Source organism: Acartia tonsa, chromosome 3 (assembly GCF_053477335.1).
Source record: "Acartia tonsa isolate MP-2025a chromosome 3, ASM5347733v1, whole genome shotgun sequence".
Lineage (NCBI taxonomy): Eukaryota > Metazoa > Arthropoda > Copepoda > Calanoida > Acartiidae > Acartia > Acartia tonsa.
The window spans coordinates 6,939,760-7,011,848 of record NC_137262.1 but is presented as its reverse complement, the minus strand read 5'-3'; the positions used below and the strand labels follow the sequence as shown (position 1 = coordinate 7,011,848).

The 72,089-nt window shown below is 30.8% G+C and overlaps 2 protein-coding genes across 2 annotated transcripts in view; both read left to right on the top strand.

The window, feature by feature from the left end:
* Positions 1 to 1,183, top strand: part of LOC145315073 (72 kDa type IV collagenase-like) — a 2,153-nt gene extending 970 nt beyond the window's left edge. The window contains exons 3-5 of the mRNA XM_080155113.1: positions 107 to 165; positions 645 to 695; positions 839 to 1,183. Coding sequence (XP_080011239.1) covers positions 107 to 165; positions 645 to 695; positions 839 to 924 — 196 coding nt within the window. The 3' untranslated portion in view covers positions 925 to 1,183. The remainder of the gene's footprint in view (positions 1 to 106; positions 166 to 644; positions 696 to 838) is intronic.
* A 24,677-nt stretch (positions 1,184 to 25,860) lies between these two features.
* LOC145315072 (uncharacterized) lies at positions 25,861 to 57,974 on the top strand. The gene is made up of 6 exons (XM_080155112.1): positions 25,861 to 25,997; positions 31,909 to 32,027; positions 42,511 to 42,565; positions 51,163 to 51,239; positions 54,599 to 54,665; positions 57,717 to 57,974. Exons 1-6 carry the CDS (start codon positions 25,891 to 25,893, stop codon positions 57,886 to 57,888), a joined length of 597 nt encoding a protein of 198 aa, XP_080011238.1. The 5' UTR covers positions 25,861 to 25,890; the 3' UTR covers positions 57,889 to 57,974.
* The last annotated feature ends 14,115 nt before the right edge of the window (positions 57,975 to 72,089 follow it).

The window sequence follows — 72,089 nt, the reverse complement described above, 5'->3', positions numbered from 1 at the left end:
TCTGACAATCTACCGGTGTTAATGTTCGTTTGACCTTCCATTTTAGAGCTTCGCTTTTATAGATGTTGCCATCCTTGTTTTTTTTGTTTTTACTAATGCTTTTTAGTTATAAGGGTAAAACTTATGACTCTTGCTCTGAATGGGTTTGGGGAGAAGGTTTTGAAGGTGATTGATTTTCTCTCTAATTAATTTTTTTATAAATTTTAAAATAACTCCTCAAAATCTTGTAGGAATATTAGTTTTTTTTTGTTATAGGCACTTAAATTAAATAAATAAATAAAATGTATTTTTTTAATTTATTTTTTTCAAGTTATATTGTGATATCCTAGTATATAAAGTAGTGAGTTATTTTTTGTCTGTGGCGAAGGATCTCACAAACCACTGAACCGATATGGTTCTCCTTTACAGTGAAGCGTCTTATAGATCAAAGGAAGGTTTTAGGCCATTTTAATTTTACATTTAACCCATCAGATGGTTTTAGGCTATTTTTCTGAACCACATATAACCCTTTTAATAAAGAGCCCCCCATAGGCTAGGGGCACAACCGCTAGTCTAACATAAGTTAATAAGATTTAGATATTCAATGATCTTTCACTTTATATTAAGAAACAAACAAAATAGTAATTAAATTGAAAAAAATCTAGGACAGTTTTGGTGTGCAACAGAGACGGACAAAGATGGCAATTATATTCCAGGTATAAAATCCCATATAATAATAAGCTTCTAAATGTTAACATTCACTTTTTGCATCCTTGAAAACCAAAATCAAACAATAACTGTCAAAATTAAATAGAACTTCAATGACAATACATTGATTTAAACATAGATAACATTACAGGTGAAGGAAAATATGGTTTTTGTGATTGTAACAGCAGCCAATGTGGATGTGAGACTCTAGACGACGAAGAAAATTATTTTTGGTAAAAAGTAGAGACCAAAAACAGAATATTATGTATATATTCAGATTTTGAAATATTGATTTTACAGTGCTTTTCATTAGTAGCGCAGCTACTATATAAATACGATATGTCTGTGTATATACCTGCCTGTATACAAAAATAACATTAGAAGCTAAGTAAACAAAGTAGCTGGCTGTTTTATTTCTAGTATTTCTTGCATAGATATCACGGATATGAATACAATTAGTTTTCACAACAAAAAGCAAAGAAAAAATATTTTTGCTGTGCTACGCAAATATTATTTTTTTTGGATCTACTGCAGTTGACGGTAAAATATTGCTGGTAACGAATATTTCCAAAAATCTATGAATTTTAAAGGCTGCTAGCTGCCAAACGGCTGAACCTACAGATCATGCCCGCACACTATTTTAAGCGGCATAAGAAGGCCTACAAATAATCTGGAATAGCCAAGATCCAATAATGCACAGGGAAAGCTTCACTTCGCGCATTTCTCTGCACTGCGAGATAATTATGCATTATTGATTTATGGCTATTCCAGATTATTTGTAGGCCTTCTTATACCGCTTATAACAGTGTGCGGGCATGATCTGTACGTTCAGCCGTTTGGCAGCTAGCAGCCTTTGAAATTCATAAATTTTTGGCAATATTCGTTACCAGCAATATTTTACCGTCAACTGCAGTAGATTCAATTTTTTATTATTATTTAGCAAACGAATGTTTAAAAACCGTATTTATAAACTTGTTTCGTAAATTTTTTTGTTTTTATTGATTGCCTGAACTTTTTTGTGTGATTTTATCTAGATTTTAAAATGTTAAATAGCTGATTTCTATAAAGCATACTATATTAAACATTAATTGTTATTATTATCCTCAGAAACAAAGAAAAAAAGAAAAACAAACATCTTAAATCAGCAAATCAATTCTTTTTGACCTTGTTTAATTTGCTGCAAATAGTTATTTCGACCTTGAAAAGGCTTTTGATAGTGTACAATATTTGATATCGGTAAGTAATCAACGGGAATACACAATGAAGTAACAGTGTTTCTGCAATGTTTATAATCTTATTCTAAGATTTTTGACTGGTAAATCTCATAGGATTAAAACTATATCATCCACAATTATCATTGACGGTTGGTTGAAATTAATTTGTTACAATTATAAATACTAATGAATATAATGTAAATACTAATCACAAATAGAAAGTGGCAAGAAGTGTAAAAGGTTTATATATTCAGGGACATGGTTGTAGATGAAAGTTTATGAACTATAGACATAAAAAATGAAACCTACTGCTGCTATGTTAGGCGCATGACATCAATAGTAGGAGTAGGGGGAAGTCCTTGTCCCATCAATATGTGCAACTCATTACCATGCAAGGTTAGAACTGTCAGAACTATATACCGCATTTCTAAGATGTGAAGTAAGTTGCGTTGATAGGGCTAAAACCCGAAGTGACACTTTACCCACTAGAGGTAATTGTAGGTGAGGTTGTGGAATTTTGTTTAATACTAGCGGCTACGCCCCTAGAACTCTAGGGGCACTTAAGGTAGGAGGGGAAAAAGTGTACCTCATCCCATTTTATACTTTAAAAAGAGTAAAAAAAAGAGTTTAAAAAGAGTAAAAAAAAATATTTTTTTTTAATGGAGGGGGGGAGGGGGTGAAGACACCCTCCCCAAAAATAGTTTAAAACCTTCCCAGGACCTGTAAGAAGCTTAATTGTAAAGGAGAACAATATCGGTTTAGTGGTTAGCGAGATCCTTCGGGACAAACAAAAAAACGCTTACTTTATATAATAGGATAAGCAGCGCCACTTGTCTCAAAGGCATTAGGATAGTGTTTGCCTATGCCTCGAGTTAAACTTCCTTGATTTTTTAAATACAGACAAAACAACTAAATGTTTTATTAAAAAGAGTTCAGATATTTTGGGGGAAATGGGTTATCACAACACATGACAAACTAAGCCCTCAATCATAATCTTCTAAAAAGTAATAAAATACAAGGAAGAAAAATTGCTTAAAATATAATATTTATAGTACTTAACGAAACTTCCATTATTTACTGTTTTATCCCTGGTTTTCTATAGTTGAGAAAAAAATAGGATTTGGACTTGAGAACAATAAAATTAACTTAGGATAATAATAAAGATAAAAATAAAAAGCTGAATCTCGAATAAACCATTATTTCTTAAAAGGTTTCCTTTTTTCAGCTTAGCATAATCAAAGAATATTTATTCACTATAATCTAGAATTGCTTTGCTTCTTTCTATATCACCTTACAAGAGGCTAAGCCCCTAGCATTTAGGGCTCTGAATTCTGAAGGGGTGGGGAAAGCAAAAATAGCCAAAAACATTCCCAAGATTAAAGTTAAAAAGTCTAAAATCATCCCAGGACCTATGTGAAGATTTCAGAAAATGTAGAACTTAAGCTACAGACAAATAGACCTTTATTACTAGTACAATTTATAATAGGAAATAGTCTTTTTTTCATCTTTAGAATTGTTGTACCTAATCCTAGGTTTAGGTGAGTACCATTATAGGGTAACATATAGAATACTAATATATAAGCAAGGTTCTGACACAAAATAATAAATAAAACCAGGTAAGGTATAGGAAATAACAATAAAAATAGTCGATAAATAACTAAAAATAAATACAACAAAGCTTTTCAATAAGAAAGTTTACTTGTATGGCCTACAAAAATTGGTATTATTTTTAAGAGGTTTAGTAAGATGAAATATTAAAACTCATTGTAGATATATTTGTTATTTCTTACTTATATTCAAGAAGGCCAAATGATTTTTTTTCATAATTGGCCAAATCCTAAATAATTTCTTAGGCTAGCCTAGAAGTTAAGGTTTTATAAGTCTTCCCTTTTGTCATACTTAATCTCGGTCTTTTCAACAACAGGTAAAATTCTTTGTTTAATTTTCAAAACTCCTCTCTTCATTGTCAAAGTTATTCTTGTTATCTGATATAATGAAGATTTACTTTATTAAGTTTCATACTGAAATTTATGTTGTAAATTAGCTAATATAGGAGCAGAGTAATTTATAGTTTATTTATAAACATCGATAAATTTTCATTTAAACAAGGATGACAACATTCATATACCAAAGCAAAACTGCCTAATTGTCGTAGGAATTATTATATCAAATCATAAATCAACATAATCATTTTTCGTGTCAAAAGTTAGGGCTAAAAATTTACTTCTTTTTAATGTTTCTGATACATTTACTGAAGATTCTAGACTTAAGTGTATACATTACAGGAATCTTTATACAAGATTTGAAACTGAAGATACGACTTTAACAAGTCTTAGGTATCAATTGTAAGGTAGCTTCGCAACGAAAAAAGATAAATTGTTAAACTTAATTGCAAAACAAAAAAGAAGTAAAATAATTTTAGAGTTATATGGAAACTTTTTCTTGACCCACTTACATTAGATAGACAGATCATTATTAGGATCAAAAACAGTTCACGGTAAAATGATGCTTAATCGAACATTTTAACTACAAGAAGTAAAAACTTTCTAAGCTATCAGCTTATTTGGAATAGCAATTACTCAACAATGCCGTTATCTTGCAAAAAAATCAATCTGTGTATGTTTTCTTTAGTCAGGCATTCATGTGCATAATCGTGTCTTAGCTAATCCATATAATCTATAACCATTCTATCCGGTCATAAGAATGTGTGAACGTACGTTCTGTCGTCGGGCTTAAGGTTCTTATTTGATTTACAAATGTTCCATTCCAGTTGAATTTTATCGTGAACTGTACCAGATCCGATCGATGTTTTTACATATATTTGGACAGAAACAATAATAATATATAAAGTTTTTCATGAAATACAAATGAATGTCTAACTAACAGTTTAATAAGATTAAGATATCTTAAACTTCCAGGACAGAGGATCCTATCAAGCATGGGATTATTTTGTCAATTTTAATTTAGGCGAACGGACGGACAGAAAGACATCATTCTACTTTGTATTATAGATAACAGCACTAATTGAAAGTGGTCATGGTCGTTTTTTTCTATTTTGTGAATGTTTGTCTATCTCCTGAATTGGAAGAAAGTTGCATAGAAGCATAAATCTTGTGGTAATTCATGGATAAGGTATGGTCGACTTATTTTTAGCGAGGTTTCTTTATTATGAACTAGAGGCCTCTAGTGGCACTTTAAATGTTTTTTTTTATATTTAAAATATGGCTATTTTGCGTTTGACATTTATGTTTCGTTGAACTCTCTTTCTAAAATCGAGAAATTAAAAAAAAAATTATTTCTCTAGGGGCGGTGGTGGTACTCTCCCCCAAAATAGTTATAAACCTTTCCGGGACATATGAAAATCTACCTTGTTAAGGAGAACCCGATCAGTTCAGCGGTTAGCGAGATCCTTCGGTACAAACACACAAACATCCTGTTACTTTAGTATAAGGATGAATCGCACAGCCACCAAAAATATGTCCATTATAACTTACAGTCTAAAATTCAATTGCGACAGTTCATTTTATATACTTTGCAGTAGCACAACCTACCTCTAATGTATTTTAGCCGTAGTTGCTAAAATAGCTAAAATTCAGTTTTATTAAATCTAAAAAGCGCCCTAGAAGCTTTTAGGTCAAAGGATATTGAAAAAGGATAAAGTTAGTACAAAGAACACATCTAATATTCACATTTGCGAATGTCAATGAATATAATAACTCTATTTCGCTAAAGAGTAGGACACAAAACTGTTTCTACCTTATCCCTATATAGTATATAGGCATACCAAGAAAATGGACCAATTTTGCATCAATTTCATAATGACTTCAGATAACAATTTCTAGGCAGTGCAGTTGAATAAACCTCCTTTTGGGAATTTTAATTGCCTACAAAATAAGAATGATTTTCGACGTTTAGGGTTGGTCTATACGTCCGTACGTCCTTCCGAAATCTTTAGCTAAGGTATGTTAGAAAAGTTCTTTCTGTTGGTGACTTGGCAGGCTTATTCTCGTAAATTTTAGAAGTTTAGCATCTGTATAATCAATACAAGACAATCCTTATGTCCATTTTAATCATGGTGATTTTAATTATTTTATTTCCAAGATTTGTTATTTCTCGCACTATTGGGCACAATGTTATAAGCTTTGCATATGATTAAGTCTTAAAATGTAAGTATGTCCATCAGAATTCTTGTTTAGACTTCTAAATAATGTTAAATCTTAAAAGCTCTGACAGTCTGTATTTGTTAGTTAGTCTGGCCATCTGTTACTTTGAGCTTTGTCCATATTGACTTTTTCATTTTTGTTTATTTTACAAATTGAGAAAATTTATTTTAAGAGGAGGTAACTTTTGTTTTCCTAGGAAACTACCTTTATCTATCCATCCATCTTTCTTCCCTGACTGCACTTAATTATGTTAATTGATGAATATAAAGAAAACTTGGCCTAAAAATTCTCTATACATACATTTTAAACTTTTTTCTGTGCAATGAACTTTAACAATTATTTCAGTGCAGTTTCAGGTAGACTAAAGTAGATTGATGAAAAAAAGAGCCAGAAGGATTAAATTAAGTATGACAAACTGCGTCATAACTAAAGACATTGAAAATTGTACCTATTGCTGCTATATTGCTACATTATTAGTTATGGTAGGGAATGTCTTGGCTCAAAACAGGCAAACCTCACTACCATGTTGTACTGTTAGGTCTTCAAAAAGAAAGTCTTGCAATCAAATGGTTGGGTGTCTATAAAAGGTTTAATGTTAATGACTAGTCTTGGATGACATAATATCATTGACTATTATTTTATTTTGACTATATGTTAGAACAGTTAGAACTTCTACATAAATGTTTTACAATCAAAGGGGTATGTTTCTTGCAATAGTTATTATGTTAGGGCCTAAAAGTGGCTGACCAAATTTTAGATTACATCAATGACTATATTAGTTTTTATGGTGACTCTATGGGTGGAATTATTAGGTCTACTAGATAAAGGTAAGGTAGTCAAAGGGTTGGCTGAATGCAGTAGTTCAAACGTTAGTGCCTACACGTGGCTGCATATCTACATCAATAAATAAAATTACGTCATTAACATTTATTTTTTCATATTGTTTACTTCCTAATTTGAATTGACTTCTTAAAACGAATATTCACCATAGCATTTTAACTTCTATTGTCCTATCCATGATTTTAATAAACCCGCATTTGCAATAATTGTGAATGCTTGATAGAATACAGGTACCTGGTACATAATGTTAATTATTTGATAACAACTTTATACAAGTTAAGAATATGTGGTTAGATCCGAGCATGGATATTTATTTTTAAAGAAGGAGTCTAAACTTTTATTTTTATAGCTATTCGGTGTTTTTAGTAGGTAGTAGATGTAAAATTTTCCATAGAATTTAGATGTGCAATCGTTTTTATTGTAGACCTCTTATTTTTAAAGAGAAAAACCTTCTTTGAAAAAGGCTTAATTAATTTCGTTTCTTTGACCTATGAGTGACTATTTATGTTTGATTAGCAGCTGCGCCCCTGGCATCTAGGAACTCTAAATTTCAAGTGGAAGGGAAGAATAGAAAAATATACCATAACTAAACAGCCTAAACCCATCCTGGACCTATGTCACGCTTACCTAAAATAAACATTTTAATCGGTTCATTATTTGTCGTTATATTGAGCTTCAGACAAAAAAAACATACTTCTTTATACCATTGAATTATATTTAACTATTCTTTACAGATTTTTTCATAAATTTGCTGTACTTAAGTAAACTGATTTACAAATCTAATATTCATTGTTTTGCGTTTTTTTCTTTTTATATAAAACCTTTTTATATTTGTACGCCATTGTCTTTTCCATTAAATTTATCCATATCTGAAAGTTAAATTAATCAGATTTTCTGGTTGAAATGAGAATTAAAGATAATAAATGCACTAAAGCAGAAATCCTTTACGATTATTACTACAGCGCAGATGCTCTATAATTCAATATGTCCGTATGTATCATAGTATGTATTTTGTTTTTAATATATTATCAATTTTATATTTCTAATTGCCTATTTAAGTAAGATTACTATTTCTCTCAATATTACCGTCTAGCTTATTCATAACTAGCGGCTGCGCCCCTAGCATCTAGGGGCAATATATATTAGACTATATAAGTTTGAAGGAATTTTAATTAATATAATAGATTTGAAATCTGCATAAAATTTTAAGGTTTTTTTTTTATAAAATTCGTTTTTTATATAATTCTTTATTTAAAGGCGCAAATACGATTTAAGTTAATTAATTTTGACATCTGTGATGGGTGGATTGAAAACTATCTGCGCTCTGATTGGAGAAGCTTAATTGTCGTACATCATTCAACCATTTAGAGCGCGGGTAGGTTTCAATCTAGCTTTCCTATTGGTCAAAATAAATTAACTTAAATTGTATTTGCGCCGTTAAATAAAGAATTAAATAAAAAACGAATTTAATAAAAAACCCTTAAAATTTTATGCAGATTTAAAATCTATTATATTAATTAAAATTCCTTCAAACTTATATAGTCTAATATATATATATATATATATATATATTTGTAGGAATGTGAAAGGATAGAAAAATAGCCTAAAACCATACCCAGACAGACTTATCAAAAAAATAAATGGGCTAAAACTATCCAAGTACCTATGGGAAGCTTAACTGTAAAGTGGAACCATTTTGGTTCAGCGGTTAGCGAGATCCTTCGCTACAGACAAAAAAAGCTTAAACTTAGTGTTTGAGTCCCGAATGGCTTTTTTTTCATGAAAAAAAGTCTAAAACTATCCTGGGAACAATAAATGGAGAACTAAATCAGTTCAGTCAAAAGCTGGATCAAAACAAACGGACAAACAAAAACCTTACTACTATATATCCTAGCAGCTACGCCCCTAGATGCCTCTAGGGGCACTTGAGGAGGGGAGAGTCGAATTTGATAACCCAATTTCATATTTTATGCTTTAAAAGAAAATGTAAAAAATTCAATTTTAGTTAAAAATTTTTGAATTTTTTTTTATTGGGGAGATTTTACTTGGGAGGGTGGTGGTACCCTCCCCTAAAACAGTTATAAACCTTCCCGGGACCTATGACAAGCTACCCTGTTAAGGAGAACCCGATCGTTTCAGCGGTTGGCTAGATCCTTCGGTACAGACAAACATCCTTTTACTTTATTATAAGGATAGAGTTTATAGAACTTTAAAGCACTTTGGATGGATTCCTATTTCATCAATATTACAGCGTTCAAATGTATGTCCGTTTCTATGTGTTTTGAGGAAGACGAAGAAAGTCCCTCAAAAAATCCCACTCCTCCTCTCCTCTTCCCTCATTTTTATGACGTCATTGAGGGACTTTCTTCGTATTCTGTTTTGAGATATTCATGAACAAGTCTTTTTCTCAATAGCCTCAAATTTTCCTCGAAGCAATGTCTCCGTTGGAATGGTAGATTCTTCCGAGAGAATTTAGGAATAATGTTCGCACTCATACACTGTCTCTCTCTCTCTCTCTCTTTCTCTCTCTCTCTCTCTCTCTCTCTCTCTCTCTCTCTCTCTCTCTCTCTCTCTCTTTCTCTCTTTCTTTCTCTTTCTTTCTCTTTCTTCTTCCATCTCTCTCTTTCCCTCTGTCTCTGCTCTCTTCCTTCCAACATTATTCCGTCTCTCTTTTTGTGAAGAATATTTCTCCGTCCGCTAGACTTAAAATAATGCTTAGTATATCTTCCAAAATTGTTTGAGATGGACATTTTTATATTTTGTTAACTTTTGTGCTGTTATTTTATCAACAAAAAACTGTTCATAATGTAAATAATATAAACCTAATAATTAGTAGATTTAGGTTTCTATGAGTAAACAAAAAGCTGAACATATCATCTTCGTAAATACGTTGATAATATACCTTATATTGTTTAAGAACAATTATTAAAAATCAGTATTAGTTTATATATTTTAATATATCAGTGAATCAAAAACAATGTAATGGCTCGATCATATTACTTTTACAAACAGATGCGCAGACATTGCCTATATATATATATATGTCTGTCTGTCCATAAGATCTCGCTAACCATAGGACTGATTGGGTTCTTTGATTGATGATGCCCCATTGATTTTTACAATTTATACTTTTTTTTGTTCGGGTTCAGTCTATAAGAAAAATAGATTATAACCTTCACAGGATCAGTAGATAACTTCCCTAAAAAGCACCATCTAACCGGTTCGGCAGTTAGGGACGGACAGCCGGACAAACGGACAGACATCATTCTACTTTGTATTATAGAAAAAATGTGTAATATTTTGTTATATGCATACATAAATGGATATATTATGTATACTTGATGTATGTTACTCCAGATTTTCATGTTCTCTAATGAAGTGCAACACGCAGCAGGCTAAAATAACGATACCCCCAACTCCTTTATCCCAACCTCTCCTCTCCTACTTGATAAAGGAACTGACCAATAAACGAGCATGTTATCAACTATAATTGACAGAAATTTTTTACCTTTCTTAATATCCACGCAAATGTATTCTATATTCATTCATACATATAAACTAATTTGTTAATTAGATTAAGTCTGCTTAAGTGTACATACACACACACATATATACATGTACTTAACGGGGAGGGAGATATGTGCTGACTTTATGCGGCAAACGAATTGTCCCTTTTTTAAAAACAAGTTGACGCAGCCGTAGCATTTAGGGGCTTTAGGTTCCAAATAAGCCTAACACTATCCCAAGAGTATACAAATAAAGTAGCTTAAAACCATTCATGAGCTTCTGTAGAGCTTCACTAAAATTGAAATCTAAATCGGTTCAGTGGTTAGATAGATCTAAATGGCCAAACAATGATATTAAAAATTAATAGGATATAAAGGTTTCACCCAATCTAAGAACCATTTTAGAAAGTTAGGTCTGCATTAAGTAAAAGTAAATTTAAGTAACAGTATATTAAACCCCGAACAAACATATTATGCAATACTGAATTTTCAAAATAGCAGCTTTATTATTCATTTAGGATGATTTTACAATAAATATGAAATGTAGATGCCTCTTTTGGTTACAAAATTTCACTGTTATTTTTTAATTAGTCAGCACCAATAAAGCACAAGATCTCAAAAACAGCATTTGGGGGTAATACTGGTGAACAAATATATTATGCAAATCCAAAACAAAGCAACAAAAAAAGGTTTTTTGGCACTTTTCTCCTCTTTTAAAGATTGATTATGATAAAATAATATTTTTTTAAGGGATTTATGCATTAATTATTATGAAATATAGTATAAGGTAGAAATTAATGATTTTTCTAAATAATAAATGTATGAAAAAAATAAATTCGATCCCTATCACTTTAGAGGACAGCTGCTGACCCCCAGTCTTATGGATGAACCTAAATACATGTTAAAGATAAAAATTACCCTGAAAATTATACAAAAATGTTTTTTGGTGTGTTGAAAAAATCTATTTTAAAATCTTGATTTTGAGGATGATGACCTTTAAGATGCCCCTATTGGTGGTGATGGTGAGCCAAATGTTATCAAAGTGCATGTCCATGATGACAACTTATATATTAAACTATGATCCAATTTTTGTAGTTATAGCATCCTCCAACCCAGCATTATTAAAAAAGAAAAGAATTGCAATTTTATTTACTTCAATTCATAAGGTGAATACTGTAGTTTTTAGAAGATGGTTATATTTCTTGTTGGAAGGCTCCATTGGAGGCTGCTATAACTACAAAAAATGGTACATAGGTTAATAGACAAGTTGTTGTAATGGGCATGTACTTAGATAACATTTGGCTCACCATCACCACCAACAGGAGCATCTGAAAGGTCATCATCCTCAAAATCAAGATTTTAAAATGAATTTTTTTAACACATAAAAAAACATTTTTGTATAATTTTCAGGGTAATTTTTATCTTTAACATGTATTTAGGTTCATCCATAAGACTGGGGGTCAGCATCTGTCCTCTAAAGTGATAGGGATCGAATTTATTTTTTTCAATCATTTCTTATTTAGAAAAATCATTAATTTCTACCTTATACTATATTTCATAATAATTAATGCATAAATCCCTTAAAAAAATATTATTTTATCATAATCAATCTTTAAAAGAGGAGAAAAGTGCCAAAAAAACTTTTTTTTGTTGCTTTGTTTTGGATTTGCATAATATATTTGTTCACCAGTATTACCCCCAAATGCTGTTTTTGAGATCTTGTGCTTTATTGGTGCTGATTAATCAAAAAATAACAGTGGAATTTTGTAACCAAAAGAAGCATCTACATTTCATATTTATTGTAAAATCATCCTAAATGAATAATAAAGCTGCTATTTTGAAAATTCAGATTGGCATAATATGTTTGTTCGGGGTTTAGTACAAATATATTTTTTTCCAATTATGATATTGAAACGTTTAATATACAGCACCCAGTTGTTTGAAAATATGATGGAAACCATCTAACCCCTCTCTTTTCATCTTGATGTATTTGTTTTAAAATGTCAAATTTAAGTCTTACAAAAAACGCCCTAACATTGCCTTATGGTATGTACGTATAAGAATTATTTTAAAGAATCTATGAATCTTTGTAAACGTTGTCTCAGAAATTGTGTGAATTATTTTATTAAAAAATGTTCAACTTCTTCAACCACATTGATAAAGTAAATACTAGAGATACTCATAACACTTGACCTAAAAGTAACATTATTTCATCTTTATTTTAGAATAACTTTTTTTCTCGTGAATTTAACCTAAAAAAAGTCTATCCGTTTGCTTGTACCGAATGATCTCGATAATCATTGAACCCCTATGGTTTCCAATTAAAGTGTAGGTCCTGGGATGGTTTATAGCTATTTTGGTGGAAACGGACCACCACTCTCCAAGAAAAAACTCGCCAAAATTTTATTTTCATTTATTATTAAATTTATTAAATACTATAAATATTAATAACCAAATCACTATACCTACATAGAACCAATATCCAATACTTTTTTCTTACATTTTTAGTCTATAAATGATATTGTAGCGAAGCTACTCTAAACTAATATTAGTTCTTCCTTCTATACGTTACTTCATCTCGCCGTAAAGGTAATTTATCTTATCTTTATTTATGTTAAATAAAAACATATTTAGAAAAATCTTAATATACAATACTTTATAAGAGTGTAATTACAGTCTTTTTTATGATTTCTTGTGTTGCTTCACTGCTAATGGTCACAATTGTACTTGTTATCAAATATTTAGGTAAAGTCAATACTAGAAATAATCATAACACTTGACCGCAGAAACCAATATTCAATATTTGACATTGGAGATTTCGTCTGAAAATATTCAGGGAGGGAGGGGACATTGGACTGTTAATTAGTACCCAATGTTTTATAATGGTTTCTTATACGTTGTAATAAAACTTTGGGTACATTTATTGTCATTGGTTGGTACATTAGGTTGAGTGTCCTAACGTTTCAATCAATAGTTTTAATCTCTAAAAGAGGTAATTTTGGTTATTTTGATTAAGGGTGAAATCAATTTATAGTCCATTGTCTTATCCCTTTTGATCCCTGGAAAAAATTGCTCTTTCGTAAATATGGTTATTTATGTTTCTAAATATCTCAGAAATTACTTGATTACCAAAGAGTTGCTTTATAAATATCCTGGGTAGATTTTGATGCAGTGAACATAAATAATTTTGAACCAAACTTCCAAAATGATGAATAGATCATTTTAAATATTGCATCGTTTCATTCGTTAAAAGCAATTTTAGCTTAAATAATTTTTAAAAACTGAATATAAATTATATGTAAGATATTACCACTTTTATTTAATGCTATTTAGTCGATTTATAAATGTAATTATTTATATCTATATATAAGTCGAAGAAAACCCTAACACCTAGTAAAGGAAATTTTATTGGAATAGGCCTACTAATAATTTTATAACTAAACGAAAAAGTGAAGGCAATATAGATCATTCTACGTATGAAATATCCCTTTCCAAATAAGGAAGAAAAAACTAATGAAACTCCGATACCTGACACCTCTTAATCCCTTAATTTAACCGGGTGCCAGATAAGTAGTTTTCTTTCTGCTAAATACATATCCAATAAAATCAAGAATAAAGGCATACATTAATATTGTAGGGAATAGTTATTTGTCGGTAACAAACAAAAACGGGCTTAAATATCGTATACGAGTGTATACACCACAAAAAAGAAAAAAATCATGGATTTAAAAAAGTCTTTTAGGCCAATAGTTCATCGCTTCATTCCTGAAAATATCTAAGGCTTGAAAGTCCAAAGACCTAAGTGTATAATATGTATGTATTTATGTTAAGCTTCATAGATTATAACCATAGAATACTAATGACATAAGAATCTCAATTGAACATGTCTAAATGGTTACAAAGAAATTACTAAAAACATCTTTGTGCATGTATATTTCTACACAATTTCTCTTAAACCAACGACTATTAGCCCTAACGAGGTGGGGTAGATGTTACGTCGAGACCTTTATAAACCTAACCTTCCTTCGAAGAGCTCCTGTAAAATATATTCTAACCCTAAATAAACATAACAAACACTAGCAAAACATTTATTAAGATTTTTTAAGTTATATTTATTAAGATATTCTAAGTTCTAAAAAAATGGTAATTTTGTGAAAGTAGATTGATAAAAAATAATCAAACACTTCACTAAAGTCAAAGTGACGTTTTAATTTTTATTTTATTTATGACTATACCTAAAAGCGGGACAGATTAATCTTTGGTGTAATCATAGTCTTTGCTCTCTCTCTCTCTGGCCAAGAGGTCGTCACATTTCTTGGCTTCCAATCAAAGGATAAACTTACATTTCCCTGATTAAAGTCTGTCCAACCAATCACGTGTGGAGTTAGGTATTCTTAAAAATGAATAATCTTACATTATACGGATTAATGTCTGTAAAAGCAATCATAAATACGCGGCATTTGCGCAAAGGCTAGCGTGCCTTATTGACGTGGTGAGGTGTCGGGTTTTGTATTGACATTACTGCGTCACAATAAAGACATTAAAAATGGTGCTCAATCGCTGCTATTTACGGTGTGTGAATCTTATAAGAGTAAGACAAATGTAGGAAGATGATTAAAGTCCCTCAACAGGTTATGACGTCATACGATAGAATAGCCAATGAGAGGCCAGTATACACTGTAATCGACCAATGGTAAAATTTATGCTGGCCTCTCTTTGGTTATTTTATCATATGACGTCATAATCTGTGGAGGGACTTTAATCATCTTCCAAATGTAGTACAATTAAAGGGTTGATTGTCTGTTGTATACTACATAATCTGATATCCTCGACTTTAATTTGTTGATATTCGAAGAGATGGTTGTTTAAAAGATAGAGTTTTATTTAAAGGGATTATATTTAAGAAACCCCCCTAAAGGAAAATGGTAGAGAAAAGTTTGAATCACCGATCATGTTACAATTTATTTTCAAAGAACTTTTTCTGTGTTCCTGGATCTTAACCTTTAATTAATACACGAAGGATCACAAAATATGTATTTGCGCTCAATAAGATCTTGAAAACGACTAGGCATGAAGATTTACAATAATTTTTATCGATTAAAAAAAAATCACGGTACAACGACCTGTGATAACTATAATTTTAAAAGAAGAATCTATATTTAAGATACAAACTTCTATACATATTTAGAAAGTATAAATCAATTTCTATTTGAAATATTTTCAGGTTTTCTGTGTGAATATGATAAAAAAAGAAAATTCAAAAATTGCAATGTGTATATTTTTGTAGTGCAACTTTTCTATCATTTACTTTTTTACATAAATCTTAACCTTTTTCTAAAAGTAAATTACGTACGGGGAGAAAGATGCTCAAAAAATCAGCACATGACGTCATAAAAATAAGGGATTATCCATATCTTTTTAAGGGGTTTTCTTTCCCTCTTCTCCTCTCACCTCCCTCATTTATATGACGTCACGTGCTGATTTTTGAGCGACTTTCTCTCAGTACGTAAGTTACATTATTTGTAATTCACCATTAGGTCCTCCAGATGAAACAGGTTTCATTACTATTAATCTATGCATTGTTCTCGTAACAGATCTATAGTATAGATGTATGTACAAACAACTACCTCCCTTCCTTTTTCAAAGACCTCTTTCGTCTGTTTCTAAATAATTTTCTGCTACTTAGCTGTGTTAATATAAGCGATACCAATGGTTGGTTGATTTTCAATGACCCAATAGAAAGGTTGCACAAGACGATTATTTAACCCTTTCTCCCTCTAGTGTTCTAGTACTGAAAGGTGAAAAAGTGGATAAATGTTACAACGTTTGGCCGAACTACCTCGTCCTCAATTGACGTTGTAGGGAATTTGACGTCAATCCAGAAAGTTCTGCCAAACGTTGTTACATTTCTCCATATTTTCGGAGGGACACTTTTCCCAGCTTCAAATCATATTAACTGCGGTCGTTTATATCAACTACAACTTTAAACTTTTCTGATGGGATCTATTTAAGCAGCTTATAGTATCTTCAAAAAAAAGTTGACAAATTTTCCAACGTTTGGCCGAATTATGCCAGTTGACGTCAATTGGTAAACTTTGGCCAAACGTTGGAACATTTTTCCACTTATTGAGACACTATTTCCAGAGCTGGATCTTTTAATGTGTAGCCATTGCCGTAGCCATGGCCAGAGGTATATCCACTAACATAATAGCGATCTTTAAATCAAATTGGCTATATGGGACCTATAAATCACAACCACTTTTTGAATTTTCAGTAGAAATATGAGAAGAAAAAAAATAATAATACTTAAAAACTTCAAACATTTAAAAATCCATGTTTTATTTGCAGCACTGGTAGTGGTGAGGGTTACCAGGGAGTTACGGCTACGACTACGGCCACAACTACGTCCACGGCAACGGCTACACATTTAAAGATCCAGATCTGCTTCAAAGTAGAAATATCTTGCTCTGCCTATGAATATGTATATTCTTGTTTGTTGAACAAACAATACAATTTCACTCTGTCACTACCTGACAGCTATAAGAAATTCTCAATTTCCAGTTTCAACAATATTTTATGTAACAAGGATGACAACATCCATAAAATCTAAGCACTGAAACGGTAGGACAAATGGACATTAACACTTATATAGTGTCAGAACTGAATAATCAGAATATAAATGTATAAGAGTCGAATCAAAATTGTACGTAAATTTGTTGAAAAACTGCTTGAAACAGGATAATGTTTATGGACATACTTACATTTTTAGGACTTTATTATAGAGTTGCTTCGCCTATAACATTATACTTTGTTGTCCCAGGAATCAACATATTGAAAATCAGATCATTTTGATATTTAGATCACATAGAAATTTATTGTTAAAAAAGTAAAAATCAACATATTTAAAATGGACGCACGGACATTCTTGTAATAATTATAGAGTTGCCCTGCTTTCTAAATCGTACCTAACTACTAAAGGAATCACCATGCAAAGTTTGAAATCGATAGGACAAATATATTTCTAACATGCCAAAATTAACGAAAAAAGCTATCTCTCTTTGAAGGACGGATGTACGGACGGACGTACGGACCGACCCTAATTATAGAAAAGCTTCGCTTTTAAAAAGGGTTCAATGAAAAGAAAAAGGCCAGGTGACAATTTAAAAAAATTAACTTGATTTTCAAATGATTATATTTAATTTTATGTTAACTGAATTAAATCTATTTTGTAGTTTATTTTATAATAAGTTCAATTATTAGGTATTTATTATTTATCATTTGCAAAAACGATAACAAATGCAGGGTTCCAGGTGAGTGAAAAAAGGAACTCAAAAAAACTTCTAACTTCATAAAAATGAGGGATGAGGAGAGGAGGAGTGGAAAAAAAATCCCTAAAAACGAGATGGATAATCCCTCATTTTTTATGACGTCACATGCTGATTTCTTTGTGACTTTCTTCACTCACGGATCCAGTGCAGAAGGGGGAGAAATCCTATTTTTAAGATTTTTTGTCTGTCTGTTAAGATCTCGCTAACGACCAATTCATTTTGGTTCTGTTCTCCATTTTAGAGATGCTCTTCATAGTTTCCGGGCTGATGTTAGGGTATTTGTCTAGGGATGGTTTTAGGCTCTTTAATATGCCCCACCCTTCCTATGCCATTTCAGATCCCCTATATGGACAAACCCCAAACTGTCCCAGTTTTGAGCAAGACGATTCCTGTGACGTCATATAAAAAGGGAAGGGGGAGAAAAGGGAAGAAAATCTCTTCCCTTTTCTCCCCCTCCCTTTTTCTTTGTCGAAACGTATATGAGTAACTGGAATAGTCTTGCTCAAAACTGGGACAGTTTGGGGTTTGTCCCCAATATGTAAAAATATACGGACCCTACATGTAAAATCCTCAGATCATATAAAAAAACTCATCAGACCTATATGATAGGACCTCGCAACGAACTTGCATTAAAAGTAGGCTATTTCATTCTCCTACTATCTATCAGTGATGATGTTTTATATTCAAAAAAGATATATTTTTCTTCTTAAATACTTGGTATCATGTCTGTTAACAAATATAGAATAAACCTTTAAATTGATGAATCACATATTATGCAAACTTCTATATGTTTTTTTTGCATGTTTTCATCCACATATTTCACCTATTTTACTTATTTTCTTCAAAATAACTCCATAATTTTCCTTTTACTACTTTGCAGGTATGGACATAGATATACTATCTGAAAAAAAAGAAAAATTTTCAATTTATTACACATGAACACAGTAATAGTGTCTGACTGATTATGACGTAACAAAAAAAATTAGCAAATGAGAGGCCACTATAAATTTTACCATTGGTCAATAACGGCATCTCATTGGCTAATTTTTTTTTGTTACGTCATAATCAGTCAGACACTATTACTGTGTTCATTACACATATTTCACAAAAATATTTAATCTGAAAATTTCAAATCGTCTAAAAAAACAATCACTTTTAAACAAGTTTATTATATGAATTAAGGTTTTATTTTATGCTATTTTGTATAAATTTCTAAGCAGTGTTAGTTATACAGGCGAGTCCCAGTAATAGAGATCGTCTAATAGTATCACTCAAACGTTACATAATTAAAAAATATTAAAATTACTGAATATTTTTCTCTTTCTCTTTTTATACGAAAGGAGAATGAAAATAAATAATTTTACCAACTGTCAAAGTTTGATATCCTAATAGTTATTTTTACTCATTTGTACATTGCACGGTGGGAATGAATTTTTCAGTATGGGTTAAAAACCGATAAATATCCTCTGGATTGGATCCGATATTCAGCTATACTGAAAAATCATGTATAGCATCGTATTACATACAATTTTCCACGAATACTAAAGTAAAATACAATACAAATACAAGTTTTGTTAGCTCGGGCCTTCGGCACCTCGGGGCTAACAAAATCCTATAGTTTTTCACTTGAATATCTGCGGAGAGCTGTCTATTAATACAATGCGATGAATAACTTTTGTTTGTTTATGTTTGCAATATGGGGCCAGGGCTTTTATTCTATCAACCTGACATTAATTTTGTCCGAATTTTGCCTTGAACATTAGGATTCAATAAAAGAAACCTATTGCTTTTATGTTATGGTATTCTAGTATAGTTATACTAGCGGCTACGCCCCTAGAGGCCTCTAGTGACACTTTAAATGTTTGGTTTTTTGTTCAAGTCACTACGATACCTAGCTATATTGCATTCAAGTATCTTTTCAAGTCACTACGATACCTACCAATGTTGCGTAGGAGTCTCTACACTTAAAATAAAAATTTCGATTTCTTGTGATTTCTCTTAGGAGGGTGGTGGTACCCTCCCCCAGAATAGTTATAAACTTTCCCGGGACCTATGAGAAGCAACCTTGTTAAGGAGAACCCGATCGGTTAAGCGGTTAGCAAGATCCTTTGGTAAAAACATACACACAAACATCTTGTTACTTTATTATAAGGATTGTACCTACCCTTTTGAAAAAGACCTATGAGAAGCTACCCTGTTAAGGAGAACACGATCGGTTAAGCGGTTACCAAGATCATTCGGTACAAACAAACAGACACAAAGACAGACAAACATCATTTTATTTTATTATAAGGATTAGGCTAATTCTAGCCTAACTTCTTTGGATTTGGCTCATTATAACTAAAATCTTATATGGATTTTTAAAAATTCTGCTTCTGATTGTTAGGCCTGAAGAAATTAGTAAATTCTTTGTGTGACGACACAAACTTGAAAATTTGACCCCCAAATATAGAAATATATGGAGTATATGTGTGACTGAAAGAAACCTTCCTTTTTTCCAAATACCAATTCATTCCATACTTCTTTGCTCCAGGAATCTAAAGGGATAAGACAATGGCCGATAAATTACTGTACATCCCCAATGATGATACTCCTTCTGTAGATTACAATTAATGGTTAAAACGTTCGTTCACCCAACTTAATAAACCAACCAATCAAAATGCAACAAAAGTCCCCAAAGGTTTTGAGCCGACGAATAAGAAAATGTTACTATAAAACTTTGGGGACTAGTGTATTAAAAATCTCCATGTCCCCTCCCTCCCTGTCTTTTCTCCCTAGTTTTCTTAGTATTGAATGTTTCTACAACGCAATTAAAAAGCTCCGCTGGATTAGAACCGGTTCTTAGCTACACAAAAAAATCATGAATAGCATCTTATTGGAGAAAATTTTCACAAATTCTAAAATGAAAATCATGAAATTAATACCAGTTTTGGTAGCCCGAGCTTTAGGCCCTTCGGGGCGAACAAAACTGGATTTAAATCTTATAATTATGTATATTAATTTCCGTGGAAAGCTGCCTATAATACGATGCAATAAATAAAAATTCTCTCGCAAAATTACCTATGTTAATTTGCCCATTAGAAATATAGCATAAAACCTGATCAGGACTAATATAAAGCATATCTTAAATTATAGAACTATCATTTCAACCGATTATATTTAAGACGCAGACAAACTTCCAAATACTTTACCGAATAAAATTTTGCTGAATTGGCAGACCATTTTTATTGCAATTTTACTCGAAACTTTAGAAAAGGCTTTGCAGGTTTTTCTTACTTCTGCATCAAAAGTAATTGACAGATCTTTTCAACAACAGGGCCACACAACATTTTATCAACATTTCTATAGCCCGAAGGCCCAGGCTAACAAAACTGGCATAAATTTTATTTTATAGTATTATTCATGAAAAATTGTCTATAATACGAAGCTACACATGATTTTTCAGTATAGCTGAGAATCGGTTCCAATCCATCGGATATCAATCGGTTTCGAAGCAATATGATTTATCTGTGTTGAACATTTTTAAAAAGTAGCTATGATTTTCATGGATGGGAAATTATTTACAATCAAGCTTTTTATTTTGGGGGGGGTAAAAATTTTTGAAGGGGGGGGGGGTGGTAAAATGGCGCGCGAGGCGCGCCGCAATTTTTTTTTACCCCCGGGGTAAAATTTTTTGGGGGGGTAATTAAATTTTATTAAATATATAGTATTTTTTTTTGGGGGGGGGGGGTATTTACCATCCAAAAATTGTTTGGGGGGGGTAAATACCTCCTCCTAAATGGTTGGGGGTGCCTACGGCACCCCCAGGGTAGGGGTAAATTTTAAATGGGGGGGGGGGGGGTTAAAATGAAAAAATTGGACGTCTATGTTTACAATCGCTGTTTTTTTGTTATGGGTGGTGAAGTGGTTTGAAAAACGCATTTTGTGTAAGAAATGTAAAAAAAATCACCTGATTTTTTTTCTTCAAATTTAAGGCTTTGGTAAATTGCGCGAAGCGCCACTAAACCCCATAACCCTTATAAAACCCTCAAAAACCTTTGAGTGAATTTGTTATTGCGAGAGGTATAAGACTCTATCCCTCCCCTAAGAAACCAAAAGCAAAATTTGAAAGAGTTTGAAAGGGCTTCTCCATATTTAGAAAACTTTTTACGTTTCTGTTGAAAATTTAGTGTTTTACTTTAAATAATGAATAAATGTTTTAATGTAGAAATAAGTAAGAATGGTAACTAGGATGACAAACCAACATAATCCAATCTTAGGTAATTAAAAAATAATTTACTTTTAATGATTTTTAATTTTAAGAATTTGAGAAAGGTTATTTTAACTTTCTTTTTAAGAAGAACAACAATGATGATTTTCATATTCAAATAATTTTTTTAAAAGTATGGTTACATGGTGAATTTTGAGACGCTTTAAATACTAAAGTTTTAAAAGAAAAAAATAAGTTTTTTTTTGTATTGTGTAAGATGTGCAAAAGAAGGATTAGAGAAAGAAATGTAGAATAGAATAAGTTCAAATTTTCTTGTTAAAGATTACTCTAAATGTTGTGCATCTACTTTATGATTTACTTTGTCTGTCTGTCTGTATTGCTACACCTGAGGATTTATTTCTATAGCGGAAATGTATATCATGCATAGGCAATTTTATTCCTCGTTTAGTGCAAATTTTCTTGATATGTAATAAATCTTTTTATGCTTCGCTACTTATAAATGTTGTCATCCTTATTTCTTTAGTTTTAGCACAAAAGAATTATTTTTTTTCTGTAAAAATAATATAATGTACTAATAAGTATTGGAAGTTAATTAATATATATTTATTTACATATTGTAAAAAAAGTACATAATGAAGGCTACACACTCTAGGCAATAATAAATCAAGACTTAATTTTATTATCAGGCCTTTTACTTCTACTAAAATATGAAATTATAATCAATGTTCTTGATTACATTGATTACATTAATTTACGTAATCTTGAAAGTACATCTAAAGCCAAGAACATACTTCAGGGCATAATACATTACAATTTAATTTTTATATGCGACAATTCATTTCTTCTGAAACTAAAAGAACTTTCCGAAATTAGCAGTAATGTTATTTAACTTAAAAACAAGGCTGCTATACAAATTTAATAATAGATAACTTTTTAAATAAATTCCATGAATCCGTTTTCTCTAAATGTTTAATATCTCGTGTTTTTAAAATGGTTTCACAAAGATTTCAGAATAAAATAAATCCTATTATGTAGTATAAACCAAGAAATGGCTTTGAAGACTATTCAAACACACTTCAAATAAACAATCAAAGCAATCCGTTATTTAAGGAAGAACTGGCAATAATTATAAAAAAGCTTCACTTAAAAAAATGATTAGGTTTAGAGTTGCTACTACCAACAAGAAAGCACAATTCTGACTATTATTGAATAATATACATTATTATATTATACTATGGCTTCACGGAAAATTAATTAGGAATGAATAGAAGACAAGATTATAGAGTAGCTGTGCTACTACTAACTAAGAAAGCACAATTCTGACTATTATTGAATAATATACATTATCATATTATACTATGGCTTCATGGAAAATTAATTAGGAATTAATAAGAGATAAGATTATAGAGTAGCTGTGCTACTACTAACTAAGAAAGAACAATTCTGACTATTATTGAATAATATACATTATTATATTATACTATGGCTTCATGGAAAATTAATTAAGAATGAATGAAATACAAGGATTTATGGTAGTCTGAACAACAAAAATATTTTAAAAATCTGATTTCTATTTTGGATAAACTATAACCATAATAACAAACGTTTTATGATTATATTTATTGAAAATTAAAATTTAAATATACTTCAATTACTTGTTCCCATCTGTAATTTTTTCATTAAAAGTTATAAGTTTTTCTGTGCTTTAACGTATTAAGCTTTTTTAAGAGGAAAGCATTTTCAAAAGTTTTAATCTAACATAAAAAAATGCTTAAATTCAAATGAAATTACTGTTTATTGATGTATTTCCTTAATTATAGCATTGCATAGTTGCTTTTGATAAGTATTGCTGTACTTAAGCTTTCAACAAAACTGATGTCATTTCAAATAAATATCTAAGAACCTAAGATATTTGAAATATTTGTTGGTTAAAGTACAAGATATAGATAATTTCTACAGGGCACAGCAACTAAATTGTTTGTTATTTATATTGCTTACAAATAATTGACATGTGATTTTTTTACTGTCAATATAATGTACTAGCTTATGTCCAAAAAAGTAGACATAAGTTGCTTCGTTTACAGTATCATCCTAATCTTCATATGAATCACCATACAAAAATTAAGATGATAGGATAATTATATAAAAAAAGTTGGTATCAAAATAGCTTAAAATCAAAAAACAACTTCTTGTTCTAAATTTTACCACATTGATACAAATAAGTTTGAATCGATAGGACGATTCTAATATTATATTCTACTAAGTAGTTGGCAGTTGGGTAGTCTAATGACTCTTAAAATGATGTACCCTGTAATTAGTGTTATGATGAAACATTAGTATTCTGTATCAGGACTATCCTTGCACTTCAACCATCTATATTTTAATACAAACCTAGGGTCATACTTGAAAATAAGTAATGCTACGAAATTTTTGTATTGAAATCAGGGGGGTCCAAGCTTTTTTTTTGGGGGGGGGTAAACATTTTTTAAGGGGGGGGTAATTCGTTTTTTTTTTGGGGGGGGAGGTAAAATGGCGCGCGAAGCGCGCCGCAAATTTTTTTACCCCCCCAAAATTTTTACCCCGGGGGTAAAAATTTGCTTGAGGGGGTAATTACCCCCCCTGAAATCTGTTGGCAGCGGTAAATTTAGTTTACCCCCCCCCCAAAATTTACCCCCAGGGTAAAATTTTTGGTGGGGGTAATTTAAATTTTATTAAATATATTGTATTAAAAAAATTTTTATTAGAGATTTTTTATTTTGGGGGGGTATTTACCCCCCCAAAATTGTTTGGGGGGGGTAAATACCCCCTCCTAAATGGTTGGGGGTGCCGTAGGCACCCCCTAGGGTAGGGGTAAATTTTAAAGGGGGGGGGGGTGGTAAAATGAAAAAAATTTTGGGGGTGCCGTTGGGGGGGGGGGTGGACGTCTATGATTGAAATCATATTTTTATAATTATTTGATTTACTCTATAATTCACTTTGTCAGTCCGTAATGCTATGGAAAATGGGATTTTCTCGGCGTTTATTTAATATAGACTGCTTAATATTTTGTGGATATTCAAATTCATTTCACCTTAGGGTTCAAATTTAGGGAATTGCCCATATAATTCAGATCATTATTTGGGAGGGAGGAAAACCCACTCCTCCAAAAGAAGAAAATAATGGCATTCAATTGAATCTGGCTAAAAACATAAAATATGAATAATAAGTAATTAAAATAATGGAGAAGTGTAAAGTTGAACAACTTCTTGAGCAAGAGCATGCTAAAATTGTTAAAAATAGAGAAAAGAATACAATATAAAAAGTAATTCTTTAGTGACTCATAAAATTAGCTGTTAAATAAACCTTGTTTGATGATCTTAAACCACAAATGCTTACCACAAAAATAATTGCAATTACTGATAAAAGAAAAATCAAGTTCTTGTGCAAAAGTTGGTAATTTTCAGCATGAATCATAATATTAATAATACAACAAGAAAACTTTTTTCCACAAGTAGCGCAGCAAAAAAATATATATTTATAGTACCTTTTATTTACGGGCGAAGGTTAAACAACCAAGGATAACTAAGAGAAGCAATGTCTCTTTCTGTCCAGACATTCGAGGTATTAAGTTAAGTAAAACCAAACAGAGAAACAACACTTTGATAGCACGATAATTGTCTAGAAGTCCATACTGTGCATGGTAATGAGTTGCACCTGTTAATAGGCAAAGGCATACCAACTACTTGTACTATTATAAAGTAGTTGCGCTCTTAAAATAAAATTCATGTTACATCAAAATTTAAAGATTTCAAAAACAAAGCAAATTATTACTTGTGGAATTTAAAATATTTGGGTAAAATAGTATGTTTTAAGTGTCTAATTTGACTATGTAGCTTTTTGATTCTTATCATATTCAAATTTGATTAATGATTATTTTCTATTACAGAAAATTTGTAAAAAAAAATGAGCTTATCCGAATATGTGTGGGTACTGCTGATCCTGCTTCCATTTGTACATCCAGAAAACCTGTGCTCTGACAGGGGATCCTGCTGCTCTGGAAGGGCAGATAGGTAATTGATTGTAGAACCTTTGTTTGAATGTTCTAACTGTATTTAATTTTTTGGAAGATTTTTTATTTATAAAACCGTCTGTTCTTTTCAATTTTGAACTAAATTAATTAAATGATAACAACACTTTAGGAAATTACGTATATAAACACATACTCTTATTCGTTGTTTGGCTTTTTAAAATCTTTAGAGAATTTTATCAATCTAGATTTTTCGCCATTAATTCTATAAAATTTGATTACCGGTACGTTTGAGGGTGTAAATAGATTTATCGTTCAATGTCTTATACAATAAGAACTTTGATGTCCATTGTCCGCCCACCCCTTAAAACAGGAGTTGTTGGGATAAGTGATTAGAACCAAAAAGCTAGAATGTTTTGCTTCCTTATATATTCTGATAAAATAAAACTATCTATGAAGACAAATCAGAAGGAAATAATTCAATGCAGTTGTTCTACTTAAAGAGTTAGATACACGGATGAGTTATAGTGTATCTGTGTGGTGAGGTTCATTTTACTTTAAAAGGATTTAAAAATATTTGTTTCACTTTCATTTTATAAGATTAGTGTTAAACAAATTTGTTTTATCCACATTATTCTTCTTGAAAATAGACTAGTGGCTTCGACCCTAGTTTTAGGGGCCCTTTATTAGAAGGGGGAGGAAAGGCGCAGAAAAATATCCTATAACCATCCTAGGAGTTATGTGAATCAATATAATGATGTGAATGACCTTTTTCTAATTTTATTTTCTAATAGTCGACATTTAACATATCTTGAGAAAGGATAATTAGTATCTTAGCAGCCATTGTTTATAGTTTCATAAATCGTAACGTTACCAACTCCATTTCTCCAACCATGTATCTCGCTGATAAATCTGGTGCAGTATAACACAGCGGCTCTGGTAGGAAATTGACAACATATTCATATGTGCTGTACTAAATCAATCATTACTTGGACTAATTTAACCAAATTAGGTTTTTTTAGGTTTTTGATAATTCATACAACCCCCTTAAGTTATTCATTACAATAGAATACAATTTTAAAATTTATTTACTGTGTAAATATGCATAAATATGACGTTTTTACTGACAATTAGGTTGATTTTTACTTAAATCATATTTCTTGTAGACAATAAAATGATTGTAACTTTCGTTCTATTTACGATAAATTGATGAAATAAAAAGTATATTCCATTTTATTATGCTGAGAAGTCACTTATTGATTTTAAGAAATAATAAACCCCTTTGAGTGGGGGAGGGGGGGGCGTTGAGTATCGAAATAAGAAACTAATGTAAATTTTTTTTCTATTGTGGGTTTTAATGATTCATATAGCAGCCAAACTGTTCTTAGGCAGTACCCATTTGTCTGTCTGTACCTCTGTCTGTCTGTCCTTTTGTCTGTCTGTCCCACCACTTGTCTGTCTATCTGTCTAACTGCCTCTCTTTTGGATTTCAATGAATCATCTAGCATAGCCTAATTGTAATTTATTAATGCCTCAAAGACTGTCTGTTACTATTTACCTGTCCTTCTGTCTGTCTGTCTGTCCGTCTGTCTGTCCATCTGTCTGTCTATCCCTCCGTCTGTCTCATTATTCACAGGTTCTCTATTGGATTTTATCTAATTAACTGTCTATTATAGTCAAACTTTGATAATTCTTCTTGTCTGTCTGTCTGTCTATCTGCTGAGTTTCTACCCTTGGTCTAACAGAATGATTCACTTAATTTATAAAAAATTAGATTTAACTAATGATATGGTGGTATCTTGTACCAAGAGATACAACTAAATTTTTTGACACCCCACTTATGACTTTTAACAGCCCCCTTTAACTAAAATCAAAGGTGATATTTTTAAGATTTTAACAAAACTACTTTACATAAGAAATTTATTACATTTTAAATTTTTTTTATAAAAAGAGGATTGGGATATTTTTCCCTCCCAACATTAACTTTGAGCACTATTGTAAAATATATTAAAAGTTATAAACATATATCTATCAAGATCATTAAAGGAATTAACTCAAGTTTAAGGGGGGGGGGGTAATGCAACCATCTCATAATCAATGCGCAAATTCCACTTAGAATTCGAATTTCATTACCAAAACTTGGCATGAGTAATCCTTGGTATATCTATTTTCCCAAAATGAAACAAAAAGTTGGAAAATTGACAGCTGGCAGCCTAGTCGTTTAGCCGTTTTTGGGCTATATTCATGGCAAAACTATCATTAATTACATAGGAATCAACTTTTTGAAACATATTTTTTTGCTTTAAATATCCATTTTTAAAATTTATTGTACCAGCTGCTAAATGGCTAGAACTGGCTGAAAATAGCTGGGAGTGGCTTAGAGTATGAAGAGTAGAAAGGGCTTGTGACATGTCTAGGGGTAGGTTTTTATTAGTACTGAGCTCAAAAATACTACTATAAAAAGTGGAGGTCCATCCATTTGGCAGCTGGGGCTGTTACACAGACTGTTAAAAGCCTACCAAGAGACATGTCACAAGCCCTATCTGCTCATTCTACTCTTGGCCTCTCCCAGCTGAGCTGCGGCCGTTAGCAAGCTGACATATGGTATTTGTGGTATTTTTGAGCTCAGCACCCATAAAAACCTACCCTTAGACACATCAAAAGCCCTATCTACTCATCATACTCTTGGACACTCCCAGCTGTTTTCAGTCAGTTCTAGCTGGTAAGTGGGTGGTACTGAAAATTAAAATATGGTTATTGGCTTAATTTGACATACATTAAAGCAAAAGTATGTTTTTGAAAAAACCTACTCTAGACATGTCACATCTTCCAAAGTCAAAATGGCATACATATATAGTACAATATTTGAGGTCATAATTTACTATACATATTAACACTATCTGTGTAAAAACTTTGAGGGAAACCCCAAATAAAATTAATGGTCTTCTTATCAATAAAGGGGGGGGGGGGGGTTTGTCATTTTTTTGCTTAAATCAACCACATTTTTGCTGGGGGCAAAACTTTTATCAAAATTTTTCCAGGGCGAGATGATTTAATCTACAATATATACTTTTGGCTATTGACAGCTGAGCTCGATCTTTAAATCATTTTTGAGGTGCGCTGAATCGGGGCGATTCAGAGGTGAACCGTAGGCGCGCTGATGGTGAGCCACGGCGCACTTATAAAACATTGATTTTTAAAAGATTTTCGGCGCGGTGTTGTTAAATCGCTTGCGACACTCAATAAAATATCGATCCGCGCCAGTACAACTTTATTACATAAGCCGTGTCAGTAAGGCATTTTATGTAAAATTCCGTGTCAGCATGGTATTTTATATAAAACATTAATATATAATTTATTTTAAAAATAACTATAAAAATGTTTTCACGATAGTTTTGCAATAAAATATTAAAGTAATTAAAAAAAAATATTTATTTATTAAATAAATCACCCCGATTTGAACCGGCAATGACACTCGGTGAGTGGCATTGGCGCGCCGGGCCCGCGCCACTGCCCGATTCAAATCACCCATGCAAATTCGATTTAAAGATTGATATTAATAATTTGATGGTGCGCCAAATGAATCGCCCCGGTTTAAATCACCTATAAACGATTTAAAGATCGAGCTCTGTTCTCAGCCATTTTTGGCAGTTTTCAGCTGTTATGACAGCGAAATCTAGAAATTAAAAAAGTGTTTTTAGTAATATGTCCATGACATAAAGTTATAATGTTAATTAAGAAAAGTTTAATTCCATGGAAATATTCAATTTTTTTTATATCCTTATAAGCCATTACCCAGCTGCCACTATTTTTGGTAGTATTTTTCAGCTCAGCACCCATTAAATCATATCCCTAATGGATGATTCCTACATAATTATTGTTGGATTTGCCCTGAAAATAGCCCAAAAACGGCTAAACAGCTGAGCAAACAGCCATTAGCCATTACTTTTCCAACTTTTTGTTCCATTTTGGGAAAATAGATCTACCAAGGATTACACATGCCAAGTTTTGTAATGAAATTCGAATTCCAAGTGCCATTTGTGCATTGATTATGTGATGGTTGCCTTAACCCCCCCCCTTAAGCTTAACTTTTTGTTAAATTTTGAAAAACAGACCTACCAAGGAATACACATGCCAATTTTCATAACAAAATTGGGATTAATTGATTATGGGATGGTTGCATTAACTCCCCCCCCCCTACATATGTATGAGAGCTTCCTCATGTCTCAATTTACTAATTAAAAGTTGTACAGAATATTGCAAGATTTTTTTAGTAAAGTCTGGTAATTAATTAATCTAAAAATAGATAGCATAGAATTATCTGAATTTGTGACTTGCTTATATACACCCTCCTTAAACACCCCCAACCCCACTTTATTTTAAGGGGTGTAAATTTATTTCCTTTACACCCCCTTGGAATTTATAGAGGGGTGTATCTGAGGGTGTAGGCTCTTGTCAAGAGGGTGGACACCTAGGGAGGTGTATCCATCCCCCTTAATTTTACAAGGGTGGTGTAAACAACCCCTATACCAACCTTTTGCACGCCTTTGATCTTAACTATACTTTCAGAGTACATAAAGTTGTAAATTCTGTAATTATTCTACAAAAATTATCTTCCTAAATTGATATATAATTTTCGGGGTGACATGGGGTGGACTAAACATTAAAATTTTATGGAAAAAAAGATATCTTTAGAACATTCATGACTTGAAATTATCCCCCCTTTGTACTCAATACGCATTATCTATTCTAAGTGCGTCAATTTTGCGTCTAAAGATACCCTTAGTTTAAGCATTAATTTCTCCAAAAAATGATGAAAAAAGATAATTTTTTTTTGATAAAATGATAAAAGTATATGTAAAATAAAATAACCAGCAAAAAAAATTACAATATTACGTTAATTAGAACGAAAATTAGAGCGTTTTCTATGCCTTATAAAATGCGTATTTCTCATGAAAATTGTAATGATTTTGTATGTTGAGTAAAACTTTTATAAGTTTCCCATTTCTATAAGTGAGCGAGCCGCGGTGATAAAGTAAATCTAGATTATATGCACCATCCAAGTAAAACTCCAAATTGTTGACCTTAGATTTAAAAGTGGTATTTTCCCTTTAAACCTTGTGCATAGAGGAAAAGTAATTTTACGTGTTCGTTCCATCAGTAATAAACAATTGAAGTATATTGAATATATTGTAGGGAGTTAAGGGATATACCTGATTCATACTTCTGCAAACAGTTGATAACAATGTAGATCCAGATTTTGTTTCCAAGGCACCAACATCCCAGATATTTTAGACAACCAACCCTTTGATTGCACGATTGTCTAGAAGTCCTAACAGTTTATTGTAATTAGATGCGGGTGTTTTTAACATCAATATTTTATATTTATGACTGAGATTCGAACCCGACACTTTCTAATTTTTTTTATCTTTTACCTTGTAGTTTTCATTTTAGATGTGTATCGCAACGCGTGAACAAGAACCATACACTTGATCGTGACTGCCCCTGCTATTGTGACCGGTCATGCCTGAGACTGGCTGACTGTTGCTCAGACTTTTACCATGTAGTTTTCATTTTAGATGTGTATCGCAACGGGAGAACAAGAACAATACACTTGACCGTGACCAACTCTGCTATTGTGACCGGTCTTGCTTGAGACTGGCTGACTGTTGCTCAGACGTTTACCATGTAGTTTTCATTTTAGATGTGTATCGCAACGGGTGAACAAGAACCATACACTTAACCGTGACCACCCCTGCTATTGTGTCCGGTCATACCTGAAACTGGCCGACTACTGCTCAGACTTTTACCACGTACTTTTCATTTTAGATGTGTATCCCAACAGGTAAACAAGAACCATACACTTGATCGTGACTGACCCTGCTATTGTGACCGGTCATGCCTGAGACTGGCCGACTGCTGTTCAGACTTTTACCATGTAGTATTTATTTTAGATGTGTATCGCAACGGGTAAACAAGAACCACACTCTTGACCGTGACCGCCCCTGCTATTGTGACCGGTCATGCTTAAGGCTGGCTGACTGCTGCTCGGACTTTCAAACTTTTTGTTCAGGTTAGAAAAATATTTTTCATTCAAAATTTTAATTAGGATGACAACATCCATAACTAGCGAAGCCAAAAATATCAAGGAAATTTCATGCACATTTGTTAAAATTAAGAATCCGTATAATAAAGTAACAGGATGTTTGTGTGTCTGTGTGTTTGTACCGAAGGATCTCGCTAACCGCTGAACCGATCGGGTTCTCCTTAAAAGGGTAGCTTCTCATAGGTCCCGGGAAGGTTTATAACTATTTTGGGGGAGGGTACCCAAGAGAAATAATAATAAACCGAAATTTTTATTTTAACTAAAATTGAAAATAAGGGGGAGGGCATCCCCCCCAAAATTTTTAAAATTTTTTCTTTTAAAATCTAAAATAAGAAATTGAATTATTAAATTCGACTCTCTCCTCCTCAAGTGCCCCTAGAGGCCTCTAGGGGCGTAGCCGCTAGTATAAATATATTGGAGAAAAGAAAAATCCATTTTTTCTTATTTGCATGACTGATAGACCGACACACAAAGTAAAACACCTCTTGGGTGCATTGCTCATGATATATAGGGAATCTTGAACAGCAGCTGATAAAATTTCTCGAACTAACAGATAAAGTGAATTAGATTAGCTTTGCTACTAAATGGGAATTAATAAAAAAAAATATAATATACAAGGTATAGAAGGTTACGCCAAATGGTTTTCTCGTATTCATTCAAATCCGATGGATAGGAACCGGTTCTCATCCATACGAAAAAACTATGCCGTTTATAAAACGATGCGAGAAATAACTATTAGTAAACTAGTAATAAATGCTATCACACCTAGGTTTGGGTTAGGTAATGTATGAAAATACTAGCTTTAAAAGTTGAAATTTAGAGAAAGGACACATTAAAAAAAGTTTGTTTCATTTTGAAAATTAAAAGTGTCTACCTAGGCGATATCTACATTAGAATCGAAAATTTTAAGATCTAAAGTTTGAATCCTTATACTAAAGTAACAGGATGTCTGTGTGTTTGTGTGTTTGTTTGTACCGAAGGATCTCGCTAACCGCTGAACCGATCGGGTTCTCCTTAACAGGGTAGCTTTTTATAGGTCCCGGGAAGGTTTATAACTATTTTGGGGGAGGGTACCACCACCCTCCCAAGAGAAATAATAATAAACCGAAATTTTTATTTTAAGTATAGACAGACACTCCTACGTAACATTGCGAGGTATCGTATAAAGAGACTCCTAAGCAACATATCGTAGAAACTTGAACGCAACAAAAAAGCAAACATTTAAAGTGCCACTAGAGGCTTCTAGGGGGCGTAGCCGCTAGTTAAACATAAAGAAAGTAAAAACCCACTAACTTTGCTTAACTTCTCTGCAAAATAAATACTGTAACTCTTTATTTTTAACACTCACTTTAACATTGAACAGGCGACAATATTAAATAAATTAAATATCTTGAAGAAAAAAAACAAGGATAACTATAATTCAAGTCTGCTAAAAAGTTTAAAAATTGCACTTAAAGTATTAACAAAGTAGTAACAACCGAAATACAATTGTAGAGTGGCTTCGCAACTAAAAATGTTGTTCTTGCTACAAAAATTCTATTCTTTCAGTAATAGAAGTTTTTTATTTGCAAAATAAGTTATTAATAATATAATATTATTTCTATTTATACTTCAGTTATTGCATTGAATCAGTATAGATTTAGAGGAATGGGGTATAACTATTCTGAAAAAAAGCTTATGACTAAAATGATTATGGTTGTAAAAATATAGCATTAAAAACAGTATTCCACTTTTAAAAAAATATTTAGTATATCATATTTTTGTTCTTATGGCCAAATTAAAGATACCTCATGCCTAATCGCTCCGAGTTCAGTCTCGTTGGGGCCTTGAACTTGCATGGCATTAGCAAAATTTTCTATGCCCTGCGGTACAACCTTTAATCTATCCTAAACATACCCAATCAAGATCAATCATATAAAGTTCATTTGTTTATTTATGAAACGAAGGACGGGGTTTCCATTTTCATTACCACTGGGTTCTTTTACTCATTGACTGTGCAATGTGCATTGTTACCAATAGAAAAATAAGGAAATAATTTTATTCTTATTCTCAAAATAAGTGTCTGTGTTTGAGCATATTGCATTTATATGAATAGAAGCATGCTTTAGGAATGCTCTTTGTAAAGATGATGAGTACAAACATGGACATTTAGTTTTAACTTCAGGTTCAAGCATTTATTTCAAAGGTGAAAAAGTTATTACAGCTAGTCTTGACTAATTGCCTCCTACTGTAAAAGATATTTATTGCATCGTATTATAGAAAGCTTTCCGCGGATATTAAAAAGAATAATTATAAGATTAAAACAAAACTGGTACTAATTTATGTTTTTTTTAGATTTTAATATTCGTGAGAATTGTCTACAATACGATACGATACATGAGTTTTCAGTATTCATCTGATATAGGTAGATAATTGAGTGATTTACGGATAGTAGAAGTTTAAAGTCTTCATTAATTCAATTTCAATAAGACAAAAAACAAAATGTATAAATCTATTAGCGGTTTGTTAACATTCCATGAAGAGTACCATCCTTTAGACACGAAGTCTTTCATAATTGTAAAAAAGTTACGCCAGGTACAGATTACACTTACAATTAAATGAATAAAGGTTTAGGGTAAAGATATCCATAATTTTTTTCATCTACATTTCTGTAAAAGTATGAATAATTCTTATCTTACATTGATTTAAATAATTACTTATCCGTTCTGGTAAAACCTTTTTATATTGATAAAGGATATTAAAAGTAAGTATTTTACATCTAGCCAAAAATGTAAATTAAAATTAGAAAAAGTGAAGTGTATACAATAAAAAGAAAGATTACAGAAACTACAGAAATATTCCCATTGGCAATTAATGTACCACTCTTAACCCACCCTAAGTCCGTCTTTTATCTCTTGTATCTATAGATAGTGCCGCATGAATCTGTATTAGAAGCTTTTTACCCGATTTTTTGCAATTCAGGGGGAAAAATGCAACAGCTAGCTTTACTTTTTTAATCCCATTTTACTCTATGGCACCGCAGCTGATATGCAATACTACTAAAAAAGTGTAGCTGCCAAATATTGTGTCTGCAAGCAGTAAGGTCACATTTTTTTATAATCTGTACCCGCAGCCAAAACAAAATAAACTTGCGTGATTGCAGAGAAATGCTTATTACATAATCCTATCTAACTTCACAGGTGCATCATAAAAATGAAGGAAGGGGGGGGGGGATTGAATGGTCCACCTGCAACATAAGTGATTTTTCAGCTAAATGTTGTAATAAATGATCCTGTTAAATTGAAATTGCAAAAGGAAAAATGTTGAGGAAATACATTCAATCTAATTTTAAACATTTGTTGGCAAAGTCAAATGTTTTGTTGTATATTCAATAACTTGTTTTACGTGGTAATTTCCCTGCAAAGTCGTGTGAAGCACAGATGATTCTTACTAAGAATATGTCTGTAGGTACGTCCTTAAGTCCTAATGACAGATAAGTGGTCTTATTACCTTATTCTTACTGCATTCTAATTTAAAATTATGTAAAAAATATGAAGAAACCATATCTAAAAAAATAATGTAAGTAAATAAGTAAATGTATTACCTTTAAAGGGGTGACAACACAATAACACCAACGGTCAAAGTAAATTACATACTGGATGCTCAGAACAATAGGAAAAAATATTTTGATAATGACATCCCAAATTTTTTGAAAATCGGACCAAAAACACCAACTATATGGGGAAATAAGTAAAAATATGAAAATAGCCAAAGACCTGTCGAAAGGCAGTCCGACCGTTGTAGATGTTTTCTTAAAACGTCGGGAATTTAATTTTGATATTCTTAACAGAAAAAAAATTTGAAAATCGGACCATAAACACTAAAGATAAAGGGGAAAAGTGTGAAAAATATAAAAATAGTCAATTATGCTTCTTAATAAAGGAAATGTTGTCAAAAAGTTTCAGACTTTTATCTTTTATAGGAGCCGGGAAAATCACTTTTCCCCCAAAACGTTTCAGACATACGGAAAACATTTAAAATTACAGAGTAGTTTCGCTACTAAAAAGATTTTTTTTAAAATATACTAAAATATTATAAATAAATCTTAAAATCCCCTATAAAAAAGGACAATTGTTGGAAAAGAATTTAAAAAAGAAGTAAAATGATTTCTACTATATTGAATCTAAAATTTTTTTCTCTTCTCTTTTAATGCTTTGGTATCTGGCGAGATTCCTTACCAACTGTTGAAAAGAGGTTTTTATATATATGATGATTATTTTGAGTAGAGTGCCAAAATCAGAATATATATATCCACCTCATTGAAAGAATGGCAAATATAAAAGTAGTTGGGTGTGTGTAAGTTTGTGTGCCAATTAAGTTCTCTAAAATGGCTAAAAGGATATGTCTACAATTTGCATACGTTTTGAAAGGTCTTATTAGAATACCTTCTCTAAAAGTGCATTTTTAAGTAAGACAAATATTGAATGTGATAATAAAACATCAAAAAAAGAAAATATGAAAATACATATAAAATGAAGTACAATAAAATAATTGATCTGGACAAAAGTGAGCTATAGAGCAGCAGATGTTCAATCTTATTGTGGATAGAAATATCTCAACTCTCTGAAATAGCAAAAGACAAGAACAATTTCATATAAAAATTTGATCTGAGCATAACGGATAGACTTACAGAACAAGTTTGATACCCATAGTTCATGAAATTATACAGCCGGCTAACTTAAATAACAGCCAAGAAATCAACGAATCTCTGAAAGCGTTTCAGACTTACAAATGGATATTAATATTAGCTTCAATATTTTTTGAAAAAATGTTTAATGAAATTCAAATTGAAAAAAAATATGTAGAAATACTTGATTAATTCTTCAGATGTTGTATGTGAAGAATTTTTAATCTTTCTCATGTACTTTTTTACATTGCACATGTGTTAAAATATATTTCTTAACCGCAGAGCAAAAAATATGAAAAGTACTTTAATTTCATAAATTAAATTAAACTATTGCGCCATTTTAGAAATCTCATTATTTCCTTTATTCAAAACGATTACTGCATGATATTTTGTAGTAAAATTTAAAAAACCAATCAATTTATATCATTATATATACTTTTTTGTAATCGATTAAAATTAATCATGCTTTTAAGAAAGTTTCAGCAAATTTTACAATTATATTTTGCATAATCTAAAAATATATCATTTATAAAAAGTTGTTCATCTTGATAATTAAAATAACAGAGAAGCTTTATGTTTAACAGACTACATTTCAAAGAGATTAAATTTTTGGCATTGCACCGTCAGAATTTGCAGACATGACTTTAACATTCATAATAAAGGAATAAAGATTGCTAACATGTAAGGTTTACATGGAATTTAATTATATAGGAGCACTGGTATAGGGTTGATTTTACACTTTTTTGGAAGGGGGAGGGGTGGCAAATGCCCAATCATTGCAACAAAGTTATTTTAGAATCTGTTTGTAAAACATAAGAAATCCCATTTTCCTACTAACTTTTATTTCTTCTTCTAAATTTATCTTTGAGGTTTGTTAACCACACTCAGACGTTTCAAGTCCGATTCTTAAAAGAATTTGTAACAATGAAATTTTAGTAGATTTTTAATTTCCATTGTTTATGATGCCTGTATAGGCATTAAATAAAAGTGGTCGTAGCTGGCATATTATAGCTATAATTGACATAACTCTTGTAGATAAAATATGACATTATGACCAGATACTTATGTAGATGTAATAACTACAATGAATTGTGTCAGGAGAGGTAGCATTATCTGCAAAAAAAAATGTTTTAAGGATCGAACTATTTACAATTCCATTCCCATATTCTGGCAGAAAGATGAAAGGTTAGGTTGACTTTTCAAATTAGGATGGTAATATTGGGAGTAAGATATGTGATGGGAAAAGGGATGTTGAGGTCAATATCAGGAAAATTGTTTAACAGGTTCCAGGTAAATACTATGTATTTATACAAAGGTCATAAAATAATATGAATAAAGACACTTCGAGACATTAAATTAGTACGGCTAATCTTTAAGATTCTCAAAAAATTCAAGTTTCATCATTTCCTATATTCTAAAGTAACAGTATGTTTGTCTATTTGTCTGTCTGTATTTATGTATGAAGTTTTATAATGATCATGGAAAATAGTAAGCTATTTGGATGGAGGGGGGGGGGGGACTTCATGATAGCCCTATATGAGATATGCCCCCCCCCCCTAAAAAGTTTAATTTACAAGTTCAATAATAAAAAAACTTAGTTTTATTAGTATAAAAGCCCAACTATTCTCTATTGCGAAGTCCCTAGAGGCTAGGATTCTAAGGAACTATTTTCCTATAAATTATACTCTAATACATTGAAATTGTTGAATAAATATCTATGATTCTATGACGTCACAAAGTAAGAGTTTAAGCAAACATTAGTTTAACATGTCTAGTGCAATTTTAAGAGAAGGTACTTTAAATTTTTAATTTAAACAACACAATTCAAGTCAAAACCAAAGATAACTTAAAGAACATGAATTACTTTTGTATTTTACTTAATTATAATTGGAGGGAGTATCTTTTTTCTCTGAGTAAAAGTGACCTACAACTTTTAATTTAATGTTGTTGATCATTTTCATTTAAGTTGAAAAAATATCTGTTTTATGAATTGTTTCAAAATGTGTTAAAACACAAGTTTCAACAAAATTAAAAATGGGTCACTTTTTACAAAACAAGTTTTAAACTTAAATTACTTAAATTTACTGTTAATGTTTTTGTTTACCTACCTAATCTTAAGTTTAAGTTTTAAAGAGTGGTTATTACAAGTAATCTAAAAAAACACTGAACCTCTTAGCCATGAAAGTATTGGCAGGATAAGCAAAAAGTGGATGACCCCCCCCCCTCCATTAAAAATCTAAATTAGCAATTTGAGATTTTTACCCTTCTCTCCCTCCCCTACAAAAAATGCTGAAACATACCACTTTCTAACAATTAAATATAGAGTCTGTTAACTGCTGTTTATTTTACTTAAATTACAAATTGGTTCTGGTGTGTGTTTCCTAATAATTTTTTCCCAAAAATTATTGTTAAGAATATTATAGGAATTTTTGTTATGATCTTGTTATAAGTTTAACACTGCACAAACATAAACAGAAATACTACATGGAAAAAATACTTTTGAAAGCTAAATGGACACAAATATACATGCACATTGCACATACTGCTACTAGAGCATTAAAATATTCATATTCATTTGTATGTTATTGTCCCATAGAAAGTAAGGATAAAACTGCGAAGATTGCATATTCCTTGGCAATTAAACCAGATAGTCATTTTAGGGTTCCTATAATTGCAAAACGTGTTTATGCCAGAAGAATACCAATTTACAGAAATCTTATTTGTCCATCTCATTAACCATTACATCAAATTGCATCTAATTTGTCTACGTAATTTGAATTGTAAACATAATTTGTCTACCAGCTACCTTAAAATCTATAACCTTGAAGTGCATGGATTATTGGAATCACAAATCCAACTTCCCAGGTGTAGAGTTCTTACACAACAGCAGAAACCTAGATTATCAAATTTAGCATGGTTCACATAACATGTTAGGTCAATTTAAAGCTTCATTTAAATCTTCAAGACAAAGATAATAAGGTCAACAGATTTTTTATAATGTGTTCTGTGTCATAGTAGTCGAGTATACAGAATTGTATCTAAGAATTCTGATGATATTAAATTGAGGAACTGTAACAAAAGTGTTGTAAGGTTATTTTTTACCCACCTCTCTGTGGTTGACACTGGTTGTTTTGATCTGGGGTTATCCAGGCCCCACTTCCGGATATCCATAAAAATGGTTCTCACATTCGAAAAATTTTCCCTCGAAATCATTTAAATGAGAATGTTTTAAAAAAGCTAAATAAATGAGTTATTTAAGCAAACAAAATTTAGCATAAATGTATATTTAAATCCCAAGGTATTAAATGATCAAGGGATAGAAATTAAATGAAAAACATATGTGTCATTTAAATCAAAATATTTGGTTCTCTCAACTAAAATTTTTTTTCCCATGTTATCATTTAAATCACAATGTTTGAAAAAGGCTATATAAATGAATATTTACTTAAACCAAATATCGCCTTTTTTGCAATGGAATGAGTTATTTACTTAAACCATATATCGCTTTTTTGCTATGGAATATTCTTCTATAGTGAAACCTTTTTTATGGCATCATATGAACATCCAATTCTTGAAAACTGTGTAAAGTTCAGTGGATAAGCTTTTCCTTGTAAATAAAATTGAACAAAGTTTAAATCAAATAAATCTCAAATAAGATCATAGAACCAGCTCAATTGTTGTTACGAAAACAAAGAAATCATGGTATTTTTTATAAATGGTAGGCAGAAAAGCCTTGATGCTTATTTCGCCAAAGTATTTTGATAAAGGAATTCTACTGTACATCAATAAATTCTTTTCCTGCTAAAATTAAACACTTTATAACGTAACAGACGGTTGAAAGGTTGATGGTTGTGTTTTGGAGGTAAGAACTGACAAACGGATAAACATTTAAGTTATAAAGTAATCTCGCTTCTAAAAAAGCAAATTTAACTTTTCAGTTTAAGAAAATTTTCTTTGATCTTTAAAACCAAAAGTAGGTAAAATGTTTTTCTATTTAAGAGAAAAAATATTTATCAAAAAAAGTCAATAAATTGGACCTAATTCATATCAAACAAAATGATAGAAAACTTAGTAGATTATTGATTAAATTTTAATACAATCTTAAAATCATCAAGGACAAATAACCTGGGCTATAACTTTAATGGAATACATATAATGTAATTTCATCTTTGGGAGATTAATTTCTATGGATATTTTGCTCCTTGTTTGGAAAATCAAATTTCTAGTTGCATTGCAACTTTGTAAATTGAATTAGCAGAGATTTTGAAAACTTGCTCTGAGGATTATTGGATATTTGATACTAAAGCTGTCGTCAGTGGTGATATGCGTTTTAAAGGGTACATATTTTCTGGAAAAAAAATACTTTTAGGGTTTAAACACAAATTTTAAAAAAATAATACTGATTTTGTAAGTTTTTAAGTAGTAAAAAATCAATGTCTTTTCACGACTTGTTCCTTGATACACCTTAGAAAATTAAGTAATTAAAAACCAGATTGCTAACAAATGCTGTGACAGATTTTGCTGTTTAATATGGGTTAGGTGGTAATAATATGTAATAAGACCCCTTTGCTCTACTCCACCTGAACATAGAATCTGACATAGAGATTTATTTTTCTTCAAAAGTAGAAAAAATGACACAAAAATAAAAGATTTATATTATAATATTTCTGCATTTGAGGTAAAATTGTGGAAAATCAATGCATACCAAAATTCCAAAGCCCTTTTTCTACAATTCAAACGAGGGCGTCTACAGACATTTAACAAGGAGGTGCGTCAACAATTTATCATTCTTTCTTAAAAAGCCAAATGGTATGGTTTAATACAGGGCTCATAGCGACATAAAACTTATTTTAGGTTGTTATTAAAGTTCAATGATAGTTTGGAGATAGATGTCCTTTTTTTTAAAGGATTTATTATTACTTGGATCCTACACCAGATTATCATGTACTCTAATAAAGTGAAACTTAAAACTTGCTAAAATAACGATTCTCCACATCCACCCTCGTTACCCCATCCTCTCCCCTCCTACAGGATGAACGAAGTGGCCAATAAGTGATGTCCATATTAGCAAACTAAATTGACGACAATTTTTCATAACATTTATTCTATCTATATTAATTATATTATTGACGTCTAGTGGTATCAAAACTGAACAAAATTATAAACTGAAGAGTAGGGTTTAAATAGTACAAAAGGTCATAGACTTTAACTTAAAGAATGATAGAAACAAAGGCTTTTTGGGGTGTAATATCCTCTTTTGCACGCTTCCAAATTTAAAATACATAAATACATTTTTCCTGAATAAAATGTAAAGAAATATTGCAAGAAAAATTACAGATGTGATTTTTATATTTTTGCATTGAGGAAAGAAAGTCCACAAAATTGCATGTGTTCTACGAAGCTTAGTTTACGTGATTTTAAATGTATCAGGGTTTTCAACCCATAAATCACTTTTTATAGTAGCAAAGCTACTAGAAAATTCACATTGTCTGTCTGTCAGTCAGTCTGTACCGCTATGGTTAAAATGAGAGTTATTCAGTTGTGATAAAAGCTAGACCTCTGATTTTTTAGTCAACATCTCATTTTCTTAGTATATGTTTGGTTTGGGTGGAGGAGGATAATTTTTTTAGAGGTTATCCATCCTCCTTCCAAATAGTGGTAAACCACTCCTGGACCTATATGTAAAGGAAACTCACATCGGTTTAGCGGTTGGAGAGATCCCTAAGACAGATACACAGACATTATATTACTAATAAAAAAATGTTAATTAATAATTTTTTTTAGAAGAGCTACAGAGAAGGCACTTACAGATGAGATACAATCACATAGCAGCAAACAGGTATAATGATTTATATGTATAGATTTACTATATACAACGAAAATCTTTGCTTCCTTATAAAAATACTAGCGGCTTCACCCCTAGCCTCTAGGGGCTTTTCCCCATGAGATTTGAACAATTTATTTTTCGTGTTTTAAAGAAAATTTTAAAAAATAAAAAAAAATTTTGGGGGGGGGGATTTTTCATTTTTTAGGGGGGTTAGGGGTTTCCCACCCCCCAAGAAAAAAAGTTATAAACCTTACCGGGACCTATGAGAACCCGATCGGTTCAGCGGTTAGCGAGATCCTTCGCTACAAACAAACAGACAGACAAACAAACAGACAGACAGACAAACAAATAGACAGACAGATAGACAAACAAACAGACAGACATTAGGGTGGGTCGATTTTGGACATTTTTTTTCTGAGGCCAAAGCGGGGATCTGCACTCAATTTATATAGATAAAATATACCTCTGGATGATTTAAAATTTATCCTAAGTCTTAAAACCGCTGACGACCAGACATTCAATTGTAAAGCTATTTGTAAATGGGAGTCAAAAATTTATTGAATCAGAACTATGGCTTCATGGTGCTCCCTGGAAAGGCCTTGAGGAGCTGAGTCAGAAACTTTTGTCCGTTTCAAAAAATCTCGTTCCTAGCCTGAGAAAATCTAAAAAACCTCTACAAATTGGACAATTCTCAATAAACCTTAAAAAATTGCGGTTTTTTAGTGATTTCTAAGGCTAGGAACGAGATATTTTGAAACGGACAAAAGTTCCTGATTCAGCTCCTAAAGGCCTTTCCAGGGAGCACCATGAAGGCATAGTTCTGATTCAAAAATTTTTTTGAATGTCGTCTTTGCATACTAATAAGTAACGAATTATATTTTTAAGTGGTCGTGTTCTAAAACTCAATTTTTTAAAATTCTTTTTCGTTCAGAAATGTTTTTAGGGTTAATTTTATCTGTTGCATATCCCCGCTTTGTCTAATTCCGATATGAACCCGCCCTAACAGACATCGTTCTACTTTGTATTATAGATTGCCAGTAGGGCTTGGTAGCCGCTTAAGGGAAAGGGAAAGGATGATAAATTGATGTTCATTACCAATTGTGATCAACAAAATTACCCTTTCTGTAGCTAATGGTTTTTAAAAATTTAAACGCTGCTAGTTTGAACCACCAATAAAGATAGATAGAATTTAGTTACTAATGCTTTACCTACAAATATCAAACTTATATCATTTATTATAACAAGGAGTAATTAAGAAGGCCGTAGATTTACTCCTTAATTTGATTTATTAAGATTTTAAGCCAACTAGTACGAGAACATGATATTTATTAAACTTTACAATAAGTTATCAGCAATCTCAAGAGATATTAATGTATAAAGCCTCACATTATTAAAATATTAATTAAACAAAATATGCACTAGATGTGTATTAATTTAAGTTTAATGTACAGTATGGTAAATTAATAAAAAGTTTAGGCGCGCACCCAAATTCATATTTCATAGTACAGGCTTGAAACTTTAAATTTCTGTGTTTTAGTAGTGTTGCCACTCGCGAGGATAAAGATGTTTGGAAATATTTTTCATTATCAGAGTTGTGTTAAATTGTAATTATGGGTTTCTAATAGTAATGAATATTGTTGAACAATAATATATTGCCTGCAAAAATTTTATTGAGTTTTGATAAAGAATAGAAATATTTCAACCAATAATGTTTAGCATAAAAATAATAATGAAATTATAGCAATAAAAATGTTTGAAAGGTATCTACATAATTAAAATTGCAAAAATTAGCTTTTTTTTCAAACAATTTAATCTAAATGATACATATAATTTTCATTTAATTAGATATTTTGAACCGTGGGAAAAAACAGTTTAATTACAGCAATTTAAAAAAAAACTTTACAAATCACCAAAATATGATCTTTAAGAATATAAATCAATGTCCTTGATTTAAGGCTTTATTGTTATAGTTGGTTTATGCCTAAACTAAAGAGTCCTGTATAGTATAGTAGGCTGTGGGTTGGTCCACATAATTTCTAATCTAATTAAAAGGCCTGTAAAGTCTAATTATAAGTTAATTGTTTAGATATACTTTATATACTTTGAAATTAAGGGTTTTTAAATATTAGAATTAATTTTTGGGATACCCAACTTAATATTATAAGGCACATGATAAAAGGGGAGTGGGAGGGGGTGTTTTTGAAGGTAAAGGTACCTTCCCCCCAAAATAGACAAAACTTTTCATAGACCTATTAAAAGCTTCAATGTAAAGGAGAACCATATAAGAATCTGATTGCTAAACCTTTAGAATTATTATCAGCCACGGATGTAAAATTATTAGCAAAGCAACTTACATACTAAATATGCTGTAATATACAAAAAATATCTCAGTTGTAGAGGAGCTTAGCGCCAAAGCAAGACTGCTTCCAGCCACTGTTTAGTATTTCCCTAATAAGTTTTCCTCGTATTAACCCCATTTTCAAGAAGTTGTATATACTGCATTACATGTTTGTTAACACGAATTAAAGGAATAACATATCTTTAGCTTTATGCAGTTTTGATAATTTCATAAAAAAAGTTGTATTATTATTAATGTGATAGATCTGAACATTAACACAGTTATGGAATCTCGACGAAAAAGATTTTTTTATCCAATCTTGACAAGTGAGGTATTTTTGGAAAGAGGAATATATATAGAAAACGCCTATGAAAATTAGAAAATCCGCAGAAATCATATTTGCAAGTTATTTGCAAAAATCTGCAATGTTAATTTGCAAAATTAATTTCATGCCTTAAATGACTTATTTAAAAAGAAATCTTTTTATGAAATGTGTTTATCTATAAGTTTAGAACATACTTAGGGCAAAAAAAATTTCTTTAGTGTTAATTTTTTCACCTTATATGTGAAAAAAGCAGTTTCTCACATTTTATGATAAAAAAAGGTATAGGAACAAAAAATATGTTTTTTCTTGATGTAAACACAATGATTGGCACAAAATCTATCATCCTAAATGTAAAAATCAGATATAGAATCCTTTTTAGAGCAAAAATAGTGCAAAAAGTAACCTAGACATTTTTGCAAAGTATGAAAATCTGAAGAAAATAGTTCTTTTTGATTTTGATATACATATCAGATAAATGTATATAAAATTAATGATCAAAAACTATAAAACAAGTTATAACTTTTTCAACCCTATCATTGATTAAAATGCACTTTTAGGTTTACTTACTACCAAAGTAGCACATAAAAACTCTTTTTATTAAGTTATTAAACAAAATAAATTCAAATCAACAATTAGGCGTTTTTTATAATGCACTAGACCATTTTGTAGTTGGTTTTTTGGCATTTATTTTGTTTAATTACATCATAAAAAGGGTTTTTATGCACTACTTCAGTAATTCTTAAACCTAAAAGTGCAATTTAATCAATGACAATGTTGAAAAAACTTATAAGATGTTTTATAGTTTTTAATCACTAATTTTATATACATTTATCTGATATGTATATCAAAAGCAAAAAGAACTATTTTCTTCAGATTTTCATACTTTGCAAAAATGTCTTGGTTACTTTTTGCACTATATTAGCTCTAAAAAGGATTCTATATCTGATTTTTACATTTAGGATGATAGATTTTATGCCAATTATTGTGTTTACATCAAGAAAAATCATATTTTTTGTTCCTATACCTTTTTTATATCATAAAATGTGAGAAACTGCTTTTTTCATATATAAGGTGAAAAAAGTAACACTAAAGAAATTTTTTTTGCCCTAATTATGTTCTAAACTTATAAATAAACATAAAAAAAATTTTCTAAATAAGTCATTTAAGGCATAAAATTAATTTTGCAAATTAGCATTGCAGATTTTTGCAAATAACTTGCAAATATGATTTCTGCGGATTTTCTAATTTTCATAGGCATTTTCTATATATATTCCTCTTTCCAAAAATACCACTCTTGTCAAGATTGGATAAAAAAATCTTTGTCGTTAAGATTCCATAACTGTGAATGGTTAGTAACACCCATTAGACAACCTATAATTGTATGATGAAATAATTCAGGAGATATTTTTGGCTTTGCCTGATTATTGGTCACAGCATTTAGCCATACTATTGCTAATATTTTCATCGTATTATAAACAGCTCTCCATGGATATTAAAATGAAAAATTATAAGATTAAAACCATTTTTGTCAGCCCCGATGGGTCGAATGACCGGGCTAACAAAACTAGAATTATTTTTTAAATTTTGTTGTATTATTCGTGGAAAATTGTCTGTAGTTCGATACTGTACATAATTTTTCTGTATGGCGGAGAACCGGTTTTAATACACTGGATTCAAACTGGATATTCAATCCTTTATCTTCCTGACTTGAGTTTATAAATCTTGTGGATTACAACCCCTGGTTCATGCCTAGACTACTAGAGTGTATACATAGTAGTACTCAGCGTGTATACTTGAGAATTGTCATTTACTTCTTTTACTTTTTTTCTCTCGCACAGGAATAGAGAAATAGAGAATTGAACTAAGTAAAAGTGTCTGACTTTAATTATGACTTAAAATAAAAAATAGCCAATTAGAGGCCACTGTAATTTTACCATTGGTCAATTACAGTGTATACTGGCCTCTCATTGGCTAACATTTTTTGCATCATAATCAGAGTAAGACACTTGTACTACACTATGTTCCTGACAGTGACAAAAAATCGATTTTTACATTTTGGAAAATACACTTTTAAACAATTGTTTAGTAATATACACAAGTTTTTGGAAATAAAGTCGAAAGAATTAGCTCTTTACTATGAAAAATAAGAATTTGATGTGTAATTACACCAGAGGTTTAGAATTAAGTTCCTTTTCATCATAGTAAACAACTATTTTTTCGGTCAACTAAACTACATTTCAAATCAGTGTGGACCCTTTATTTTTCAAACTATTTTTGAGTATTATATATTTTTGGAATCAGTATATAATAATTTATACGTTTAGCCTTTAAAAGAAGTCAAATCTCCATTTTTTGTTGTAATTGTAGGTACTTTTCTATACATACCCGTTTCTTGTAAGATAAACAATTTTCTTAAAATGAAAATTTTACGTTTGGGTCCAGAACTAAAAATGGCAAAGGATGGCAATAAAATCCTCTCGTATGAGTAAATTAGAACTATGTATAATATCATAGAACCTTAGCCTAATCTTCCGAAATCTTGCGAAGTTTGCTTTTTTAAGCTCTTAAGTAACCAGGGTCAATCAAAAAAATAACAATTTTTTAAGGCATAAAAGTAATATATTTTTCTTATTGTTTAAAACACATATTCAATTTAACTTAAAGTAAAGAAAAGTTTTAAATCAAATAAAAGATTATCTACTAATTCCTTAGCTCTTATCTGAACTATCATACCTCTTATTGGGGGGGGGGGGGGACATGGCAGATTTACCACTATCAAAAATACAGTGATAGTATTGTCATAAACACAGTGATTTGCTGTCATAAACACAGTTTTACTGTCAAATTCACACCTGCACTTTTAGGGGGTATGACAAAAATATAGTAATTGAACTGGCATATTCACAGTTTTGCTGTCAATTATACACCTACATATTGACAAAAATACATCTATTAAATTTATAATTTGTCAATTATACACCTACATATTAACAAAAATACATCTTTTAAAGGGGTAGTTTTACGAAATGCATTTGAACTTAAATTAGTGAACCGCATATTTTTTGCTACTTGATGGGTTAAACTATATTTATATGACATATATTTGAAAGAATTTCAATTTTCTACCACGTAGTTTTGAAAATATCAAGACTTGAAGATCGTCTTTTTGTGATATATGCAATTAAAAAAGACGAATTTCAAGTCTTGATATTTTCAAAACTACTAAATAGGTAACTATATTTGTCTGTTACCTTCTTTTGATACTTTTAGAATTATTGTTGTGTAGATTAATTTACATGATGAAAAAATGAATTAAAGGCATAGTTGCATGAAGTGCATTTCAGAAAAAATATGTTAATGAACAACAATCTTTTTTTTAAATTAGTGCAACTACTCTATAATCCAATATTCGTCTGTTACCTTCTTTTGCTGACTTTAGAATTATTGTTGTGTAGATTAATTTAACTATAAACATTAATATTTATAAGTTTTAAACAACTTGGGTAAAATACTAAATAGTATAATGAAAACTAGCGGCTACGCCCCTAGAGGCCTCTAGGGGCACTTTAGGAGGAGAGAGTCAAATTTGATAACCCAATTTCTTATTCTAAATTTTTAAAGAAAAAGAAAAAAAAAATTTGGGGGGGGGGGAAAAAAATTTTTTTTGGGAGGGGGGTGCACCCCCCCTCATTTTTAATTTTGGTTTAAAAATTAAAAAAAAAAAATTTTTTGGGGGGGGGTTTTCATTTTTGGGGGGGGTTGGGGGTGTCCCACCCCCCAAAAAAATAGTTATAAACCTTCGTGGGAACTATGAGAAGCTACCCTGTTAAGGTGAACCCGATCGGTTCAGCGGTTAGCGAGATCCTTCGGTACAGACACACAGACACACAGATACACAGACACACAGACATCCTGTTACTTTAGTATAAGGATAGGTGTATTTTTGTCATTAAAACTGTGAATTTGACAGCCACATTGAATTTCATGGGTGTGAAAATGACAGTAAAACTGTGTTTATGACAGTAGTGAAGGTGTAATTTTGACAGTGGATAAAAAAATATTGCCAAAAACACAGCTATAATCGAAATTGACAAAAACACACCCACTTTTTGTCAAAAACACAGTGGCTGTATTTTTGCTAGTGGTAAAAGTGGCAGAACCCCGGGGGGGGGGGGGGTTGCTCGATTTATATCAATCTTGAATCCCATTAAAGCTAGAAGTCTAAAATTTTATATGTGTTTTCCTTCATCAACAAAAAATATTCTGATTTTATATGTTTAACATTATCTACTCCCTTTACCCTTTTATTGAGCAACCTTTCACAAAAGGTTCGTTAATACTTATTAACAAAGAAGAACAGAGTAGAATTTATATTGATTAAGATAGAAAATGTTTCCTTTAAAGTACAATGAAAATAAAAATTAAAGTCTTACATATCTATGATTTAAAGGGATAAGACAATAGCAGATAAATTAATGTACATCCCCAATGCTAATACACAAAATTGCCCATTGTGTATTCTATAAATTACATTCAGTTGTTGAAATGTTTGGACACTCAACTAATAAACCAACCAATCAGATTTAATAAAAGTCCCAAAAGTTGTTGTGCTTACAAATAAGAAAACACTATTATAAAACTTTGTGGACTAGTATTATAAACAGCCCATTGTTCCCTCCCTCCCTGCTTAAATATACATACACCTGTATTTCATTTTCGGATGTAGTAATATAGGATATTTTAGTATTTTGGTAAGATGAAATGCTAAGTTTAAGTCATAAAAAAAAATATTTTTGTTCTTTACCTGTATGATATGCAAGGTATCCTGGCATCCTGTGCCTGCCAGGATGGAGATATTCAACTATGTGTCGTACTCTTTTAAAACAAGTCACTCAGTTATAGTTCTCTATCTTTCACACACAGAAAATGAGACAGAAAATTCCAGAAAGGGGGGGGGGCGACCCTCCCCCCCCCCCCCAGACTGTTAAGGGTTATTTAGGTTGTGCAATATCTTTTGATATAATTCCCCTCAAAAACAAAGGAAGTTACAGCTTCATAAATGTGCTTATTAGACTATCTTTACACCCCCTGATGACGCCCCTTGTGTAAAACCCCTATTATAAGTATTTTTCACCATTTTTTAAAAAGATATATGTATACTTATTGCTATTTTTAAAAAATTTATCAACATTTTCAATTATACACTCTCTATGATTTTTTGTCATTTTTCGGGATTTATGGAACACAGTGTACTAGGTTCAGAGAGTTTAAATAATAAATAATCAAAAAATGGTATAAAAATTTACTGATATATAATGTACTAGCGGCTTCGCCCCTAGCCTCTAGGGGCTTTGCCCCAAGAGGTTTGATCTAACCAATTTTTCATAATTTAGATTTTAAATAAAAAAGAAAATATTTTTTTGGGGGGGGATTTTTTTTCATTTTTTTGGGGGGGGGGTTTGGGGTGTCCCACCCCCCAAGAAAATAGTTTTAAACCTTCCCGGGACCTATGAGAAGCTACCCTGTAAAGTAGAACCTGATCGGTTCAGCGGTTAGCGAGATCCTTCGCTACAAACAAACAGACACTTAGACAAACAGACAAACAAACAGACAAACAGACAGACATCGTTCTACTTTGTATTATAGATATCAAAGAGTTCGTTTATCTGGCATCGTGTTGGTATAAAACTTCAGCGAAATGTTATTTTAATAGCAGTTTAATTATGACTGGAAGCTTCATGTTGATCTCTAGGTGGCTTTGCTTTGCAGGGATCTGATAGGATAAAGCAATGGACATCCCTAATGATTAAATACACAAAATACCCCTTCTGTATATTTCAATTAGTGGTTGAAACGCGTGGACAAAAAAGGCTAGGGGTGAAGCTGCTAGTATTATATATTCTAATTTGAGATAATCTTGTAATGATATTCCATAATATTTTTCAGGTCTGTGAGTTTGTATGAAGCAGAGATTATCAGTCTTTCAAAGTCTTGTAAACACATAGACAAACCTTTACATAAAGGTAAGATGTTAGAAGAAAAGCTTCTCTGAGATGGGTTTTTGAAAGATGCCGCGTTTTTTCGACAATTTTTTAGACATTGATTGATTGAACGAAGATGATGAAATTTCAACACAGAGTATACAACATAAGAATTAAAAATTTTAAAATTATTATTTTAGCCATTTGTAAGAATTCAAATATTAAAATGTCTAATACAACTTAAATCCATTTTCGTTGCATATTTATTAATGCATCTTTTTAGAGCTGTGTTAGACATTATACAAATGGCTAAAATAATAATTTAAAATTTTGAATTCTCAAGTTGTATACCCTGTTAAAAACCTTATTCCATCTTGAAGATCAATGCCCCGTACGATTTTAACAGAGTAATCAACTTGAGAATTCAAAATTTTAAATTATTATTTTAGCCATTTGTATAATGTCTAACACATCTCTAAAAAGATGCATTAATAAATATGCTGCGAAAATGGATTTAAGTTGTATTAGACATTTTAATATTTGAATTCTTATGTTGTATATTCTGTGTTGAAATTCCATCGTCTTCGTTCAATCAATCAATGTCTAAAAAATTGTCGAAAAAACGTGGCATCTTTCAAAAACCCATCTCTGTAGTTTTGTCTGTAAATATGTATGTTTTATAATATATATAGAGTATATTTATCACCCTAGATGTTTAATCAGACATTATAATCAGTCCAACTTAAAAAGGACTGCTTATAGTGGACAATTTCTAATCAATAATGTGGTGGGATTATTCCTATACTGTGTTCCTATTGCTTAAATTAAAGAATTGATCATCTAGACTTTCTATATTCATTGTACATAGTTGTTTTAGTTCTTGTGATTATATTTTATAGAAACCAAATCAATGATATTGCTGGGTGTATAATTTTTTAAAAAAAAATTAAGAAAATAAGATATTGATGATTTATTTCTGACAGAACTAAGTGGGTTAAATTAGCAAACACTTTTTATTTAACTAGCGGCTTCGCCCCTAGCCTCTAGGGGCTTTGCCCTAAAAGGTAATAAAAAAAACATTAGGTGCGTTCCTAAAAAAATTATGTGGGTAAGTATGGGTCGCAAATTTTCGCGAATAAATGTCGAATTCGCAAATTATATGCGAAAAAAATCTTCTAAAAAAATTGGGAGGGGATTTTTTGTTTCTTAGGTGGGTTGGGGGTGTCCCATCCCCCAATAAAATAGCCTAAAACCACCACAGGACCAGTAGGTATATTCCCTAAAGAGTGGAATCCAATCGGTTCAGTGGTTACCGAGATCTGGACGGACAGACATTATTCTACTTTGTATTATAGATAAAAGTAATACACTAAATGATTGGTATTTAACTGTATTAAGGACATAGGAATATCAAAATGTTTTTTTCAACCTTTTAAATTTGTTGAATAAATATAAATGTGGATAATAAGGCCAAACAAACAATTGAAAAGTTTGGTCGATTCTAAATGCATGTGCAGGGCTTTGTGAAGAAAAGTAATCTGAAAAAAGAATCAACTATATGTTAGCAAAATACTATGTTGGCATTTTATTAGGATCTCGGTAACCGCTTAAAGTAATTTGTTATTGATTTTTTGAAACACTGTCAAATATTTTTAACCAATATTTTAATCCACGCAAGGGTAATTTTATTTATCCTCATCGGATTTGTCACCATTTTATCGCCCCTTTCTTGTCCCTTCAGATCCCTGAAATCATAAGTATATAACTCTATATAACAAAATGTTAGGCATTTTGGGTAGAATCTTTATATTTTTTTCAGAATAATCATTCGTTTTTCTATTCATGCATATATTTTATATTGTTAAATGTTTAAATATGTATCAATTTAAAGTTTTATTTGGAAATATTTAAGTTGAAATAAGAACAGAATATATAGAAATTGAGAGAAAACGAGATATTTAGACAATAAAGTTGAAGAATAGAGGGACGAGAGTTAAATAGTTGCACCCCATTAGCCATTGACCCCATAATGCAACCTTATTGTTTCTAAGTATTATCAGATTTTTTAAAACAACACCATATCAAATCTATGACTTTTTAAGCTTAAGATTAATCTATAGTAAAAGAAGACTCAGTCACTTTCTTTTTCATTGAATTTAGTGAACATATGGACTCAATTATAGAGCAGCTTGACTTCCAAGAACTGAAATAAATACATAAATGTATAAAATGCAGATAGATTAAGGAAAACCAAACAGTGCAGTGGATAAAATGTTTAAACCCATTGCATATATGCCAAATCATAAAATACAAAAGCTCAAAAAAGTCAAATATAAGCAATGATGACAACATTAATATGTAGCGAAGCACAATAAAAAATCATGGATGGACAAAAGTGACTTGTTGAACAGATGTTTGTTTGTCAATTAAAGAGGGATGATGTAGCGAAGCATACATAAAATCATGAATAAACAATAAGTGTTGAACATATGATTGTTGGTCAATGAAAGAAGGGGAGATCAGACAAAAAAAAAGAGAAGGAGGATATCAATCAAAGAAAACAATAGCTTATACTTTCTCTTTTTAGCATGACCGACAGACTGACGATCCAAGTGATGCTGTACGTATTGGTGCAAAAAATGGGGACAAATTTTAAATTGTTTTGGCGTGTGACGTCATACCCCCATCTCTTTTCTAATGGGTTTCTTTTCTCCTTCCCTTTTCTTTCCCCTCACTTGTGACGTAAATAAACAGCCCCGTCAAATCAATTTAAAAATTGTCCCCATTTTTTGCACCAATACGTACAGCATCGATCCAAGTAATTAATATACTAGATACTCTTTTGTACCAGGTTTTTTCACTTAAAGTTCAACTATCTTAAATATCAGCCAAGAAAAGCACATTTCCACAATAACTTTCGGAATGACAGACGAACGGACAGACAAAGTGGATAGAATAGCAGCTTCGCTACAAAAAAGGATGATAAATTATATTAAAAGCGAAGCCATGAAAATAACTTAAAACTACAAGAGTAACATTAATTAAAACTTTATATTTATTTTTGCTCACGCGACGGATAGACATATTATTATTGGATATACCTAAATATATTTTAACTCCAATTTTATGAAATCTAAATGAGGGGGTAGAATTAATAAATATCTCAACACCCTTTCCCGTATGCCTTCTCGTTACATCTAATTTTCTGTTTCCCAAAAATAAATAAAAAGATAAAAATAAGATATCATTAAGACCAAAGACACATAGCAATACACCTATCTAAGAATAAATACAAATAATAATCGAATAGATATTGGTATTTTTTTCTGAATTAATAAGAAAAAACTATACATTGTTTGTAAGTTGATCTCTTTTATGATATTGAATACTAAAATATTTAGGAGACTTAGTCTGCCTGGAGGTTGGTAATGCAGAACACACCTCCAGTCCTTTGGGATTATTAACAAGGTAAAGAATGAAAAATAAATTAAAACAAGTTTACATTAAGTTTAGGTTAAATTGTCAATATAAGGGATGTTTAAAAAAACCAATCGCTTCACTCTTTTCAATATAAACCCTACAGTTTTGGTCAAAAACTAACAAAAAATGACCCAAATCATGTCCAAGCAATGATAATGAGAAAACACTATTAAATTTTGATTTCTAATCACCTCTCCTGAGCACTACAGCTCGAGTCCTAGCCCTTGTGGAAATTTTTTTTTATTCCTGTATTTATATTTACGACTTCATTGTCTGATATTCAAAGACCCAATACAACAAAATACATAATTAAAAAAATGTTTTCTAAAATGTTATACTTAACTGCATGTTATCAACACATAAAATGTTAAATATAAAAAATTATTGATGAAAAAGTTACTGAGAAAAAAAAACATTTTAGTTAAGATATACAAAAAATCTATGAACTATAATCTTTTTCTCAAATTAGCGGAGTGCTTTTTAATAAAGTTATTAAAATGCAGCATCAAAAATATGCATAGTGGTGTGGATTTAGGGTTGATTACTGTGTTTTTTTTCTCGGATAATTATCTACTAATATCTTCAATAACAAATACAAATAAAAACTCTTTTTGCCAATGGAAAAACTACTCTAGCATTCGTTCTTCTGTTTTTAATTTTAATTTTCTCGACACGTGGTTAATACAAATTACTGAGATTTTTTGATAATAATCTTTTATTATCATTTACGGAAATAATATCAAAGTTAATGCATTAGTTTGAGTAAATGTCAATTACTTTGCTTCTATATGAGATAGTACTGTTTAAAAATATTTGTTAATACTCCTTAGACTTCTTGATGCATTATAAATGACAGATTTAGTCGCACAATTATACAGTAATCAACTCAAACTCCAAACTGCATAAGCTGTTAAGTTTTGGCCCATTTGTTAATAGCCTAGCTTTATGCCTTTTTGCAAATAAAACATTCAGACGAAAGATTTTAGAATTTGAGAAAATCATTTCGTTACAAATCCACCTAAAAATACCATTTTAAATTATATTTTAGATAATATAAGCGGCTAAAGATTTTTAAATAATAAACTGAAACCTTTAAGTTTCTAAATTCTATCTAATTTAGGATTTTTACTATTGATTAATAGGTGGTCTGATATAAATTTTTTTATGAAAAATTAAATTTTATTAAATAATTTTAAAAATTAATATCATAAAATAGTCGTCTGAAAAAGTTCATTTTCGTTGTTATATGCTTTCCTGCATAAACCATTTTCTTTTGTTGTAAACTTGATCTATAAACACTTTATACACAACTTAAATATTATGCAAAATAACAAGGACAATATAAAAATAAGAAGGGTAGCAAGCAGCACCAATTAATTTACAAATTTAATTTTCAATCACAATGAAAGCATTACTCAAACTTAACATAAAAAAACATGCTATTTTATTTATTAATTATATTTAAAAGCAAAATTATTTGGATATTAATTTTTAATTTGAACAAAAAACAAACCTTTTCTAAACAAGAAAGTTTTGGAATTTAATGTTTCGTTGTAGAGTAGCTACGCTTAAAAACGAATAGCACTAACCTATTATTTGCATGAAATTCTATTTAATCCATGTATGCACCAAGTATAATGTCTATATTGAAAAAAAACAAGGACATCATTCTACATGAGAATCAAACCAAAGATTACATAATTATCCAATAACAGTGACGCAACCCAATCTTTCCCACTTTTGTATTACTTTTGTAGAAACACGATTTTAGTGATGTCATATTTTTCTTTCCCGAAAAAGGGAAGGGGGGAAGAAAATCTCTTCAAAAGAGATGGGGAAAAAACCCCTTTTCTCCCATCTCTTTTTTTCTTCCCCCCTTCCCTTTTACGGGAAAGAAAAATATGACGTCACTGGAATCGTGTTCCTACAAAAGTAATACAAAAGTGGGAAAGATTGGGTTGCGTCAATAACAGTAATAAAGATAGTATTTTTTTTATAAGTGGCTTAGCAAGTAATGTGTCTTTAAAAAGACAAAAGATACATTTTTTTTGTAAAATACTAAGGTTTTTTTTGTCTGTCATAAGATATAGGTAAAAACTTCACCGATTGAGTTTTTTTTTATATTTAATAAGCTTAAAGGATGGTTTTTGGGCTACTTTTCAGTCATCAGCCATACTTTTTGAAACACTTAAAAATAGGATAATATATTTATATATCATCACAAAATGTAGAGTAGCTACGTGGAATATTGAGTAAGAGTAACCTAATTGTTTCAAACATTTTCAATTCAGTTTCAGAATATTCGGGTAAAACTCCTAGATTTGGAAAATTAAAACCACTACTCCATAAAATGTTTTTTTAATGTGCTAAAATGTTAGGTAAATGCCTGAAATTTAAGAAAACCATATTATAGATTATAGTCTAAAGTTTAAAGATCACATTAAGTTTAAAATTCAAATAAAAGGGGGTGAAATGTTCAACTACAAAATAAAAGATTTTAACAAATATGTCTTCAATATCGATTTTCAATTTTTTTGCTTCTTTCGACATATTTTCGCCAGCTATGTAATATCGAGTTAACTAAATAAGAAAGCATAGCATAACAAAAAAGTTTGGAATCTTCTTAAAATTCCCTTTTTTTTCATGCAATAACATCTACTACAATTAAAAGCATATTTTAATTTTGATGAAAAAAAATAAATAAATATTAAAATTGATGTAATATTTAGATATAAATACTACAAGAACTTTTTCGTCCGCCATCTTGATTTGTCTTTCAATCATGTTTTATTGTAGGTTTGAATTTAGTAAAGCGTTTGATATCATAGACTGATCTCCATATATAGACGTCCAATGGGGGGGGGAAGGTAATGGGGCGCTTCCCCCCCCCAAAAGTGAATTACCCCCCCCTCCCCCCCAAAAAAGCTTGGACGTCTATGCTGATCTCCTAAATAAGAAATCTCTATATAAAGATAATTAAATTTTTTGCAACCCTTATTAATTATTAGATTAAAATGATATTATGTATATTTATTTTAGATTTAGCCTAGACAGCAGCCATGAGGAAGACTCAAGTTTTGGCGGTAAAATAACAGAAGGTTTGCGCGGCAAACACGCGCGCAACTGTCATGGCCGACTCATTTTCACTAAAAAGTTAGGAAAACACCATTATTGCCATACTGATGCTATATTGTTTACAATTGAAAATTAATTAATTCTATTTAAAATTGTATCATTTCATCGTCTTTTTATATAATATATTTCTTATTTATTTGTTGAAATAAATTTTGATTTTTATATTGGTTTTGTTGATTGAATGATTGATGAAGGTTGGGAAAAAAGAATTTTAGTCTGGTAACACACAGAGATAAAAGAATTGTCAATTTTTAAAGCTTCTCTTCAAAATAAAATGTACGTTTGCCGACTATTTAATAACAAAGTATATTACTACCCTAACTCTAATGAAATATAAATACACCAGTGGCTACGCCTCTAGAGGCCTCTAGCGGCTTCCCCTTCTTACTTTTAATTTTAGTTTTAAAATAAAATATTAAAACTTTTTTTTTTTTTTTTGGGGGGGGGGTAATTTTTTTTTGTGCGACTTACATTGGAAGAGTGGTAGTACCCTCTTCAAAAATAGTTATGAACCTTCCCTGGGCCTATAAAAAGTTACACTGTAAAGGAGAACCATATCAATTCAGCGGTTAGTGAGATCCTTCGCTACAGACAAAAAAAGCTTACTACTTTATTTAATAGGATATCAGATCACAGAAAAGTGAATGTTTCACTTCAAGAAAACTACTTTGGCTTCAACGGTCAAAAGTAGTAACAGCATAATTTTGTAAGAACAATTTTGGAGATATAATGGCTATTATTCACCTGAAATTGAAATTTCCCTTTATGACTTAAATTGAAAATAGTTTGATTTTTAAGAACTCACTGTTGACTTGTCACATAAAAAAAGCTTCTAATCCCTTGATCCCGTGTGTTGTAGCAGATGCTGTTTTTCTGATAATTGTATTTGCCAGATGTGCTCACAGCTCACTCAACATGTTTTAATCCAAATTGGCAAATAACCCTGTTGAACCTTTAAACTTTATATTTGATTTTGTGATCTTGTTTGTTTAACAATTTATGTCCTAGGTTAGGTTAGGTTATATTGGGTACTCAGTAGCCCAGCAAAGTTAGGTCACCTTTCAGGGTTCGCATATCCTTTAGGATATTAATGGATCCAAAGTGATAAGATAAAGGACAATAAATTGATGTACATCCTCAATGATGATAGACAAAACTACCCCTTCTGAAGACAAAAATTATTGGCTTATTATTGAAAAGTTTAAACACTGCTAGATCATATACCACTTTATCAAGATTTAATAAAAGTCCCCAAATTTTTAAGCCATTGAATAAAAGAAGTTATTTACAACTTTTTGAGTCCAATATCCCAAACCTCCCTGAAATTGATGAAAGAAGTATCTGATTATTATTTGGAACAAGCATAATAATAATAATACAATTATTCCTTATTTTTACACTAAGTAATAAGAAGAAATATTATATATTATAAAGAATACAGGGTGGTTATTTGAAAGAACAAGAGAATGTGAAACTTGAACATATTTTTAGTTATGTACTGTATGATTATCTAGGTTCACTTTATGTGACGGGGAAGGAATGGGGAAGATAAATGGCCTAAAACCGACCAGTGCATTGTGCCATTAACGATTTAAATCTTCTTTAAAACCTGTTCCGTGGTCTGCGAGATCTTAATGGACAAACAAAAACCTTTATACTTAATTAGTTAGATAATTTCTTAAACCCAAACAAACAAGGTACCAAGACCCGTTTTCATTTTCAGTTGGCACCCTGTATAAGATATGTAAGTGTGGTCATTTGAATTTTATTTTCCGAATTTGTACACAATTTCCTCGGTGTTTCCTCATCCTATCTCAATACTTACTACTAGCTAAAAAGCTTCAAACTTTAAAAAAAAACTAATTTTGAAAGTTTGGAAGTTTGAAGCTTTTTAGCTAGAAGTAAATATTGAGATAGGATGAGGAAACACCGAAGAAACTGTGTACACATTCGGAAATTAAAATTCAAAAGTGTTAATGTTTATTCAATACACACATTCCATACCTTGATAACAAATAATATAAGCAAGGCCTGTCCATAAACATTCCAAGAACATTTTGTATAATAGTAACGCAGCTTTCAGAAAAAATGTCTAAAATCTCAAAATTTTATAGGCCAAAGTATTATCACTTTTAATATTAATACCAATTGACCAACCATCAAATGTTGTAATGTTGGCCCAATCCAAACTTGCAAGAAACTTCTTCGTGTATGATGCTAGTGCTTGTAGATACAAAGTCAAAGGGCATCTCTGACTGTAGTATTGGCTTAATTGGCATGGGCTTTCTGTAGAAATATTTCGAGTTTAAGGTTTGAACACGCCGCGTCATACTTAAGACGTTAAAAATGGTACATTTTGCTGCTGTGCAAAGTGTGTGACATTAACAGTAAAAGTTAGGGATAAGGTTTGATCGATAAACAGGCGAAACTCATAACTATTGAACTGCAAGACTAAGGAATTGACCTTTTACCTGACATACATACTAGTTAGTGTAAGGAAGCTTGGCTGCTAAATATGTAAGCAATGCCTGTCTCAGAAAATAATAATCAGATGAATAATAATCTAATGTATATACAATCATACTCATTGTAAAAAAAAACAAGTACTAATTATTCATAGGTAGAGCAACAATAACAGAGGATTATTATAATTTAAAGAATATTAGTTTCTTGGAATATAATGATCAGATGAATAATCTATTGCAAACGAAAGAACAAAAATTTGTCTGTTTGTTTATGTAGTGCAGCAAAACACATACCAATTTCGGTATCATCACTATGAGTGGCGGATTATGCGAGTATGAATATCAAGAATAATATTTATCAATATTCTTTTATTTTCTAACACATACTAATGCATTTATTGTTAGAAACAAAATAAGTGTACTGGTAGAATATTAATAGGTGACGAAAAATAATCTTACAAAAACAGCCAATCACAGCGGCGCATTTTACGAAATGCGCCGCTGTGATTGGCTTAAATTCTGCGCGGGGTGATTTAGCGCACCATTGAAATGATTTAAAGATCCAGCTCAGTTAAAACACCGATGCAAAAGCTACACATACATTTTAGGGAATTTTCCAGATAAGCTTACGACTTTCTTTAGTGTCTAAAGTCCAGGGGCGAAGCCATAAGAAGTAATACAAGCAATTTATTAATTTAATTTTTATCAATATATGAAAAGCAAGTAAAGCAATGCTTCTTATTTCTAAATTGAAACCATAACAGTTATAAAAGCTTTTTGATGGAAACTATTTGGAAAACATAAACAAAACCTTTGAACACTTTTCCCCAGAGGTAAGGGATAATGTATCTGAAGAACACTACTGGTTCTTTTAAATTTTCCCATTGCTAGCATCTAATATTTATTTCCGATTAACCAATACTTGCAACTGTTACTGGACAGGCGGTTTTGTTAGAAATCCACCATAGTTATTTATCGCATCGAATCATAGACAGCTTTCAGCGGAAATTAATATCAAAATTTAGCAAAAGTGCTATTAATTTTAGTATTTTTATTTTGATATTCGTGAGAAATTGTCTATAATACGAAGCTACACATAATTTTTCAGTATATCTGAGAACTGGTTCAAAACCAGTGGATATTAATCGGTTTTGAAGCAATACTGGAAAAGTATTTTATACTGTTATTAAGACTTGTTAAGCCGGTTCTAATGACATATCAAAGAATATGCTGTTGGGGCAGCTGTCCAGCCGTTTCGCAGATAAGTCAATCAAAGAAATCCTTCGAATTTCCAGATTGACATGATATCCCTTATACCCTGATTATTAGACATTTTCTTCTGATGATACAACAATAATACAATACACAATCTCAAACTTTTTGTTCACCCTTTTATAGGGAAACGGAAAACAGTTTTCTGAAATGACAATGGTAAAACAAGGACTAGCTTGTAAATTGGTATCTATCTATCTATCTGACAAAGACCAAATTGCGTCAAAAATCTATCTATCTATCTATCTATCTATCTATCTATCTATCTATCTATCTATCTATCTATCTATCTATCTATCTATCTATCTATCTATCTATCTATCTATCTATCTATCTATCTATCTATCTATCTATCTATCTATCTATCTATCTATCTATCTATCTATCTATCTATCTATCTATCTATCTATCTATCTATCTATCTATCTATCTATCTATCTATCTATCTATCTATCTATCTATCTATCTATCTATCTATCTATCTATCTATCTATCTATCTATCTATCTATCTATCTATCTATCTATCTATCTATCTATCTATCTATCTATCTATCTATCTATCTATCTATCTATCTATCTATCTATCTATCTATCTATCTATCTATCTATCTATCTATAATATGAATATATCCACTTATCCCACCTAAAGGCTTGCCATTAAAAAGCTTTCTAATACAAATGGCTAAACATTTATATACAAACTATTCAAGTTTTTCTTTCTTTTTATATTTTCCTTGTTTTGGGATTTACTTAGAATTAGCCAATGAGAGGCCATTATTGACCAAATGGTAAAATTTATAGTGGCCTCTCATTGGCTAATTTTTTTTTTACGTCATAATCAGTCCGACACTTTTACTGTGTTCTTAGGATGTCAATTAAAGATACAACGAATACTTTTTGGTGAATATTCTACTGTCTTATAATTATCTACTGCATAACTCACTTTGTTCGTCAGTCTGTCATTAGATAAAGGTTTCTGCTTCTCGTTAGATATATCTCCGTCTTTCTTACACTTTTCTTTTTCTTCTCAAGTATTTTTACAATAATAAACAAGGATGACAACATCTATAAAAGCAAAGCCCTCAAACGGTAGGACAAACGGACATTAATACTTTTATAGTGTCAAAACTGAAAAAGCAGAATATAAATGAACAAGGATGACAACATCCATAAGTAGCGAAGCACAAAATTTCGTGAATGGGACTGACGGTCATTGTTGTTTTTTTTCAAACGACGGGAAATTTAATTTTGATATCTTTAACTGAAAAATTTTTGAAAATCGATTAATAAACACCAAAGATATGGGGGAAAATGTAAAAAATATAAAAATAGCCAAAAACCTGCAAAAAGGCAGTCTGACCGTCATTGTTGATTTCTTCAATTGACCGGAAATTTAATTTTTATATCTTTAACTGAAAAAATTTTGAAAATCGGTCCATAAACACCAAAGATATGGGGGAAAATGTAAACAATATAAAATAGCTATAAACCTGCAAAAAGGCAGTCTGACCGTCATTGTTGTTTTCTTCAAACGATGGGAAATTTAATTTTGATATCTTTAACTGAAAAAAGTTTGAAAATCGTACCATAAACACCAAAGATACGGGGGAAAATGTAAAAAATATAAAAATAGCCAAAAAACCTGCAAAAAGGCAGTCTGACCGTCATTGTTGGGTCTCTAAACGACGGAAAATTTAATTTTGATATCTATAACTGAAAAAATTTTGAAAATCGGACCATAAACACCAAAGATATGAGGAAAAATGTGGAAAATAAAAAAATAGCCTAAAACCTGCTAAAAAGCCGTCCGACCACCATTGATGTTTTATAGTTAATTGTGCTCCATAATGATGGGAATGTTGTCAAAAAATTTCAGCTTTCTATCTTTTATAGGGGCTGAGTAAATCCCATTTCCCCCATAGCGTTACGGACTGACGGACGGACGGACAAAGTGAATTATAGAGTAGCTTCGCTACTAATAAGAGTCAAAGCAAAATTGTGAGTAAATTTGTTGAAAAACTTCTTGATACAAAATAATGTTTATGTACATACTTACATTTTTAGGACTTGATAATAGAGTTGCTTTGCTTATAATATTGTTCTTTGTTGTCCTGGGAATCAGTATACCAAAAATCAGAACAATCGGATAATTAGATCACATAAAAATTAGTTGTTAAAAATGTAAAAAATTCCACATGTTTAAAATGGACGTACGGACATTCTGGTAATGATTATAGAGTTGCTACGCTTTCTAAATCGTGCCTATCTACTTGAGGAATCACCATGCAAAATTTGAAATCGATAGGACAATTCTAACATGCCTAAATTAATGAAAAAGGCTATCCATCTCAGACGTACGGACGGACGGACCGACCCTAATTATAGAAAAGCTTTGCTTTTAACAACTATTCTAAAACATATACCTAGACAAGAAGAATTCAAACATGCGAACAACTGAAATATTTCACAAACTTTTAGCACAGAAATACTTGAAATTTTTAACTGTTTTATTGTTTTTCTTTAAAAACTTTGCATAAAAATTTACAAAAATTCTTGCATATAGGAGTATTAGATTTAGGTCACATTTATATTTTACCATTTTAATTTTCAATTTTGTAATCTTTAATTGTGGTCTCAATCAGCTAACTTTACTTTTTTATATACTAATGGCAACGAAACTATAGAGAATTGAGGATGGTGGGGAAGGGGGGAAGGGGGGAAAACGACCCTCACCCAAATTTAAATTTTTTTAAGGGCGATTTCTCTTAGAAGGTTTGTGGTATCCTCCTCAAAAAAAGTTATAAACCTTCCCAGGACCGATGACAAGCTACATTATATCGGTTTATTTTTTAGCAAGATCTTTTGGAACACACAGACACAAAGGCTAACAAAATTCTTTTTACTTTTATTTCAAAAATCCATTTAAAAAATAAGTTCCCCTTGTTTGTAAAATGTATTTAAAAACAAGATTCACTTCGAATGTTAAAGGTTTAGTTTAAACATACAGGGATTAGTCAACAACAGGGGATAAATTCTTTTCTCGTATTCATTCGAATCCGGTGGACAGGAACCTGTTCTCATCCACACGAAAAAACTATGTCTATCATCGTATTATATCCAGTTTTCTACGAATATAAAAATGTACAATCATAATATTAAAACCAGTTTTTTAGCCGGTGCCTTCGGCACCTCGGGGCTAAAAAAACTAGTTTTAATCTCATAATTGTACTTTCTTTATCCGCGGAAAGCCGTTTATAATACGATGCGAGAAATAACTATTCTAAAATTCAAGGAGTGAAAAAATAAATCTTTTAGTAATAAATATTAGGAATAGTCTGAAAGGAATCATGAAGATACAAATATTCCTTACTTTTCTAATTCTTATATCCCTGGGGGATTAACCCCTTTAGTTCTATGTTAAAATACAAATAAGTCCATTTAACAATTTAAATTATGCTTTTACACAACAGTTGATTTTAGAAGGTTTCGTTATTTAACACCTAGAGTCAGAGGCGAATTATACTATCCACACCTCTCCGCAAGAATCCGCAAAGTGTGGCGATAAAATTAAGGCCTATATTTCATGTTTTCATTTACAGTTAAATCCTTCTTTCCCCTTCTTCAGAGATATTTAAGTTTTTTTAAAAAATTAAAAACCTTATCATTAAAATCAGTACGACGACTTTCAATTTTTAGGACTAATATATTGCCTATCAAAAATATATTATATTGAAATACGATTATTGACAATTAATTTAATTATCTTTTAAAATGAAAAAAAAATCTAAACTTTTTTTTTATATCCCTGAAAATTTTACCTTTATAAATTTAAAATAAATAATTGTCTGCTAAAATGTTCACAACATAACATAAATGTTCATATAAATAACTCCCTGTGGTAAAAAAAAAATAATATTAATTTGCTGTAATTTATAACAGATTTTTAATGCAATAGCGTTCGTATTTGATTTTATAAGAAATAATATTATAAAAAACGTGTTATTAGGCAATTAGCATTGGAGTTTTTTTATTACAGTCAAAGCAGTGCCGCATTATTTTGCGGTAACCAAGACGAAATTTAAATTATCTCCTGCAAACATGTATTCAATTTGCAAATTAAAAAATAGGGCCCAGATGCAGTAGCCAAAGCATAATTTGAATTACATAAGTTAAATGTTAAACTTTTTATAATTAACACTAATTGAAAGGTCGTAACTTATTGAATTAAAATGTGATTTTATATATTTAAAAGCAAAGCTTTTCTAATTATGAAAAGTGTGCGTTTCTATAATTAGGGTCAGTCCGTCCGTCTGTCTGGAACGGATAGCTTTTTTTGTTAATTATGGCATGTTATAGTTTTCCAATCAATTTGAAACTTTGTATGGTGATTTCTTTTGTAGTTAGATACAATTTAGAAAGCGTAGCAACTCTATAATTAATACAAGAATGTCCGGACATCCATTTAAAACATGTAATTTTTTAACTTTTATAACAACGAATTTGTATGTGATATTATATCCGATTGATCAAATTTTTAGAATACTAATTCAAAGGACAACAAAGTACAATTTTATAAGCGAAGCATCTCTATAATCAAGTCATAAAAATGTAAGTATGTCCTTAAACAATATCCTGTATTTCATCATTTTTTAACAAATTTACTTACAATTTTTCGACTTTTATATATTGATTAATGAGTTCTGACACTCTACAGGTGTTAAAGTTCGTTTGTCCTACCGTTTCAGAGCTTCGCTGTTATGGATTTTGTGATCCGTTTTTTAATGTCTATTTCTGGGGCATCCAAATAATTATTTATTGGAGGGAACAGGGGGCGTAATTCCATCTTTCACACAATTAAAATGAGAATGCGATCTAAATTAATGATCCTAGTATGATCCTCCCGGTCTCCAAACTTTGAACAGATCCTGTGACTGCAATTTTTAAACTTAATCTTATTTCTTTCGTCTATTGGCATCCATGGACTTTTCATGCCCTTTATACCACCCCAAAAATAAACACCCTCTAAAAGTTCTACTATTACAAAATTTGAGGTTTACAGACATTTTAAGTTTCATAGGAAAAACAATAATAATAAGATTAAAGTAATTCATATAATTTATTACCTATTAAAAATTCACAGAATTCAATAATTATTATAATTAAGGAAAACTTTTGAGATTAAAAGTTGATTTTTATATATGGAAATATCCCTTTGATAGGTAATATAATATTGATTTTTAGCATTCCAATTTCATGTAGTAAATATGATTTTAAAATTACAGAGTTATATTTTATTAGTGGAACTATAATTCAAATCTGTTGCTTTGGCTATCAAATAAATATATATTTTAAATGTATTGTCTTACTCTTAGGCATAAAAAAAAATTGGCCTCTCTTTATCCTATATAGGGTACATTTCTACATCTCTGTTTTTATTATTCAAAATTTGTTTTTAAAGAACTTCACAGCTTATTGATGTATATTTAAATTATTGTAAATTATATTAAAATTTCTAATGTTATAAAAATCAATAATCTTAATTGTTGTTAATCATTATGAAAAAAAAGGATGATATTTATACCAATGTAGCTAAAACTTTTAATAACACTAGCAAATGATCATTTGAAAAAGAACATTCAATTGTTCTACTTTTCCTGGCTTTTATGTTTTCCCCCAATTTTATCTTAATTAACAAGAATGACAACATAAGAAAAGCGAAGCTCTAGCAAAGAACAAACGAACAATAACTCTCGTAGAATGTGAGAACTTTATAAGGAGGCAATTAATTTGTAGTTATTAAACAAAATTGTACATAAAGTTGCAAAATTACGTAAATACTGTTAAAGAACATATATTTGAATATAGAGATGCTTCGCTTATAAAATTGTTGTGAGTAATCTAAAAATCAGATGAATATGATAATTATATCAACAAAAGCTGTTAAAAAAGTAAAAATCAGCATTTCGTGGTCAGAAATATTTAGCTTTTTCGCTTCCTAAATCGTACCCAATTTATTTGAGTTTGGTTCAATAAGGAGGACATCCTACTTCTTATATTTTAGGCTGGAAACTTAAGCTTCATGAAAAAATTTTAATGAAAAAGTTTTCCCGCCAACCACTATCTGCGGCGGAGCTGCTAAGTACAACTGGTTAAGATGCGGAAAGGGGTCCTACTTTTGAGGGTTAAAGACTGTTAAAGATATATAGTTTTTAATTTAAATTAACAGGGTTCAACAGCTGCGGGTAAGCCTCAGTTAAATCGTCATATTATATCTTTAAAATTAAGCTGGAAATCTAAACTTGTTTCTTAACAGACAATTCTCCTTATTAAAATCTTATTTTGCACACCTGCGGAATTTTAGGCTTGTGCGCGGCTGTCGATCCCTTGAAATTACTATTCGTAGCCCAACATAAGAAAACGATATATTCTTTGATAACAGCTGATTTAATAAACAATATTTCCTTTTAATGAAAAAATATAGATTTTTGCAAAAATCATGTTTTAAAATTTTTTAAAAAGTTATACCGCTTAAAAAATAAATATAAATAATTTTTATTTAACACCTTTTTTTATTTTGCTGCCTTAATAAGGAAATATTTAATATATTTGAATCGGCTTAATGCAATTTTTTTCTTTTTTTTATGATTATTCAATACATATGAAAAAATAACATTTAAAAATCTCGCCACAAGAAGATTTAACAAACAAAACATTGATTTTAGGTACGATTTGATTTTTAAGTTTTAGAAAAAGTATAGAAATATTCAAAGTTAAGTGTTTGTTTACATTTTGAAAAAAATAATTTTGCCCTGTTCTATTTGATTAAAACTTTTCAAACAAACTTTATTTTATAAAAGATTAATATTTTTTAATGTTTTTTAAAACATATTACTTTAGTTTGGTTAAAAGTTTATTTTTCTAGGTGATTTAGGGGTTGCAATTTTTTTGCAAATTACGTTTTTTGGCTTTTCATTGAAATAAGTTGCACAATTCTGGTTTTTACTGTTTAAATTTATTAAATGACTTCAGAAAAACATATTATAATACTTACATTTACTTTTTTTTTCTAAAAATCTGTTTTTAAGGAGACTTTTTATATCGCTGACAAAAATGGCATTATTCTGCAAAAAAATTTCTTTTTTTGCAAATTTAAAGATATGAAAGTATTTAATAAATGGTTAACTTTAATTTTTGTTTTAGCAAAATGGATTATTGTTTCTTATAAGATGCAAATAAGGTATCGCAAATATTTGTTGCAATTTTAATGCGATTTTATTGCAAATAGGAAGACATAGGATTTTAGTTTTAACAGATTATGATTCTGGACCCAAAATTACATAGGACTGAAGTTTTCGTTTGTTGATTGCTGAAAGTTAAAGTTTCTTGCTCTAGAATCGCTATGTGTTAAGTCTTTGTGGTATGTTTTTCAAGAATTTTCTCGTATTCATTCGAATCCGGTGGATAGGAACCGGTTCTCATCTATACGAAAAAACTATGTCTAGCATCGTATTATATCCAGCTTTCTACGAATATAAAAATGTGCAATCATAAGATTAAAACCAGTTTTTTTAGCTGGTGCCTTCGGCACCTCGGGGCTAAAAAAATAGTTCTAATCTCATAATTGTACATTCTATATCCGCGGAAAGCCGTTTATAATACGATGCGAAAAATAAATATTATTTTTATGTAAATTTGTTCAATCTAAAGACAAAATTTTCGTTGATATTCTACCCTTGTGTTTAATTAAGATTTTAAGAATATCCCAATAATAATTGGTTCAATGTGGCTTTTAAAACACAAGAAATTAAACCTAATTCTTTTTTGTTGTAGGAATCTAAAAACTAACAAATAAAGAGGATCATTCCTTATATAAGTTTTTGACATGGCAAAAATATATTATACAAAGTAGAAAATTGCAAATGCTAATGTTCTATGAACAGAATGTTTTTTAACTAATTTTAGTATGATTTAGAGTTAAATTAAATTCTTTTATGAAAGTAAAGAAGGTACTAAGAAATTGCTAAAATGCTTTTAAAGCTATTAACATTTGTAATGACTAAACAAATAAGATTTATTAATGCAAAAATACAAGATGAATTAAGTTAACATGACATAACATATCCTGTCCTCTTTCATAAATTGATAAAAAATTGGGGTCACGTTCTAAACCACAAAGCAGAGACCTAAGGTTTAAAATGTTAGTTGAGTATAAACTAAACTACAAAATGGATTAATCCTTATTGGGGGGGGGGGGGGGGTTGTAAGACTAGCCCAAATGCAAGATGTTTTAAAACTGGATATATTATTTCGATACAGCCGTTTTCAGGATCTTATTTCTTACAAACATTTTTATTTTTGTATAAAAAGAAAGAAACATGTTTGATTTAGAACTTAATAGCCTGTAATTTTTATTATCGTGATTTTATCTTACATAAATCTTTGTAATATAAAATAAACATAAGACCTAAGTTATGGTAAACTTAGTGCTAAACTTAGATGATCAATAATCAGAATTGAAAATAAAAAATATATACCAATGATAAACACGTAGGACATAGAATAGTTATTTCTCGCATCGTATTATAAACAGCTTTCCGCGGATACAAAAATGTACAGTTATAAAATCAAAACCAGTTCTTTTAGCCTCGAGATGCTGAAGACACGGGCTAAAAACTGGTTTAAATCTTATGATTTTCATATTCGTAGAAAACTGGATATAATACGATGCTAGACATAATTTTTCCGTATGGCTGAGAACCGGTTCTAATCCACCGGATATTAATCGGTTTCTAATGAATACGGGAAAAGGTATTATAAAATATATTATTTCCACAAATATGTAGGTTACAAAAACTTACTATGCAGAAAAAAATGATACAAAATGTACAGTTCATTTGTTAAAGTACTGATCCTTTAAAGTTTGATGTGTCGTCCATTCATAACTGAAATAACTTGAGTAGTTTGTATTTCAACTTAACTTATTCCAGGGTCGAGGGTCTCTACCTCCATTAATATCTGAAATAACTTGAGTAGTTTGTATTTCAACTTAACTTATTCCAGAGTTGAGGGTCAGTACCTCCATTAATAACTGAAATATCGTGAGTTGTTTGTATTTCAACTTAACTTATTCCAGAGTTGAGGGTCTGTCCATCCATTCATAACTTAAATATCTTGAGTAGTTTGTATTTCTACTTAACTTATTCCAAGGTATAAGGACTAAATTTATTCTAGATAAAAAGGTCTGTAACCCAATCCAATGCTTAAATGAACCAAAAATGCTAAAAGTAAAATCTATGTTTAGTCATATGTAAGATCCATATCTCTGTATTACAAATAACACGCTTAACAATTCTAATATAAGTTGATGTACTACAGTTATAGTCAAACAATAGTTAAACAAGAATGACAACATCCATAAAAATGGAGCACTGAAACTGTAGGTCAAACGAAAATTAATACTTGTAGAGTGTCAGACTCAGAACTAATTATTCAGAATATTTATAAATATTTAACAGTCGGAAACAAATTGCAAGTAAAATTGTTGGAGTGGGGACAAAACACCTAATTTAAAAATACCTAATTTAAAAATGCCTAATTTTATAAATGTCTAATGTGACAAAACACCTAATTTATAAATACCTAATTTAAAAATGTCTAATTTAAAAATACCTAATTTTAAAAATGCCTAATGTGACAAAACACCTAATTTTAAAAATGCCTAATTTTATAAACACCTAACTATAAATACCTAAGTTTAAAAATACCTAATTTTAAAATACCTAATTAAAAAAACCTAATTTTAAGCATATCTTAAAACTGTTGTTGAATATATTAAACTGGCGGCTACGCCACCTAGAGTCCTCTTGGGCCGATTGCAGTGCAGAGGGGAATTCAATTGGTCTGGTGGGGAGGGGGGGTTACAACCCCCTCCAAAATTTCAAATATAGTTTGAAATAGAAAACTGGGCGGACGTACGAACGGACCGACCCTAATTATAGAAAAGCTTCGCTTTTAAAAATGAAATTTTTATGATTAGTTTGTGGCACCTCACATGAGAAAAAAATTAATTAGTAAAATCAAAGGTTGAAGGACAAAAAAAATGAATTTTAATTTTTATTGGTTTCTTCCCTAACCTAAGTAGCCATAGCTTCGCTTTCTTGGGAGGATAGTTGACCATCCCCTATTTTAGTTCTAGTTTTATAAAGAAAGATTGAAGAAATATATATAAAAAAAAGGGGGAGGGGGGGAGATTTTTTCAAAGGGCGATTTCTCATTGGAAGGTGTTGGTAACCTCCCCAAACGTGTTATAAACCTTCCCATGACCTACGGGAAGCTCATTGTAAAGATGAACCATATTGGATCCTTCAGCAAGAACAATCAGCCAATTGGATTAATGTTATCAAAATTTTAAGTATTTTAGTGAAAAAAAATAGATATTTTAGAATTAGGCATTGTTAAATTAGGCGTTTAGATAGTTCAGAATTAGGTATTTTTAAATTAGGCGTTTTTAAAATTAGACATTTTTAAAATTAGGTATTT

Coding starts and splice junctions, on each gene's coding strand:
- LOC145315072 (XM_080155112.1), top strand. CDS start 25,891: ATGAGCTTATCCGAATATGTGTGGGTACTGCTGATCCTGCTTCCATTT. Junction 32,028..42,510: donor CTTTCAAACTTTTTGTTCAG/GTTAGAAAAATA, acceptor AATTTTTTTTAG/AAGAGCTACAGAGAAGGCAC. Junction 54,666..57,716: donor CCTTTGGGATTATTAACAAG/GTAAAGAATGAA, acceptor TATTTATTTTAG/ATTTAGCCTAGACAGCAGCC.